Source organism: Sebastes umbrosus, chromosome 21 (genome assembly GCF_015220745.1).
Source record: "Sebastes umbrosus isolate fSebUmb1 chromosome 21, fSebUmb1.pri, whole genome shotgun sequence".
NCBI lineage: Eukaryota > Metazoa > Chordata > Actinopteri > Perciformes > Sebastidae > Sebastes > Sebastes umbrosus.
Genome location: NC_051289.1, coordinates 19,274,680 through 19,346,768, shown reverse-complemented (window position 1 = coordinate 19,346,768; position 72,089 = coordinate 19,274,680). Strand labels below are relative to the sequence as shown.

General features: G+C 40.0%; 1 protein-coding gene and 1 long non-coding RNA gene across 2 annotated transcripts; one reads left to right on the top strand and one right to left on the bottom strand.

Annotated features, from left to right (window-relative positions):
- Positions 1-10,193: 10,193 nt before the first annotated feature.
- On the bottom strand, positions 10,194-12,539 carry LOC119480540. The gene is made up of 2 exons (XM_037756912.1): positions 12,452-12,539; positions 10,194-12,306 (listed from the first exon to the last, which is right to left on the bottom strand). The coding sequence occupies exon 2, from the start codon at positions 12,226-12,228 to the stop codon at positions 10,486-10,488; it is 1,743 nt and encodes a 580-aa protein (XP_037612840.1). The 5' UTR covers positions 12,229-12,306; positions 12,452-12,539; the 3' UTR covers positions 10,194-10,485.
- A 13,817-nt stretch (positions 12,540-26,356) lies between these two features.
- On the top strand, positions 26,357-38,114 carry LOC119480545. The gene is made up of 3 exons (XR_005204948.1): positions 26,357-26,370; positions 26,648-26,652; positions 37,988-38,114. It is a non-coding gene; the product is annotated as an uncharacterized LOC119480545 (long non-coding RNA).
- The last annotated feature ends 33,975 nt before the right edge of the window (positions 38,115-72,089 follow it).

Genomic DNA, 72,089 nt, shown 5'->3' with positions numbered 1-72,089 from the left:
AATGCTCAAAGGAAGTGCGAGTGGAGTGCGGTGACGTAGTTAGCTGTTCGTTCAGGCCCCGTGTTCACAACGTTCAGTGTCACTGTACAAACGTAGTAGTTTTAAGCCAAACCATGTAGTTATTTCCTAAACCTAACTATAGTGGTTTTGATGCCGAAAATAAAGTGACGCCAAGGAAGGGGCGTGACGCCAAGGAAGGGGCGGTATGATGACTTTGGTTGAGAAGGTGTTGGAGCAACGGAATACATGGAATGGCAGTACGTAATTAGGATACAAAAATTCTGTTTCAGTTACAGAAAAAACGATGTGATCAGATTACAGATACATTTAGTAAAAATGGGGATCATCAGCACTGATGACTTTACTAATATATATTACCATTTGTCATCAGCTTACAGAAGATTTTTTTCCTCTGGACAATGTTAATGTGGCACAATCGGCCTATGCAGTAAAGATTTTAGTGGTAGTGAAGGAATGGCCAATGGATTAATATTCAGGCCAATTTTTATAGCATTTAGTTATCTTGTCTGCAGAGTGAATCATTTGTCGAAGTTCACAAGTACACAACAAAAATATTTAACTGGTGATACCATCCAACAAAAAGCAAAAACTTTTGCCCCAACACTTTTCAAAAGTTTTGTTTCTGTTACACAACTTCTTTTACTGAAATTTGTCCAATTTTAATCAACAATGAATAACTCCTAACCAATCCTGCTTTGTTTTGGGATATTTCTGTACTCTCTCCACCCTACTTGTCAGTCTAATTGTAGTACTTTAGGAATTCAGATCCTTACCTTCTTTCGTATTATCCCTCTGGTCTGAAAGGCCTATGAGCTACCAACAATGTTTGCCAAATAAGATGTTTCTGGATTCAGCTCACGGGAGGTTATTATGAAAATACATTGTGAAATATAATTTCTATCGAGCCAGGGGGTCCATTAATTTGAGCTTAAAAAGTGAATCCATTTGCAAAAGCCGCCACTACAGCTCTTCCCTGTTTCAATTCACTCGCAGCCATTTGTAATTGCTTTGTGCCGTGAGTGGAATGGACGCCTGCTTATGATTGAATGCACAGTCGGCATTGATGAGAGTGAGAGATATCTGGGGTTTTCGCTGTAGATATAATTCTTCAGTGATGCCAACTGGGATAATTCCCCAAACTAAATGGTCAACAGTTTAGATTACAGCTCTCAGCATTGACTTCCTGGTGTAAAACCGTCAAACAACGGGAGACAATGATCTGCTTGATTTTCCTGGAGGGGGGGAGATTCAGTGCAGTGCCAAATATTTGCTGTCTAACCTCTGTCTAAGCCAATTGATATTCTGTGTAGATATTTCTAGCACTTTCTCTGTGATCAAGTATGGTTCTTGGTTTTCAAAGGAACCGTGAAAACGTTGGCGCTAAATGAAACATACAAATGTGACTAGACGCTCCATCATCTAGGCTGTGTTGTGAACATAAAATAAGTTATGGATTACAGCTTTACATAAATCACAAGTCACTGTGACCATACCAAGGCTAAGGTTCCTTTGTTAAGAACCAAGGACGACTGAACTAATCTGCTGGCTGATTTATAGTTTGCAATCTTGAGCCACACAGTCAAACTGAACGCAGTTTATATTTCCACTCAGGATGGGGGCGACAGGCAGGGCCGGTTCTAGTCTGCTATGAGGGTGTGATGGTAGACATACAACAGGTGGGTGACTTGGGCGGTAGGTAGGTTAGAGAAGCGGACTAGTAGCCAAAAGGTTGCTGGTTCGAATCCCTGGTCAGATGGCACAAAAAATCTGTCAAAGTGAAAGCTGGCACCCAGAGTTGTCACAGTCGTGAATAGATGAAAGCTCCTGCCATTTTAGCCCTCAGTCGCTGTGGCTCAGAGGTAGAGCAGGTCGTCCACCAATCGGAAAGTTGGCGGTTCGATCCCCGGTTCCTCCGGCCACATGTCAGGTCAAGTGTCCTTGAACAAGACACTTAACCCAAAATTTCTCCCTGTCAATTAGTATTTAGATTCGATCTTGATGGGCAAATTGGCAGCCTTGCATGGCAGCCTCTGCCATCAGTGTATGAATCATGTAGTGTAAAGCGCTTTGAGTGGTTGGAAGACTAGAAAAGTGCTATATAAATGCAAGTCCATTTACCATTCACCTAAAGTTAACAATGACACCCAAATCTCACTGCTACAGTAATGTAAGGGGGACGTCCACAGTGTCTGGTTCACTGGAGACACTCACCTATTGCCATACTATACGACATATATATTTTGTTATATCTTACACTATCTTATACTAGGCCATATTTTAGGTTATATTGCTGTACTATACTATATATTATGTTATGTTATATCATACACTATGTTATACTATATACTAGCCTATTTTATAATGCTGTACTATACTAAATTGAATATTAACAATTTAATATAATGCAAAATACAGGTGAAAATTTTATTATAATCATATTGAGTTTTTTAATGACTTTGAGGCACTCTGCAGAGCTCTTTTGTAACTTCTTAATATTTGGGAACATACAGTTCGGAACACTGATTTAATCTAAAGAAAAAATTATAAATTTTATATTATTATTATTTTTAATATCATTATTATTATTATTATCATCATAATTATTATTATTAGTATAATTATATATAGATTTTGGGATTCAAAATGCAAAAATTCTGATAAATGATGTTGATATTACTCTAATATTTGAAAATCATGAATATCAGGTTTGGGTTTCTCAGTGTTCTTACTGTGGGATTGACATTTTGTTTCGGGAAAGAAATTATTTTCATTAGTGCAATTGTATTATTGTCATTGAAGAGTAAGACCCATGCAGCTCCATTACTCTGCACAGTTTAATATACCATTATTGATAAGATAGATCATTATTGATTCAATTGTTTCCCCTCCGACTCATTTGGTTGTAGGACATAAGCGATTAACACCATTAAAATGGATTAAAAGATATGCACTCATGCTTTATTTATCACTGCTTCCCCAAGTTTCCGTTATTATAAATGGTGCAATATTGTTGGAATTTTCATAACCAGTGGGATGGATTATATTGGCTTCATAGGACATCAATGATACATCATACAAATGTTTTCTTGCAGACTCATAAATAACACATTTCTTTTGCCCTTTTTTAAAAAATATGCACATACGGTTTGTCATATCATCTATGACACATTACTCCTCCATAAACATCAGGCTGTGTGACACGACAGCGTCCTTACCGTTGGATCTTAAAAAGATATAGGCCTGCCAAGTCAGCATCACAGATGTGGGGAAATGGCATCATCACATTTGGAGTTCTCAAATCCTGTATGAGTTGCACACATGAAAAGACGGTCAGGTGTTGGAGCTGGCAGGAATCCAGTATCATTATATTCCTCTTTATATTCAATGATATGCAGATGGCTGACAATACAGAAAATGTGTTGATGCATTCCTCCACATCTGTGATGTCTGTGATGTATACAACTGGCATTCTGTGGGATATGATGTACAACAGCAGCTGCTTCTGCTGCGCTCCTCTGTCAGTGACGCTGGTCCTGTTCCCAGAGCTGCTGTGCACTCACAAGTGTTTTGACTGAGCTCGCGGCCTTATACATAATTATGTACTTTTGGACATAAGTGGATCAAAAATAGATTTGAGTCCTTTGGGTCACAGTTGAACCCCCGTCTCCTAAAAGTATCTCTATATACTACATGGTTTTGCCTCATATGTTTTGGAGCAAATGTGCATGGATTATGTTCTCTGGCAACATTTCTTTCAGCCCAGAGTGCAACGTTCTTTTACCATGTGGACGTTATGGAGAGTTGGTTGAAATGGTCAAGGTGGTTTGTGGGTGTGCAAAATGTAGGGCTTTGACTCCAGAGACCATGGTCCAACAAACACAGGACTTTCAACCAGGAGACCGGTGTTCATTTCCTAAAGTGTTGCGTAATTTTGAAGTTACTTTAGTGAACATTGTGACGTATTTTCCGTATTTAGGTCACATAGTTATTTTAAGCCCAACCATGATGTTTTTCCTAAACCTAACTACGGCAGTCACCGTGGTTTTGTTGTATGGCGTACAGATGATGTGCAAAAAGCCTAAAATGCCTCGTGACAAGCAGAATGTCCTTTTGTCATGCTATTTATACCCCTTCCTGTGAGATCGGGTTGGATTTGACCATGCCCTGGAGGTGGGATGGGCCAGTGCAGGGTGCGGCACAGCAGGGTAGTGTGGGAGAACTTGGGTAACGTACACTAACTATATTCCTTCCACTAACTATGTTCCGTACAGATGACCTTTTTTTCTGTGATCGCTGAATAAATACTTCCAGGTCCTGCATAAAATGTATATGCAGGTCATCTTCAGTTCCCCCTATTTCATTTCGCGACCAAGCAAGAGACCTCCACTCCTTTTGTTCCTGTGAGATTTCACTAAGTTTTGCAAGGTGCGCCCACAGCGCCCGGAGGTGAAGCTCCAGTCTTGACTGCAGCTTGAGAGGGGAGATGACTAGAGCAGTGGAAATGTATATTTTGACTTAATTTATGCTTCTCAAAGTACTGTAGTCTGTATGAAATGATTATTATGATATCAGAAGTAGCTAAATATATTACCCTTTGTTGAATGAATGCTTTCAAAAGAGCATTTTAAACATCAATGGTGCCTACTGACTGCTTGACACTGCAACAGCAAGTCTGTCAACACAGACGCTGTTTGCACGTAATCCTTCACGTGATATTGATGTTACAGCAGTGTAATTTAATAAAAGGTCAATAAAGTTTGGGTTTACTACATCAATCAAATATTTTGACATTTTAAATTTTCATTAATCGCTGTTGAAATCATCTCATGCGCTGTGTACGGTATACCGTTCAGCTTAATGATCTTCCGTACGCAGGTGGAGGAGATATTTTTCCCCACTTTTCTCAAACACAATTGGTCCAAAAGACATCAATCAAAGTGTAGACTGTCTAATGGATATTCCCCCCGGAGAATGAGCACACAAACATGCTTGTCAGGCTCCTAACACAAGAGGAGTGCTCCCTGCCGTGGCGCTGAAGGGCAAAAAGTGTACGAGACACCGTTATTCTACGTTAGCTTAAAGACCAGGAGGGCTTCTGCATTCTGAATGAGCTGCAGAGGTCGGATGGTGTACCAGCCTGGAGGGAATTGCAGTAGTGGCTTTGAGATGACAAGAGCAATTCAATTGACAGTTGCCTGGAGACATATGCAAAGCCATCCGAACTTTACATGAAAAATGCATTTGCTGTTGCAAATTTGGAGCATACACACGTGATTTTTAGGAGATAAGGGTTGCACAGGTGCACAATTAAAATATGAGTGAAGCGCAATCTATTATACTGCTGTGAAGACAGCTGCATTGGTTAAAATAAAACCTCACAGGGATGACTAAAAATCCGGTGAACACAAAACATTATCGGGACAGTATCCTATATGGCTGTTTTTCACAGATACCCCTGTATCTTCACTGTGAATGTTGTAGATTACAACCAAAAACGTGTCCATCACTGTCAGTTTTGTCCATTGGGAATGTTTTCTGAATGCACAGATTTCAGTCTTTTCCAATATACTTCCATTTATAATGTACAGTATCTATAGTCTCCATTTACTTCCCGTCCCACAGCTTTTAATCATTTTAGTCACTGAGACCTCTACAAAAGCATAATCTCAGGGCATGATTGGAGAACTCTCAGCTGTAATTAAATGATAAGGTGTTTATGCAAATATATCAGATTTGTGTTGGCGGCAAGACGGCAGCTGTTAGAATGAGGAGTTTGAGATAGTAAAGATCATTGATTAAATAGAGAGTCTGTTAGTGTCATCCCTCTTGCTTTCTGTCTGTTCGACAGTCACTTCCTCACCTTATCAGTTTGGCAGATTAGCTGTGAAAGTAATACTGATGCTGTTGGATGCCATCAGACATATTTTAATGGAAACTGTGGCGGCTCAGAATTTACAGCCAACCTCTACCAATGCCCGCAAAATATCCACTGCTTTTTGAATAGCTCTCATCAGTTATCAAATTAGCTGCTCACTCCAGCAGCAGTAAAAAAACATGAATGTTTGTGCCATTAGGACAGCAGAGAGAACAGTGCCAGGAGATGAAATGGCTGAATGCTCATGTAATTATAAATGTAGGTCATCTGAATCACCACATGGTCTTCAGCAAATGCAATTTCTTCCAATTTTTTTTAGAGTTTAAGATAATTGCTTTACCATTCATAGTGTAAAGTGGCTGAAATAATGTCCCAGTGATCATGGTTGAAGCTTTTAATTGCTTCCACTAGAGCCAGGTGGTTTCCTCAGGGTTTCAAGAGGCTCATTGTGCGAGCATTCACAAGCTTGAAACCATATATGATGAGGGACAGGTACTGCTATAAGTTAGGTAAAGATGTCATTTCATCTATATCTGAGAAGCCGGTAGAAGTGTTGGTGGTGGTGAAAAACTTGTGATAGCGTTAGACAGAAAATGAAGAAGAGAAAACTCTATGACAGCTAGCTGGAGTAAACGGCAACCTTCGGCTTTGAAAAATGAAGCCAACGCAAAAGTGCCAAAAACTGCAATTCCTCGAATGGCCACTTAGGGCTGGCTCCAAAAGGGAAGGGAGTCAATCCTCATACACCCCCAAGTTGAAATCATGGATGTATAAAGAGAACTGGATACAGGGTTGTATGAGAGTTGCTCAGTGGCACATGAAGCCCAAATGGCTTGACTGCCGAGTGCTTAAGTACCCGGATCATCCGGCGAACTTCGGCATCTTTTGGGCCCATAGAGCAGGCGCAGCAGCGTTTCCTTTAACCCGGCTTTCCAGCTTTTGCTCCAGCCTCAGACTGGGTCTCATTCACATGAACGGAGGAAGGGAAATAACTCTGGATTTGGTTATTAGTGCATTTTACAACTTTTAGGACCTAATGATTTAAATAAGGGCTATTCAAGTGTTCATACTGGGAAGTTGATTTACCTAAAAAAAAATTATCTGCTGACTTACAGACATCTCTTTGTATTAATATGCTTACTTTATGCAAACACGTGTATGTGTTTATTATTGTAAATAACAATTAACAACACAAAACAATGACAAATATTGTCCAGAAACCATCACAGGTACCGTATTTAGCATAACAAAATATGCTCAAATCATAACACGGCAAACTGAAGCCCAACAGGGGAGATTTGTGGGTACCCACAGAACTAATTTTCATTCACATATCTTGAGGTCAGAGGTCAATGGACCCCTTTGAAAATGGCCATGCCAGTTTTTGGAGCGTTATTTTGCTTCCTTTGCAACAAGCTGGTTGGTACTAATGGATTCCTTAGGTTTCTGTAGTTGCATATGTTACCAGTATCTTCACTCTACACTTTAAAATTGTATTTAATGTGTTAAAGAAATTAGTGGCATTAAAACTAATTTGTGATAACCTGTTATTATCGTTATTGGAACTTTGACAGCCCTACTTTTTACATGTAGGCCCGCATTTTGATGATGCATTTGAAGGGTTTTTCAGATAGGTTACAGTACTTTCAGTACTTTCAGATCATCTTTCCCACTTCTACTTCTTCTGTAATGCAATGCAATTTAAAAAATAATCTATGGCAATTAAATGATGCAAGAAATTGCGTCATCTTTTGATTAAGTTTATTCAATGAAGGCATGTAGATAGCAGCTTCACAGTCAGGATATATCTTGATTTTTCATTTCTTGGTGTTTGATGCTCTTACTGGCAAGTGCCCAGCCTTGAACTATACTGCAGGTACACTGGCTCCAAAGCAAAGTCCAGCCGCTCAGTCAACGTAGGTACACTATCAAAGGTGAATTCACAATGAACCCATGCGTGCATTTCATCTCTGGGAACCTGGAGTTTCTTGTGGCTCAAGAAAGCAAACACCTGCTGTATTCAGCTCCAGATGACCTCGAGGTGTCCTAGGCAGACATAACTACAAAAATCACAAGAAAAGTGGAGGCTGCAGAGGCACTTAAAGAGGCAGAGAAAGCGAGGCTGGAGCAAAGGGAATGGCTGAGGGGAGGACCGGTCTGGGCAACATAACATCAGCTCTGTCTGGCTTGCCTGAGGGAAGAGGAAGAGGAAAGACAAAGAGAGTGGTGGTCAAAGAGGCAGAACGGTTCCAGGGCCTGAGCTATGCATCAACCTGTTTTTAGATTAAAAAAAAAATAAGTTTGGAAGGAGTTAGAGAATCACAGGGATGGTGGGGATACAATTGGGTTGAACACTGTGATTCCAGGTTTTATGTTGGAGTTGATTTTTTTAAGACTAACAATCAGGTTCATTCAAATGGCAGCACAAAGCGAGTTGTTGATATTTTGGTGGAAATTGGGTCTTGGACTCTGCGTTTAGACTAGACGTTCAGGATCATGTCTTTTTCTGGCGTCACTTCGCTGTGACTGATGCACATGTTGATGAATCACCAGACGAAAGGACTTAAAATGTTAAGAAAAAATTAAACACCCTCAGTCAGTAAATGTGTTTAAATTGGCGTCGTAAATATACGTTTCATGTGGTTAAAGCAGAAATGCCGGTAAATCGGTCAACATTCATGTATAAGTTAAAGTTATGGTCGCAAGTGTTCTTCAAAAACATTTGTTTTATATTTGCTGTAATTCTTAATATATCCCATTAGCAATCAATAAATCAAATGCACTGACAAAAAAGGAAAACAAAATCTGGTATCTGTGGTGGTTACACTTGCACTCCGGAGGGGGGAGTGGCTTTGGAGGGATGCCTGAAGGGGCGGACTGAATAATTGTCTTTGATACATGACCTTCAAGCTTTCAGAATTGTGTGCATGGTTCCATCTTTTTGTGTTTTCAATGCAGAAGAAATGTTATATATACAGTATATATAGGTGTTATAACAATGAGGTTAAAAAGCCATAACCTGCTGCTTCCTACCTCCACTCTCATCTGCTAGCAATCCTAATCCAGCTCTTCAGTGTTGTATTTCCCCCTTTCTCATCACCTCCCCCACCTCTATAAATGATGGTTGAAAATTGATTCCAAGACACAGCAACGTACGGTATGTATTACATATTACACCTTGAAGCTTGAATTTAACAGTTAAATAATAGAACCATTTCAAAATTCTATCAAAGACCAAGAAGGGAAGCAGTTTCTAATATGGCGACGTTTGAATTAAAATTTTAACAAAACGAGTGTAAAGGGGAGAAGTAGCAGAAGGACAGTGTACCACATATATAATCCCATGTATAAGATATCACACAAATGGCATTACATCAGACAAATAAGAAAGAAGAAGAAGAATAAGAGAAGAAAGGCACTTTCTTAATCCCCGAGGGGGAATTCAATTCAAAGGTGTATAGTAGGAGAGGTTTTGTACCTGAGGGGTCAGTGGGGTTTAAGAGGTAAAACATACAGTGAATGCTAATTGTGTGGAAACATTTTCCAATTAATGTTGATACACATTACATTTTGTTGTATGCTTTAAATGGTATATGGTTGAGAATTATTTGAATTACACTTCTTTGTATACAGTATATCTCAATGTATTCATACATAGTTTCCATATGAACTACGTTCTACTAAAGAAATGATGCCTTAGAAACCTTTTCACAGTGAGGTCTGTGGATGAATGTGCTTATTTTAAATAACTGACATTGATATTGGACTGGAAAAATTGGAAATAATCTTGGTTTTCCCACCTTAGTTAGTTAGTGATTAGTGTATTGCAGTTATTTATAAAAATCTGAACTGTTAGTCTCATTTAGATCGAGATCTCCTTTTCAAGACAGATTACAAAAACAGAGTACAGTATAAGCACACAAGCATACCTTACAGGGAGAGGTTAGGCTATTGTGGCTGATGGTGCTAAATCAAGCATCAGCATAGAGGAAGTAAGTATGCACCTCATATTGTTCAAATCTTTATTCATTTCTTGTCTCAAGAAGAGAACAATCTTATCCAACAGGTGTTACAGTCGATGCTGAACCATATATATGTATGTGTGTGTAGATATACAGACATACTTGAGAATTTGTCTAAAGATTATCAGTGTCACACCATTATAAAACTTAATTCTGCTTTCCCTCAAACACACAAACACACACACACACACACGTAAACACTACACACACGCACACAAACATGCACACACAAACGTGCACAAATGATGAGAGAAATGAGCAGAAATGAATTCATATTATTTATTTATATTATTATTTATTTTATTTAATTAGATGTTCATTATTATGCACTGATTGTGGGAGAACTGGATCACCCAGATCGAACCCGTGCGTTCCACAACAGTAGACAACACTGACTACTGAGGTGGCGCTGAGAGCTCAAGCCCTCGTATTCATTCAGAAGGAAAAAGTCATTTTTTCCTTCAAGATGAATGACACATTGAAGACGTTTTTTATCTATAGGATAAGTCCAATTATTCACTATATGTGGGATAAACCGGAGCTCCCGGAGAAAACCCATAAACCACTTTACCACCTCGTCATGGCGGCGAGCATAGAAGAGAAGCACCTGCACATGCAGGACCTCTGTCTCGGTGGTACCATCAGGTGACCTTTGACGGCGGAGGCTATACGCTCTCCAACTGCCGTTTGACCGCCTTTCAAGGACACCAGCACCCACGTCGCAGTGCCCCACGTCTTAATCAGGTCCCGGTAAATGGCCTTTTCGAGGTTTTCCAATGTTTCTGGGCTGGAATCGAAATCGAGACCCTCGACTTCGGCCCAGGTTTGATCAAAAAGGCGCTGGATGATGTCCTCGACGTTTGAAAGGGTCCAGGTCACTTTTGCCTTCTTGAAAATCCGCGTGACCAGCCTCTCCAAGATCAACTCAACGCAGTTTTTTTTTTGTTCGTTCCGCGCTCGCTGTGCAGAGTCATCACGACTCTTCGTCACGGATACCGGGGCAGGCGGTGCAGCGATTGCCAAAGGTTTCTTGGCCCTGGGCTTAGTCCCCAGTATGGCGTGTCTCATATTGTCGACGAGGTCGTCGGACTGAAAGATCTGCCACCATCTGGCCAGACACAGGAAACCGAGCACCTTCCGCTGCAAGTCGGCGCGCATGTTGGCACGTCTCACCGGCTCGGGGATGATCTCTGGCCCATGTGTGATATGTGTGTAGAGGAGATCACTTAACACCTTTGTGAACTCCAAGACTCGACCGGGGGCAATGTTTATGAGTGGAGCGCCGAGTCCCAGAAGATCGCGGTTTTCTGGTTGTTTCATCAGATCGTTAATCTTCTTTGTGAGAGACTTTGCCGACTCCCGGCTGTGAACTTTGGAGCCCCGCTGGAATCTTTTCCTCATCTGTGCCACGATGCGATGGATGCACGTTTTGGCAAAGCACTTTGCCAAAAGCTTCTTAATTTTGCTTCTGATGCTTTTCTTGGAGCGTTTGCTCTTCTGCGCCGACGGAATCGGTCTTACAGCATCTTCGGCGATACTCCGAGCGATTTCTTCCGCGACGTCTTCAATCTCCCGAGAGTTTTGAGACTGCAGCAGCGTGTACTCGGAGTCCGGCACGTCAACCAAGAGAGGTTCGGTGATGTCGTTCAACTGCTTCTTGATGATGATTGTGACATTCGTGATGTCTTTCATCTCAATCACGACGTCCGACGAAGGCGTCGCCGCATGGCGGTCTTTGGCGTCTGAGGGTTCCGGTTCCACATCTGATTCCTCGCAGATGGTCCTCTGCTTGCGCGGTCGGGGCGAGAACACTGACTTCATCTTGCCGATGAACGCCTGGCACATTTTGCAGGCGTGCAGAATCATGTTGTTGAGTCTGCTGGGAGGAGTGAGGCGCTGAACTATGCCCTCGGGGCTGGAGAGGGCACTTCGGACGCTCTCCGAAACCTCTTCAGAGATCAATGTCGTCAAGCTTTTGGAGCTCGGACACTGAACCGAGACGTCGACGCCCAGAGCTTCGGCAAAACCCTGAGAGATTGTGTCGCCGAAATTGATTTGGACGTCGTCCTCAGACGCCAGGGTCGTGCTCCCGAGAGATTTCAGGAAAGCTTTTGTCAAGGCCGCTGTCATGTCTAACAGCAACTCTCCCATCATGGTCATAGTGGCGTCGTCGGGGTTGCCGGATTTCAAAAATCCCCACTGATCCGCCGTCATCCCCTTAAAGAAGGAGTTGAGCAGCTTGGAAATAACGCGACGGACGTTGAACTCTGGCATGATGGCTTCTGGCTGGGAAGTTCTTGATGATACCATGATGCTGATTTACGGTCAATTCTTGTCGATGCTTCGTGGTTTTTGGAGAGAAATTCACTGCTTCTCTCAGTAGAAAGTCTGATGAGTGAAAATAATCGTTAGTTGCAGCCCTAATTATTATTAACTAACATGTAAGCTGCATTTAAATGTTGAGGCTAATTTTAACTGCTTCATATACTGTTGGGAGGTTTAATATAAAGCAATGCATTCATAAAATTCATACCTCTTCCTCTTGAGACAACTGCTTCTCTCAGTCGATGTGTTTCGTCTGATCGAGTCTTCAGATTCAACTATCGTTGTGTGATTCTGGGACTCTCTCCTGAATGTCACTCCTTTATGATGTCACTGCTCCTTTCTGATGTCACCACTCCTTTAATTCATCACAGTGTTCCATCTAGTGATGTCACGATGCAGTGATGATGTCACCACTGCTGTGATGTCACCCAAACACACAAACACACTCACACACACACACACACACGCACACGCACACGCACACGCACACACACACACACACACACACACACACACACACACACACACACACACACACACACATCCCTGTACTTCTATCTTTGTGAGGACCGTCATTGACATAATGCATTCCCTAGTCCCTTACCCAAACTTAACCATCACGACTAAACACCTTACCCCAACCCTTATCGTAACCTTAACCTAAACCTAATTCTAACCTAACCCTTAAAAACCAAGTCTGAACCCTCAAACAGGCCCTTAAAGAAGTGAGGACCGGTCAAAATGTCACTTTCCAAAAATGTCCTCACTCAGTTAGTTAAACACTTGTTTCGGTCCTCACTATTCAGCAAGTACAGGAACACACACACGCACACACACACACTATTTATTACACTATAAATAAAATCCCAATTTCATATGCTGTTGAGAGTTAATACCTGATCTCTTATCCCCAGCACATAGTGGGCCTTTTTCCAATATTTGTGAGGCCTGTAGAAATGTGATGCTAGAGGAGTACAATGGACAACACAAACACTCCTGGGCAGACCTGCAACTCAAGAGCAACTTGCATGAATATTCCAACAAGTCCGACATAAACCTCTGTGAGGGAGATAAAGAGAGGGGGGGAGAGGGAGATAGGGAAATTGGAAGCCATTCCTCATTCAGCATGCTGCGCAGCATGTTAAGTGATGAAGAGGTGGCGAGCCTGGTGCAAGTTACATCCTTCACTGCCCTTGGTCTCTTCAACCCTTTTCTTATTGATAATTTATACTAATAGCTGTAATTTAGGCAGATCTGCTTTAAACACTGTCAAGAGGGTATGTATTATGAATCGTCTGGCTCTCCAATGCCTCGTTACATAGCACTGATGTTTCAAAGTTTTCTCTGTTAACGGCAGGATAGAGCCAGTCAGCAAGTCCCAAAAATATCAATAAATGTTACTCTATATAGGTCATAGGGCAACTGTAAAGACTTGATCGTTGCATCACTTTAAATTTAGTTGCATTGTCTGCCACAGTGGCTTTTTATATTGCCTCTAGGGGGTGACAAAATTAGACATTTTCCAAATTCTGCACGTAGCTGATCTGGCTTTGATCTGCTTTGTTGCCGCATTACTATCTTGAGGCAGCAGGAAGCGATTGCGCCATTGACCAACAAAAACCTGGTCTTAAGTCGGCCGCAGTATTTTCCTGCTATTTAAAGGCTGCATTATTCAGGTTGTAAGATGTGTCTACACAGGCAAGTTCACGACACAACTCCCCCCTAAACGGTGGCGATTTTGAGGCAGTTGGAGAAAAGAACATCACATAAAATTTACTGTGTCATTCATACGCCATTAGGTGAGACTAGGCTGTAGGGGCTGAACCAAATGCTTCGAAGCTGCCAAGGCATTCGACCTCCAAATTACAATTCACCCGATGCAAAATATCTGTGTATCCCTCACACAAGATTATAGTCAAGTATATTGTAGTCTTGGCATGTATGGACTACAGAAGGCGAACGATGGACATTTGAACTGTAAAATCTAGATGTACAAAGTATCTAATAACACATAAAGAACCCAGCCAGCTGGAGTTCCATCCCAGAACCTCCTCGCTGTGAGGCCACAGAGCAAACCACTGAGCCACCCTCACAATACAGTCTATAGATTGAAAAAAAAACAAGTGCAAAACTCATTTGATCTGAGTGAATTACCTCTCCGTCAGTGCCTAATAATAACTGTAACCTCAGCCAAAGAGAATCTGGCTGTTCACTCTCATTTGCTCCCATTGTGCCGCCGAGCCAATGCCCGCCAGCTCCAATCCAATTAGCAACAGTAGCAACTCTCCCACACTTCAATTTAATATGCTTTCTCAACTTTTTGTGGGATTAGAGAGGGGGATAGACTGTGTAATGAGGGAGACCGAGCTCCGCGGTGCTTAAAGGAGTGACTGACAATAAGGCTGCAGGAGATCCAACACCTGTCCTGATGTGAACCGGAGGTACACAGCATTGACGCATGTCCAGCTGAGCATTAGACATGAGCAGTGCTCTCAAGGTGAAAGAAATTGTTCTGCATCAATGGAAAGTATATATACATACACTTATGTTCAAGTGCTTCCTTATTGTGTATGTTCATATACTGTATATATATAGCCACTGTGCAGCCTCAGATCTTCAAGCCAGAGTCTCCGAGTTGTTCCAACCACTAACTTTGTTACCCAAGGTGACCGTCCTTTCCAGGCCATGCCCCTCATCTTTGGAACTCCCTGCTTCTTAACCTAGCCCACTGTGTTGTGTCTGTTCAAGCTAGTATTCGTAATCTTGAGAAACTAGCAAGTGTGTGCAAGACTTTCAAAATGATCCGACTGAAAAACCCAGCCCAGTGTTGCCAACTCTTTTCCAATGAAAGTAGCTCAAAGTAGCACTAGCTCCAAAAGCCCCTAAATCTAGCGAGAAAGTTGCCAAGTCAGCAACACTGAGAGTCCGTAGCTTCAGGCTTCCCTCCAAAGCCACTCCCCCAAAAGCGAAAGTTTGGAGCCACGGTCCAAACTTGTGCTAAATTGTGGCGAGGAAAAACTGGCATGACCATTTTCAAAGGGGTGCTTTGACCTTTGACCTCAAGTTATGTGAATGAAAACGGGTTCTATGGGTACCCACGAGTCTCGCCTTTACAGACGTGCCCAGTTTATGATAATCACATGCAGTTTGGGGCAAGTCAAAGTCAAGTCAGCATACTGACACACTGACAGCTGTTGTTGCGTGTTGGGCTGCAGTTTGCCATATTATGATTTGAGCATATTATTTTATGCTAAATGCAGTACCTGTGAGGGTTTCTAGACAATATATGTCATCGTTTTGTGTTGTTAATTAATTTCCAATAATACATATATATATACGTTTGCAAAAAGGAAGCATATTTGCCCACTCTCATGTGGATAAGTGTATTACAAATATTTGACAAATCTCCCTTTAAAGTACATTGACAAACGAATAAAAAATGTGCCATTAATTTGCGGTGGGATATAATGAGAATTGAGGATTACCAACCCATAGCTTTAAATCACTTCTTAAAATGCACTTTTATCAGAAAGCTTTTTAAATCACAACTTTGTTTCTTTTTATACTGTTTTATTCTGTGTTATACTCTCCTGGTAAATTCCTCTTGTTTTACTGTTAAGCACTTTGTTTAGAAAAGTGCCGTACTCCTCTCATTTAGAATCACTTCATTTCACTTCCTGCCTATGTGTGTTTTCCCGCCAGTTTTGATTGTCTGCCCCGTCCTGATTAGTTTCACCTGTTCCTCGTTAGCCCTGCACTCAACTGACCTGCTCACCTGTTCACTCTTCCCTCATTAGTCAGTCACTACACATAAGAGTCCAGTTCCTCTGTTCTTGTTGGTTTGCCTTTGTGTGTGGTTGGAGTTCTGTTAACCTGTTTGTCTGGTGCTGTTTAGACTCCTGGGGTGCATCCCAACGCTCTTAAATTGCATCCAGGTTCCCCCTTAATTATGTCACCATGTGAGGAGAGAGGAAACAAAGAAATATGTTTCAGAGAAATGAGACATCCTTTCCCTCTGAAGTGTCACGTGAAGCCTTGTCCATTTCTAATGATGGTGGCACAGCTGGATCTGCTGGCACATGGGAGGTTTTTGCCGTCAGGGCTTTCTGACAGAAAGGGTTTATTTAATGCAAAACATGATTTTTTTTTTCCTAACTCTAATCAAGTTGGTTTGTTTCCTAAACCTGAGATTTCTGTCAGAAAGGAAGCTAATCTTCTCAGCTTCTCTTATTATTATGTCCAAACAATACCCCCCACCACCTACCAATTCTGTTTAGACGCATTTACATCATTTATTGCAGATTGAAATAAAGTCTATAAATGAAGAGTTCATTTGCAAAAACAGATAAGCCATTATTCACTTCCTAGGGCTCTGGCTCAGACTCCTGCTCGAAATGGACATGCCCAAAATGAACAGAGTATATGTCTTTTAATACAAGGTCTATTTGAATAATCTATGTATCATAATAAAGGTGAGAATTCTGCAGAGGTGTTAGCATCAGTATATTGCTACTGAGCTAGAGTAAATGAAGATGTAACACAGCATAAATTAAAGGTGCTAAACTCAATATTCAGAGTATTAATATAACCGCTAACAACTATTGTCTATGTAAAGACATAGAGGAGTAATGTCTACCTGAGCACAAAATGAAGTATGTCTCCCTCTGTGTGTGTTGTAATCATAGCTTCTCCGTACTTTGTTGACATAGCCGGGCCGGCCATGTGTGTCTTTTAGTGCATGTGAGCATACCCCACTGGCTAGCTCTCATATGGTGGTTACAGCTGATTACAACATCCCGACTGACAACTTCATCGCAGAAACTTAGCACTAGGGCTGTCCCAATATTACACATTATACATTTTTAGAGCTTTAAAGTTTCAGTGAGTACTTCCAAAGGTACCTTCTTCTCAAATGAACTTTGTGAGTTATAGCTGGTATATTGTCAGTACACTTATACCTAAATTCAGCTGCTGAACTGCTGAATGGCAGTGATTGAATAACCTGCTCCGGAGCAGGTTATGTTCCAGATAAGAGTTCAATTTGTATAATAGCACGGCCTACTGACCAATCAGAGCTGAGTGCGCGGATCGTGTGATACTATTACACAAATACAAAGAAGTTACAGTCATAATCCAGGCTAAAAACAACACAGTTTAAACTGATAAATGCAGGAAGGACAGCTGGATTTATGCTGTGTGTGTTTACCGCTTTGAGTTATGTTTTTATATTTATTTTTTTACTTCCTCTTGAGTCCGTTTCACACCGCCGGAGACGGGGACGCAGCTGAAAGAAGGTTGACATAGTGATACACGCCGTGTTCTTGTTAAAGGGCATAATGAAGTGTGATCCATCCATCCATTACATATCTAAAAGCTAAATATATCTAGACGACTATATCTGACTTTTGAGTATTCCATTAAATTAATAAGTATGTTAATTTACACATTCACACATCGGGAGTTTTTTTCTTTTGCCAGCTGTCCTTCCTGCATTTAGCAGCTTCAACTGTGTTACTTTTAGTCTGGATTAAGTGTTTAACTTCTTTGTATTTGTCTAATTTAGTTTGCTCTTGGTATGTAAAATATGCCACTCTGCCTGTCTGTCTGCAAGTCAGTAGACTTGTCCATGTTTGTGATTGGTCACATGCGTGCTCATAGCCAGATTGAGAAACCCTGGGTTGATTTACCGAGTTGATAACAACCGTCGTAGGACCACTTAACGGGATCTTGTTTGTTAGGGTTAGTTAAGCCAGATAACGAGAAGATACCCTGGGTATGTTGAACTTGCGTTGTAGTACCGAATTCTGATGTCGCTGGATAAGTTATGCTACTGTTTTGTGTTGACTGAACATTTTTGGATCCCTTTTGAAAGATCTGTGTGCAATGAGTGATATCCGCTACCGCTACGCAGAAGGAAGAAACTGACCACGTTCTTCAAGAGAGAACGACGACCCCCTTTTTCTTTCAACTAAGTCGATTCTGGCTGTTTTCCCTCCGCTAACAACCAAACCTGCTTCTACCAAATCCCTACATCTTTTCTGTGTGCAATCGAGGGATTGACCTCCGTGGAGTCACACTACTTTGTCACTAGGTCTTTGTCACTTGAACATTAAAATGTGTCATCATGGGGTGGAATTTGCTGAAAGGATTGATGCTGTTGTTTTTCTTTGGAAAGCTTTCATGACACACGTTGATGCAGATGACTGGCACTTTGAGAGAGAAAGTACATGTGAAAATAACCAAACCTGAACCCGACCCAGGCCTGCAGCTTTAGGCAACACAACTCCCCTAACCTGATTGTTTATTGGGGTCTGGTTGCATCATTCTAGCATGGGCTATTATCTCTGGCATTTGTAATTTCATCATTTTGGTGTAATCAAGGCCGGTGGTGAGGGTGTGTCCGTCGGGAAAAGTAGGTTCTGTTGTGTTTATTTATAGCCTCAGAGGCCTGGGCACCGATTGGTAGAGAGTACTTAAGGTGAAATACTCTCTGAGTTTTTGCCTTAAAAATTCAAACTTCCACCACTGATGTAGAAGAGAAAAGAGTAGAAGAGAATGTGGGCTTGTCGATGCTGCTGCAGTGTTTATTGATTTATGTGAATGCTGCAAATAAGGGCTGATGTTAATATTACTATTGTTCAGTTTATTTTCCCTCTTACGTTATGCATTCTATGTATTCTAATTCATCTCATTTTTATATTTTTTTCAATCTTATTTGTATGTTGTGTTTGGATTTTCCATTAATTGTGGCATTTTATCACTGTTTTTTATGTTCATTTGATATTCATTTTCCTTTATTGTAAAGCAATTTGTGCAGCATTTCTTGTATGAAAAGTGCCAAACAAATAAATGTTGTTGTTACTATTATTTATTTATTTTGTATTATTCTGTGGGTTTTATTATTATTATTATTCATTTTATGAATTCTATTTCATTTTTTAATCTTATTTCTATGTTGTGTTTTATTTTCCATATTATTTGTCTATAATTATGGCATTCTATTCTTATTTTTTATGTTCATTCTTTGTCTATTTTCCTTTATCGTAAATCAATTTGTGCTGGATTTATTGTATGAAAAGTGCTATACGAATCCATTTTGTTATTTTTAATATTATTCAGTGGGTTTTATTTTACATCTTATGTTGTGAATTTTGTGTTCTATTTCATCTTATTTTTTTATCTTTTTTAATCTTATTTTTATGTTGTGTGTTTTATTATTTTTCTATATTTATGGCATTCTATCGCTATCTACATTATGTTTATTTTCCTTTATTGTAAAGCAATTTGTGCTGCATTTCTTGTATGAAAGGTGCTATACAAATGATTATTATTAATACTATTATTATACCATGTGTTCAACTGTAATAAAGCAGAGCACAGGAAAAAGCATCAATCAGAAGCTGTTGTTTTCTCTTGTGAAAGGTGAGAAAGAGTTTTGTTGCAGTTTCTACTGTTTTTACTAAAACTTTGAGTAAGTGTGTACCATGTCCCAATACCAAACCCTCGGACTGTAGTGGCCATCATACTGTATGTTTAAGTACTTTCCTTTATTGAAGTCATAAATGGAGAGACAATGACTCTGAGCTATGACCAACATGAAACAAAGTTTCTTTTGTGTTTTTTTTTTTTTTCTTAAGTGCTCCATTTGAATGCATAATAATCCTGAAACCCGAGCAGAATCCACAGAGTGCAGCAAGTGCCCTCTCTTGTTCTCCTGTGCCTTGATGCTCGGTGTCTGTGGGAGTGAACCAGGCTCTCTCAGATCACTAAAGTCTCTATAACTTTGCCCTGACTGTGAACACAATCCTCCTGAGTGCAGCCTTGAAGAGGAAACACACAGCAGCCAGACTTTAGCTCCTATTTTTCAATACCACATCAAAGACAAAGCACTGGCCTTTCAAAGTGTTTAATTTCAAAAGTGAACGCTTTAGTGTATCTCCTAAATAATATTCAAATAGCTTTTAACGGGCATTGTCACAGTCTGTAAATAGAACAATAACTTGCTCGTTGGCAAAGAGTGCCACCTACATAAAACTTCAGCTGATGATTGAACATGCTGCTGTACTGGGCACACTACTCAAGTGAGGAGGGATACTTCCACCATCATTATGTCAAGAAAAGAAGTTAACATCACTGCAAAAATTTGACAGATAGGAGTGATTATCTTAATCATAATACATATGCTTGTGGCTTACCGTGATAAGTAAACACCGGATTCACATGGTGCCGTGTGTCGTGCCCTTAGATCCAAAATCTGTGTAGTAAGAAATTAGCTGGCTGGAAACAACTGCTATAAAATACTACCAACATATTTACACAGTTAGTATTCTGTATCATTCTATCTGTTGATGTGCTTGAATATTTCTGCATCCCTAAACAGTCTTCCAATTACATAAACTGAGTATCACTGTGAAGCCATTTCATTGTAGTGAGACCATTTTTTTGAAACTGTATAAAATTACCTGTGTTAACCTCTAGCATAATCAAAGCTTCATGAAACTTCACAACCACAAACTATCAACAAAGAACATTCAGAGGATGGATGGCTTTCATAGCTAGATTGACAATAAGGGGGTTTCTGAGCAATTTCCAGAACAGAAGTGCTCGCCATCCAATTGCTGAAAAATGCAATCTTGCCGAAATCTCCAAATGTCAAAGGTTTTTGATACCAAATCACAGCATGGCTTTTTCTATGGTGTTCCTCAGGGTCTTGGTGTCTTAATGTGGTATTTTGGAGGGATTATTGATAATTTTTTATCAATTCTCGATTGGTAAAAAAAAAGGTTAAATTTAACAAATGGTACAAATGGTATCAACCCAAATATGCCTGCAACAACTTATGAGACATAATAGAGCATGGGAATGGCAATCATACACTTAATATGTTATATCATAAGAATCACAATGTTATATGCTTGTATACACTTTCACAAGTTACTTTAATTAGTTAATTAATTAGTTTTTATTTCTGATTAATGACAAGAACAACTTGACACACAGTACTGAGCTGCATCTCAAATTACTCTTCAGGTTCTCAGCTTTCAGATGATGTACACCACTTCAATTTGACATCTACTGTTGACCTGCTATCTCCCTCTAAAACTTGCTGTACCCCCTAAAAAAGACAAAAACGGCTCCATTGTGGGTCTCAGAGGGTTGGCTGGTCTTTGATTGTACTTAATGTGTGTTTCATGTCCTGTCTGTCTTTCCCAATTATAACCTAACCTTTTATATCATGACTTTTAAAAAAAAGTGTGGCACTGGTTATTGCTACTTTTTCCTGTCATGAAACATAAGTTCTGTATAGAGATACAAGCGTGCTGGACTATAGACCATGTCATAGTTGTAAACATTCCAAATGGGTCCCAGTTCATCTCCTGTTACACCATACGTGAATGACATCAGTTGAAAGTTGAAGTTGGAAGTAAACACGGACCCAAGCTGTTGCCTAGCAATGCAACTCCATTGAACCGATCTATAGAGCATCTTGAAGTGGACTCCAAATGGCTTCAGGAAACTTTCAGAAACTAAATGTATTCAGGCTGTTGCTTCTCACTGTTGTATGTAACATTTTCTTGGCAAGTGTTCCTCCTCTGTGTTCGCATCCTCCACCACATTTTTAAACTGTCTATAAATCATTGGGTTAAAGACCAAATAAACAAACTCACAGTGAAGACAGAAAATCATTGTTGCAGTGCTCTCTGTGGGTTTACCGCAGCAGTAACATATCTGCTCTGACACACTGACCTATTCTGAAATCAAATGAGCTCTACCCATGGGTCCAGCTGTGGTACATCTGCTGTGTTGTCCCTAATGAAAGAAACACCTTGCAACAGGCCCTTGGTCTTCTGACAACAGCCCCCATTAGCACTCAAGCTAACAAGTGACACGTCAGTGATGGGAAACATTAAAATTTAGAATGGATTGTTCACGGCCCGGGACAGTGGGGCCCTGCAGCAGGTGACCGAAACCGCCTAGAACATCATTGGTACCCATCTACCAAGTATCAGTGATATCGGTGAGGTGAGGTGCCTGCACAGAGCCTAAAGGATATTAAAAGACAATATAACTTGCATTTTGTTGTGCAACCCCGTGTTGTAGAATGACAATAAATAAACCTTGAACATTCACATAGATTTGGATTTCACTCCCTGGATAGAACTGGCTATCGAGAACAGCTTTTATGAACTAGTTCCAAATATATGACGAATGGGAATTATTAAGTTCTTCATTGAGTTTAAGTTGACATAATACAAAAATTAAACTTAGCTATCATCATCCTTTACATTACTGTATGTACACATCAAGTGCAGTACATGGTTATGGTATGTTTTTCATTTCATTTCATAAATAAATACTATTTATAGAATAAACATTGTAGTTCTGTACTTTGAAAAACTCACATACTGGCATACATCTTTTACTTGCAGCATTTTCTGAGCTTCCCTTACTAGTGGACTATAAGGACCTTACTGTTACCTAACTGTGGTAAGTGTATTCTTGTTGTGTATCAAAAAGCAGGGGGAAGGGATATATAATGTCTAAACCCTCATATAAAAAAAATCCAAGGATTTTTTCAGTAAAGATCAGTCAATACGAGAAAAAAACACCGTATCCATGCTGCATATTGGTAATGTTAGTTGAGCCTACATTATTTTGTAAGTTTTAAATGCAGCGTTTTTTGTTACTTAAAATCAACATATTTCTCACAAAGAAAAGTTCATATATTGTACATACGTGCATATTTGTATAGCATCTTTCATTTTTCTATTCTATTCTACTTGTGCTTTTTACTGAAACAGCATTAAAGCAGTGATGGAGTATCCACTCCAGGCCGGATGGATGTGTTTATCTTAGGGGCTGTCAAAGTTAATGTGATAATAATATGTTAAAACTAATTTGTTTTAACGCCACTAATTTCTTTAACATGCCCACTTTATGACAATCACATGCAGTTTGGGGCAAGTCATAGTCAAGTCAGCACACTGACACACTGACAGCTGTTGTTGCCTGTTGGGCTGCAGTTTGCCATGTTATGATTTGAGCGTATTTGTTATTATAAATGCAGTACCTGTGAGGGTTTCTGGACAATATTTGTCAATATTTGTGTGTTCATTGATTTCCATTAATAAATGCAGTATTAAATACTTGAAAAATCTCCCTTTAAGGTATATTTTGAACAGATAAATAAATGTGTGATTCATTTACGATAAATCATGATTAACCATGGACAATCATACGATTAATAGTGATTAAATATTGTAATCAATTGACAGCCCTAGTTTATCTGTTATTAATTTTACAGTGAATAAAGGTTGATGCATGTGTCAAAATGTGTTTGAAGAACCAGCCATCCCTAATGCACATGTATGCTCAAAATAACACACTTGGCATGCAGCATTAAGTGACTGCTTCTGGTTGGAAAAAAAACAAATGTGTCTTTTATTGTGTTGTTTTATATTAAAGCTACTAGCCATCATGTTATTTTTACATTTGACATAACAATCATCGACAGCTCATGCACCCGCTTTGCCTTTAATCCTCATACCTCTGCGCATCCAGCTAAGCCTCTGGAGAATAACGGTGTAGTCTTTTGAGAGCGTTTATATCATTAAATATTGATAAAATAATAAAACCGTACCTCAGACGGGAAAAATGTGCATGACAGCACTTTAGTCTTGTGAGTCTGGCCAAGCTCTCTCACATGGGGATTGAGCTGAGTCAGGCTGCTCTCAGCCTCACGGTAATCCCTTCGGTATTGTTCAAATCAAGGCTGAACGTGGCGCTCATCCCCGAAGTGTGTGCGAGGTGGTCACAACATGACAAAGAGAGAGAGAAAAGACACCTACAGCGCATAACTCACTGCCTGGTTAGCTTAAAATTGTTTTCCTTGATGTGTATGGATTCAGGTACACAGAAAAAGGTGAGGCATTATATGATTCTGGTCAGATAGTTGCATGTCATCCCCCCTCTCGCTCTCATGTTTCCTGTTTGTATCTCTCAAAATGTAAAAAAAATAAATAAAAAAAGTGTGAACAAAGGAAAGTTATTGTGCAGTATTAAAATATTTTAATATAATAATAATATTTATCCGTAAAAAGTTTTGTTTTTTTTCAGAAACTCTTTCACAAATATTTCTGAAATGCCCTTTAGCCAAGTACTAATCTCCCAGATCCTCCAATGGAGGAGTACAATGTACAACAAGTTCAACTGTGTTTGGACCGGATTTGGGGCACTGACTACAAAGGCTCTGGTTTTTAGCCTGGAACTGCAAGAAGCAAGGCCACGGCGAGCCTTAAAAGTAATCAATAAGATCTTCAAATCAATTCCAAAACACACTGGGAGCCAGTGTAAGGAAGCTAAAACACTGTGGCCACCTGTCTTGATTCTGGTTACAAGCCTGGCAGCTGTACACTCTGGAGTCAATCAATACGTTTTTTTGTCATTAAGTTGTTGCTAAAGTGAGGAGACAAAGCATGTTTGTATCTGTCTTTAAAAGATAAAATAAACTTAATAATAAACATTATTGGATGTTTTGGATGATGTGGATGGGTGGGTCAAAAAACACAGGACTCTTTTTTTACTTAAGCTCAAAGAGCAATCTTTTCCTAAACCTAACTATGTAGTTTTGTTGCCTAAACCTAACCAAGTCCATCTTTTCCTAAGTCTAACTATATAGTTTTATTTTGAAAAAACTGTCAAATTCCTGAACAGTTACACAACTTCAGTCAAACTTTCTACCCTTATTTCACAAACTGCTGTGAGACTGTTGCAATTTTCAATCTTTACATGCATACACTGTCTTTTCAAAATAAAGTTCTGTGTTCACGGGAAAGAACTTGGTTAGGTTTAAGAAAAGATCATGGTTTGGGTTCAAATAAGTACGTTTGTTTTTAAGTAAGCTACGTTATGTACACGACATCAGTTAAGTTTGTTATGTAACGTAAGGTAACCAACGTAACCTACGTTATGTAACTTACCCAAAAGTTAATCAACACTGACTTTTGGTTTCACAAGGGACACAAATGCCGGTCTCCTGGGTAAAAATCCTGTATTTTTTGACCCATCCTGCAGACTTTATCGCTCTTTATACTACGTCACCTGACTTCCACTATTACTCCTGCCATAAATACGGCCACGTACAGCGTCATAGTTTAATGCGTAGGGCTACTTACCAAGCTGCTGTATTTGACCATTTGGGAGTGAGAATGGGCTGGTTTTAAAAGGGGATCATTAGATTCAGTATTCCCCAGTATTTGTCCAGTTGTACGCTGAGACACAATAACAAGGCTTTCTTCTCTTGAAGTACATCTTTAGACATCCAAATGTTGACATCACACAGACAATCTTTATTTTAGTGGGCTCAACATGTAGGTACAAGTGGGTGTCATCGGCGTAAAAGTAAAGTGTGAGAAAAAGAAAAGAAAAAAAAATGCTTCTCTTGGCTGATTCTGGCCGTCTCAAATTCAGTTGGTTACAATTCATTCCAGAGTATTCACTTCTCGAACCTCTCTGGCAGCATAATCCGTTTCTCCACTGCTCATCCAAACATTCAGTATGTCCCAAACACTCTCAGCTTTGCCATAATACAGCTAAATACACAATAAAGTATAATCCAGTCTTATTCATACAGGGATTAGGGGGAAATGTTGCTCGTTCACTGAAGCCTATTGGAACCACACTTGTATATTATTACTACCCACTCACTATTGTGGTTTATATGTTTAGTGGTCATTTAACAGCATGAATTCCATTACACTGCTTACTTATGAGACTCCCTTTACTCCACATCTGTACTTTCTGTTAAATCCAGTAATTAACTCTCATTTGCTAAATTTAAATGGATGGCCTGCAAAACAGTCACCATATTAAATCATATTAATGATTATTCTTAATGCGTATGACTCTACAATGAAATTTCTTCCCCTACTGCTCATCTCTAAAAAACAACTCCTAATAATTGCCTAACGGCAGTGAAAGAAGACGGGCCTTCATTTGAATTTTCATTTGCAGATTTGCGATACATTTGGATGGAAAACTAGCTTGTAATTACTATGAAAATGAAATCACTTCCTCCTATTTTTTTTCATCTTAACCCCTCACAAATCCTTTCTCTTTTTTTGAGGGGTAGGGGTGAGGATAAGGGATGTTCAGGGTTATATAAATAGTCAACAGTAGATGTCACATAAGTGGTGCACTTCATCTGAAAGCTGGGAACCTGAAGAATTTGAAAGCAGCTCAACACTGTGTGTCAAGTTCTTCTAGTCATTAATAACAAATAAAAAGCAATTAATAAATGAATTAATCAATTAAAATGAATTGTGAAAGTGTATAAGAATGTTAGAACATTTTTCCCATGCTCTATAGTGTCTCATAAGTTGTTGCCGCAATTTTGGGATGATAGCATTTGTTACACAGATTTAGTGCTAAATTTCGCCATTTTTTACCACTCGAGAATTGATAAATTTGATCAATAATCCCTCCAAAATACCACATTAAGACACCAAGACCTTGAGGAACACCATAGATGTGATTTGGTTTCAACAACTTTGACATTTGGAGATTTCTGCAAGAATTACATTTCTTGGCGATTGGATGGCGAGCACTTCTGTTGTGGAAACTGCTCAGAAACCCCCTTATTGTCAGTCTATCTAGAAAAGCCGTCCATTGTGGCGTTATTTAGCATCCAACCTCTGAAAGACAAAATAGCGTCGGAGTGATACGATTTTTTAAGAACTTCCAGCCACTCACCGCCCTCACTTGTTAGGCTGTAGCTGTGACACTTCTACGGGAAGTGTTTACTTTAATTGACATTAGCTTTATGCCACATGACAGAACAGCAAATGTAAGTCATTCTAATTCAGGTCATTTGTCCGTCCTCCAAATGACTGTGATTATTTGTTCGTGCCAGCTGCCAACTACGAAACCTACTCATAATGTGAATACAAAATTTGACTGAAATATAGAATATTTCTTCAAATCCCCCACTCCTCCCCTACTGTGCGATATAATGAACATTGCAGCCTTTAGGGGAAAGTAGGGCTTTAGACTTTAGAGGCTTATTATGCATTTTCTTTGTCATTATGATACATTTTTTTGGGGTCAGGCCTTATGAAAAATACATTTTGATCTTTGTGAGGCCATGATTAAATATGGGATAGAAGAGAGGAAAAGAATGAGGTCTCAGAGGACAGGTTTTAAGTTCATCTGCCTGTAGAAGAAAGCCCTGTCCGCTATGTCTGTCAAGGTGAAGTGTACCATATTGTCAGGTGGGTGAGCTGAGGACACGCAGCAGGCTTTAACTCATTTAGAGCCTTTTCTACTAGTGCCTGTCAGGAGAGAGCGTGTGGTTATTTTAATGGAATACACGCAGACAAAAGACAATTCTTGGAAGTATGCGTATAGTGGTTTTATATAGAACCATAATGGCCCACTTCCACTAAAATCTAAGAGAACACAGTCTTGCTTGTTAAAGCCATTTCCAGCCTGCATGGAGTCTTTGCTCACCACTTGTGTTCCTCTCACACTGTTTCACATCACTCTGCCTAGCTGCTCTTTCAAAGTAAAGACATAAGCCCCTTATATACTATACATGTGTCTCTTTACAGGGATGTGATATCAATTACACATGTCTGTCTCATGTCTGAATATTACTAGGTCGGACCATGTGACATTAACATTTCACTTCCAACCCAGCACAAGTGTGAACTGAATGCTGTCAGATTAACACACAGCAGCAGCAGCACAAGGTTAAATATACAGAGAGGGAGATTAAATAATGTATCTCTACTCAGAGCACTGTAATAAATGCATCTTCATTTCTTAGGGCGTTAAGAAAATGAAATCATTTTAATAATACATTAAAAATTGTCAATGAACCAAATTTAAATCGCCAAGTAGATTACTCTCAGTTTAGATCATTCTATCAAAGGAAACTAACAAAAAACAAAACACCAAAAAATTCACTTCAAATGACCACAATGACTATCAAGACCAGAATTAGCATGTACTGTACTCATGGATGTATCATAAACCCTGGATACGGCTCCACCGCTCAGCCTTTCTTCCAATTTTCCCAGTGGCCAGTCGCGGTATTTTAGCAAAAAATCCCCCTGCGGCCCAAAAATAATTTGCCCCATAGACCACCATTGTAAAAGAGACGTCTGTAAAACCGTTGACAGGACTCTTCAAACTGCAAACAAGGTTGATTATGACTCTTTATATTATAATTGTTTGATCAATGGAAGTTTTATATTTCCAAACCTTTTTCCGGTCGCGAAAAATGATTTAAAAATCGACACCATTTCACAGATAAAAAAGTTACTATTATCCTGCCAAAACCTTTTATTTCATATGGCAGAAACTTATGAAATTAACAGATTTATACTGCATTCAAAAAACAGCATGTGATTATCATAAAGTGGGCATGTCTGTAAATGGGAGACTCGTGGGTACCCATAGAACCCATTTTCTTTCACATATCTTGAGGTCAGAGGTCAAGGAACCCCTTTTGAAAAAGGCCATGACAGTTTTTCCTCGCCAAAATTTAGTGTAAGTTTGGAGCATTATTTAACCTCCTTCACGACAAGTTAGTATGACATGGATGGTACCAATGATTCCTTAGGTTTTTTTGTAGTTTCATATGATGGCAGTATCTTCACTCTAGCTTTAAAACTGAGCCTGCTACAACTGAAAAATCGCGTTAATGCGTTAAAGAATTTAGTTTATTTGCGTTAACTTTGACATCCCTAATAGTTAGACAAAAAGTGTGATTATTCTCGCTTTCTTTTCTGATATTTTACACATATGATATGATGAATACTGTGGGCCTACATACATTAGTGTGATTAAGTGCATGCGAGTGAATATTGGCGTCCAAAAAAAGTCCCATTCATTGTCTCAGTGCACTTATACGGCCATTATGTAAATGCATCAATTTGGCTGCCAGAGGAGAGAACCAACTTTAATTGGCGCTACTTCTGGTGACTAAAGGGGACTTTTGTCATGAAAAAAAACAAAACATTTATTTGGTTTTCTAAATGTTATAGTTTCATTATGACAATACAAGCATGTGCAAAAGAGATATTTAGGAAAAGTCGGGACAGGAGGCGAACATACACGATGATGCAATCATTAAAATTTTGGAACCACAACGTTAAATGGCGTTGACTATTGTGGTCCGAGTGTTAAATGTTTTGCAACAGCAGTAATTACCTACCATTGTGTGCTATATGAGAGTGAAATCGTACTTATTGGACAGGTTTGCGTCTCGCATAACTGCTGTAAAATTGATCTAACAATGTCCGTTTTGTCTTGGAGTCCATGTAGGAAAAGTGGACACAGGCAATTGCCCAATGATTGCATTTGACTTACATAATTGCACAACAAGAAGAGTGTGTACCGTGCCGTACTATGTTTGAAGAATATTGATTTTGCGTTATATGTGCTGAGCACAAACAAAATAAATTGGTTTGCATGATTGTCTGCTCCCTTGTTTCATAATAAAGGCCATTCAGTGTTTTCATTAAGTTGTCTTTTTTTTTCCTTCCATGCACCAATGTGAGCTGAGCGGCAGCGTGCTGAACATTCAGCCACCGCAGCAGCAGGAATCCGTGTTGGGAGAGTTTTCAAGTTTTTCTAAAGAAAAGCAATTTGTTAGAAATAAATCTGCTACAATATGCAGTGCAAGATTGGCACTCACAAGAGCTTCAATAAATACAAGTCAATATGAACTATATTAATCATCTTCATTTAATAAGTGATATATCAATACATACGTACATATTAGGGGTGGGGAAAAAAATCAATTCACCTACTTTTTTTTTACAATTTTGAAGTATATTTTTAATACAAGAATTTATATATTTGCTTCATTTGAGTCTATGCGGAGGTAAAAGGAAGTTACCGCTTTTATTGTTGTAGTTGTTGTAGTCAGAGTAACGTAACCCATTGTTACCTCCTTCAAAGCCTTGAAGGTTATGTTTTCACCGGTGTTGGTTTGTTGGTTTGTTTGTCTGTTAGCAGGATTACTCAAAGTTTGTAACGGATTTGAATAGATTTTTTTGAAGGGGTGGGGTGTGGCACAATAAACAATCCATTAGTTTTTGGTGGCGATCCGGATCATTATCCATATTCAGGAATTTTTTTAAGGATTCCGATCAGCCACAACATTAAGACCACAGGGTATAACACCGAATCCAAATTTCGCCAAGGGCACCAAAAGAGCAAGAGCCTGCCCTGGTCAGAACAATCAAATAATGCATGTTAAATACAATGGATTATGATATTTTACAGTTAAAAAACGTATGGTGTGAAGTTATGATACCGTGAACTGCATTCCACAAACTAAAAAACTGAGAAAGTTAAAAAAATGTCTCTGTATAAACTCTGTATTGTCTCACTGCTAAAGAAGTTCCCATAGGACTCATTCACTTCTGTTGAAGCAAGATAATAGCTTGGTTTGTTGTTTTTCTTTAAATGCTGATAAAGGTATTTCCAAGTTGTAGAAACTTAAATAAATTGCCATTTTATAGCATCCACCTAGTGAGTCCTGTGAAAACTTGAGAATGGAGCTGTGTGATCCGTTTCATCAGCGCTTCTCCACAAAGCCACCATCCGCGTTCCCACAGTCCTAATGATGGAGGTTGTGTGTGGGCCACTGAAGCACAAGACAGTTCTGGATTCTGCTTTCAATAGTGCATATACTGTATATATATATATTTTTTTTTTAAATGCACCCTACGATAACAGAAAATGACTCCATCTGTGGGTGTTAATCAATAGCGCTGACATTCTTCTGTCACCAGCTGCTAAAGTTCCTGGCTTTCTAAACTGAACTCTGAGCCCTTCTGTATTAGAACACCCACTGCACCTACCCCCACAACGACACACCGCACAATGTGTGCAATGAAAGCATAACCTTCCTTCTTTGACACATTCCAAACCTGTGATGACTTAAACCGCTGCAACCTCACTATGACAGCAGATATCGGCGCGTGGAATGCTTTAATGGAGACTTTTACTATTCTGTTACTACACGACAATGGTTGGCACCTGACCCCAAAGCTGATGTCCCAAGACAGGGAATGTTGTGACATGTTAATAGTCACTTTTAGCGCCACATGCCAGGTTCCCATTGTCATGGATTTCTCTCAAGAAAAGTCACATTTTTCAGTGTTATCTGACATTTGTAGAAAGTTTCAGGAGCTAAAAAGAGGAGAAATGTGGTGTTTTTTTGGAGGTGAACTTGAGGTGCTTAAAAGTTCAGGATTCAATACTCTTTATCCTGACTAAGGGCTGGCTGACAGCAACTGAACTATTAATAGTGCATATTTTAAATAGCTGCTGCTGCAAGAAAGACAGGACAGATAAATACAAGTTCCCTAAATGCAATGAGTGTGTGTTAGTCCAGTTCTATGAGGACCTGCATAGCCATCTAACACACTTTGATATTTATGGTCATGAATCAGCTGGCGCCATGTCTTCTCATCTACCGTTGAACTGAGTGAACCGAGAACAAGGAACAAAGTGGGTATAGAGGTAGACACATCCTCTTGTAGAACTGAAGTTACTACATCCAAGTAGCAATGTCTTTTTTTCGTATACACACCTCCCTCTCATGAAGCTCATTGGTTAAAACTAAATGCAAGGCCAGTAGCAATATGAAGCACTCTCAGATGGGATCGAACACATTACTACGTTTTCAATCAACATGTCAACATGAAAAGCGAAACCACCCACACGGAGCCCCTGGTGATCCTTGTAGCCGAGAGCCACACTGAAGCTGCAACAAGCCCCAAATAAGCCTGAGACGTGACTGCACAAAATGTGGAAGTGATATGATGACCACGATGGGTAGATCCAACCCGTCCTTACTCCCAACTCGTCAAATACCGCCATTTGGTCAGCGCCCCTCGGCATTGGAAACCGACGCACGGAGGCACCCTTTAGCAACAGTATGTGACAATCCGGGTTTTCAACTAACTCCAATGTAAACCCAACTGTGGCGTTACCTGACGGTCGGAGCAAGTGACGTAGTATCAATAGCGTGAGAGTCCGCTCAGGGCAGGTGGGCAGGAGGGGTGATGGAAAGGTCAAACAAACACAATACTTTCAACCAGGAGACCAGCGTTCGTGTCACCAAAAGTAACGTTGACTTATTTTGACACGTCAGTCTCTAGTCACGTGAAGTTAACGTCAACCACGACCATTTCGGGGCGCTGCGGTAGCTTACCTGGTAGAGTGGGCGCCCCGTGTATCAAGGCTGAAACCTTGCCGCAGTGGCCCTATGTTGCACGTCATCCCTTCTCTCTCTCTCTCCCTCTTTCATAACTATCACTGTCCCTATCATCAAAAAAAACACGACCATTTCCTAAGCCTAACTAACGCAAGAGGGGTACCCCGTGCATCAGTCTCCGATGCCGAGGGGATCTGACCAAGCGGCGGTATTTGACGAGCTGGGAGTGAGAATCTTTTGCTGTAGTCTGGACCAAGATGGCAAACTTTATAACTCCCTTCAACCTTAAACAAAAGCAGCGCACACCAGATCCACTCTTTCCATTCTTACATTTCACAATAAAAGCTCTAGACATACACACTGTGTAACTGTTTACCAGATGCAAAATAACACAGAACATTTTGCTAAAAGGAAAAAAAAATAGCTTACAGTAATTTAAGCAATTTAGGCAACAATTTACCTCAGACAGACTGCCAGGCGCTACTCTGAGTCAATAGGATCCCGGTTGTGGCCTTGAACCTTTTATTGACCAACTGTTGCAAATTTGCAATGCTGCCAGTATGAATAATTTTGATGTGAAATATTCGCAGGCAAGTATTTTGCATTTTAATATAATTTATTCGGGGCTGCATGGTGGTGCAGTGGGTAGCACTGTCGCCTCACAGCAAGGGGGTTGCAGGTTCAAACCCGGCTTGGGGCCCTATGTGTGGAGTTTGCATGTCATCTCCATGTTTTCCGGGGACCTCCCACAGTCCAATGACATGCAGGTTAATTGTTGACTCTAAATTGCCTGTAGGTGTGAATGTCTGTTTCTATGTGTCAGCCCTGTGATAGACTGGCGACCTGTCCAGGGTGTACCCCGCCTTCGCCCAATGTCAGCTGGTTACGGATATTGGATGGATATGATTTATTCATCACACCCCCGGTGTGTACAGGCCTTAAGATGAACAGTAACCAATGGAAGGGAATGGTCCTTAACTTGATTGACTGGTATGGGACTGGAGAAGAATATGTCTCAACTTGTTGTGTTTGTAGTTCATCTTGGAGTTCTCTGTAGCGTAAACCTGTGATTCCTGCAATCATTTATCTTTCCATTGTCTTGTATAGTGGTAATGTTTTCAGTTGCATGCAGTGCCACTGGAGGGAGGATTCGGGTTCTGAATTAAGATCCTAATGGCTATGTTTGTGTAATTAGGGATCAGCATTTGTGAGTGCAGCAGCTGAAGCAAATGCTTACTGTTGGAATATGTAATTCCAGACCATACACCCTTAACAATATACAGCAACGTACTGATACACAGGGGGGGAAGGTGCTCTTATTCGGCTGACTTCAGCAGTTAGAATCATTATTTTGCCCAGCCCAAACTAAACCTCAGAGTCATTAAGTACTACTTCTGTTTCACTCTTGGTCCCTAAATGCCTGAACAGAACATCAAATTTTCAAAATGGTTAATGGAATTTGGAGTGAAAAGGAAAAGGAGGGGGGAAAGAGAAGGACTGAGAGGAAAAATAGAGCTTAAAACACATGAGGCACCCCCCTGAGGGTTCCTCTGGTTTTCTCTCATTGGTATTGACAAAGCCCTATTTTAGTGAGCGGGGGGGCAGCATTAGAGTGAGAGGATTGTTGAGATTGATGTCTTGTCTCACTGAGTTAGTCACAGATGTATGAAGAGTGGACCAGGCAGAGAAAATAGCCCCTTGGATGCCACCACCATATATTTGAACTGAACTCTTGTAATGATGCATTTCCCTTCTCTGGTAGGCAATTCATTTCAGGTCAGAGAGAGGCGGGCAGAAGGGAGACTCACCGGTGAAAATGTCATTTCAGATTCTCTCCTGCCTCTTCTTAAAGTGTGGACTGTCTGTTAAGATATTCCAGTTTGTACTTTATTTAATTAGTCTGTCACAGACAGAAACACACACTGACAGAAAACACCTAACGGGCCGTCAGCGCATTCCAAACCAATACTTCAAACGCATTAACTAAACGGCCACAGTCCTCTAATTCGGAGACGTGCACCTAATCTTATACATGTATAAACTTGACCTGCATCAAATGCATCCCCTTAAATCAAACAAGATTCTTTGAAACACAGTCAGACTCAGCAGAATCCACACGGTTAACCCCTTACCATCCTGACGTATTATTTAGAGGCGTAGGGTAGGGGTCAGGAGATGTTCAGAGGTAGATAAAAAGTCAACAGTAGATGTCGCATAGAAGTGGTGTACATCATCTGAAAGCTGGGAACCTGAAGATTAATTTGAGATGCAGCTCAGCACTGTGTGTCAAGTTGTTCCAGTCATTAATAAGAAATAAAAACATAATAATCAATTAAAATAACTTGTGAAAGTGTATAAGAGTGTAGAACATGACAATATAAGTGTTCGATGGTCATTCCCATGCTCTATTTTGACTCATAAATTGTTGAAGCAATTTTTGGATTGATTCGTTACACAGATTTACTGCAAAATGTAACTTTTTTTACCACTAGAGAATTGATAAAAATGATCAATAATCCCTCAAAAATACCACATTAAGACACCGAGACCTTGAGAAACACCAAAGAAAAAGCCATGCTGTGATTTGGTATCAAAAACGTTTCACGTTTTGGAGATTTCTGCAAGAATTGCATTCTTCAACGATTGGATGGCGAGTGCTTCTGTTCTGGAAACTGCTCAAAAGCCCCCTTATTGTCAATATACATCTGAAAACCATCCATCACCATCCTCTGGATGCCCTATGACTGTAGTTTGTGGTTGAAAGTTTCATGAGGCTGTGATTATCCTAGAGGTCACAACAGGTCATTTTACACACTGAGCTCAAGGTTCAAAAAGTGGTCTCACTACAATGAAATGGCTACTATGGGGACTAAAATCATCACACATGAATATAATTGGGCTCACTGGATCCTCAAGAGTCTTTACAGTGATACCCAATTTATGTAATTCAAGACTGTTAAGGGACCCCAGGATGCAGAAATATTCAGATACAACATTTAGAATAGACGAAAATAACACAGTTATACCGCATTTAAAAAACTGCATGTTTTTTTGCCACGACTTCCCATGTTGTAAACACGAGCTCACGAGTTTCATTTGAAGGCACCAATAGTGTCGATCCATCTAGATGTTAAGATATATCACTGGATAAGTGAAAACCTTGACCTGCTGGTGGCACTGCATTAATAGTAAGGGGATCACTAAAGACATCACGATAGATCTTTTTAAGGACCATGGATATCTGAACCAAACATTATAGCAATCCATCTTCTGGCTGTCGAGACGCTTCACTAAAAAGAAACAGTGTCAAACTTATGGTGGCACTAGAGGAAACGTCAGGTCATCAATAAAAGTCATCAGGATTCAACCCCCAAGAGACCATGATTATCTGGACAAAATGTAGTAGTGGTGTAAGTGCATGTCAGAAGAATGAATAACTTTTTGCTGACCCCATCATATGGCCCTGAGTGGCTTTACAGTATAAATAAATTGATTGGTCACCTAGATGGATGTGCTATAGCAGGTTTCTGCGGTCCGTGGGTGTGATTCTTCCCACTTTGTGATGGATGCCATCCACACAATGTATTGACTTAGAACTCTATGTGAAGTCCCACTCACGTCTGCACTATTGAGTTTCTAGAAAGTGTTATATTGCTCACTCGGCTGTGGGCTTCATCATCATCATCCAGCGACTGTCCGGGGAGCATGAATCTAAGCCGTCCTCTAAAATTGATCTGTTTGTTAGATAATGTGAAAAGTTTATCCTAAAAAACATACAGCTTTGCTTGAGGTTGAGGTGATGAACTCAAGATAATGTAACATGGAAGTTCACAGAAGGACATCAAGGAAATTGGTTTGTTGCAGTATTGAACGCAATGGAGTAAACAAGGTAGTACTATTAGCACTCCTTAGTACTACTCACACTAGGTCAATCGACTGGTCAATCGTTTGTTTGTACACCCTCTGGCGTTTTGGAGAATACTGCAACGAACAACACGTTTTTTCGCCCTTGTGGTGAAATTTGCAACCATGATGAAATATGAGTTTGTAAGAATGTGAATGAGTAACAAAGCAGTACTTTCCTAAAGAATATTTTAGTCTTCACTTTGAACCTTTCAGTAGAGACTGCAGATTGGGATCAGCAGTTCCAGCAATGTCATTACCAAACAAATTACTTTGTGGAATACCGCAAATCTATGATGACAATAACAACGCACATCATATCTGTGGCTCCAGCCTGGCTGGTGATGGGAGCGTGTCAATGTGAATTGATGACGGAGAGAAGTGCATCCCAATTTTTATCCTCTCTCACCTCGGATCCCTCACCTGTGAATGGCCCTTTCCAATACATTACTGACACTTCAAATTGAGTGTCACTCAAAACAGAAGTGGAGTGATAAGGGCCATAAGAGGATGGGGGAGGGAGCGGTGCACACACCTCAGCAATTTCCCACGTGCAGTCCTGGAATCTGCAGAGTGCTACGGTATCATCAGGTACAACAGCATTGCAAGAATGTTGAATACATCGAGATAAATGTTAGAGTAAATGCAGCTATATTTTGCAACCACAATTGTGTTGATGATTTGGTCACATATAAGTGTGTGTACTTTCTATTTCAGTATACTGTGCCCATGTGCTGATGGGGTTATAACCTGAAAATGAGTGCAGTAAATTGCACCCAGCACATTTGGAAAATTGGCTCTATAAAATCGCTGCTAGGCTTTCAGTAGGGCAAGTGGATCCGTCGGGAATGTAACATGTATGAACTCTTCATGCAGCTGACTTTTGGAAGCAGAGCGAAAAAAGATTAAATGAGCACAGGAACAAGATGGATATATGCCGAGTGTGGAAAGAAGCTTTGTTACCGCACGTATGTGTGGCTTTGTTTTGGCTCCAGATCGTCTTCCATCTCATCCGGTAACTTCAGTATGGTGTGATTTCAAAAAGAAATTTCTTACATTCTCCTCTGGTATGCCAAAAGGGGATACATGACTTTGAAACACCCTTTTCTTTCTCAAATGTGCTCTACTACACTTGCAGTATGCCATGTGGATGACAAAAGTAGCCATGATGACTTCTGTGGCACAAATATTACACCATATAGTTTCAGATTTGATTAACATATATACATTTGTATTCCCTCTATGTTTCTCTACATATGAACGCCCTTGTGTATGTTACTCATTTGCCTTTTTTTCAGTCTTCAGGGCCAAGTCTCAACTGCTGCAGTGATTTAAAGAGGACCTATTATGCACATTTCCAAGCTCATATTTCTACTAGAACATGTTTACATGCTTTAATGTTCAAAAATCACTTTATTTTTCTCGTATTGGCTGTTCTGCAGACCTTCTTTTCACCTTCTGTTTGAAATCCTGCACCACCCCATCCCAAAAAGCCCAGTCTGCTCTGATTGGTCAGCTGGCCCTCGGTTATGATTGGTCCATCGAACTCTGCTCCAGCTCTGCTCTAGCTAGCTTTGTCTGAGGGCGTGCCAAACTAGCTGTCAGGCAGGTATTATGCAAATGTGTTACTTGGTGACATCACCACTTTATGTAAGAAAAGGCGGGACATCAAGCAAAGCATTTCAGGCAGTTCAGGAGAAGTGTTTCTGTGGGGGAGAGTAACTCCCTTTGGACTTTGGGCTTTGTAACTTTGCAGATCTTTTACATGCACAAAAATTATATAACACACACTAAAGGAAAGGGAAAAAGCACAAAAACATAATAGGTCCTCTTTAAAAGGGTAACTAAACAGTAGTGTAAAATGTTAGCCACAGCGCCATGGCTCCAGGGATGGCAATGTCGGTCGGTCGGTTGGCCGGCAAGTCCATTAACCTCATCTGCACTTTCTGTTTATTGCTAATACCAAATGTTAGCATACTAACATGCTTAACTACATGAACATGGTAAACATCATACTTGCTTAACGTCAGCATGTTAGCATTGTCATTGGGGGCATGTTAGCATGTTAGCTGACATTAGCATTAAAGGTATAATATGTAACTGTTGTCGGTTGCTGGTTGTAAACACACCGCATTCAAAGTTGGCCACACCTCCGCAGCTCAACGAGCCGAGAGGGAGAGAGACAGCAGCGATGGTGGAGCGAGCTATAGAGTGAATGAAGAGAGGGAGCGGCGTAAGTGAGAACAAAGCAGCAAATCTGAGAAATTAAACGTTATTTTCTGATTGTTTCCCGGCGGTTACGTTCTTAAACACACAACTAACTCTGCAGGAAGGAGCCGAGTTGCCGGATTTTGAATGAATGCATGCTTTATGTCAGCTGGCTGTGGCTCAGCGCTGCTCTCGACAAACTACAGACACACCAATCATAGCTGCATTGACAGCACAGAGAGGAGCAGTGGATCACTGGAGCACATGCATATAGAACAACCCGTTCTCATCCGTGAAATATGGCTGCTTTGTATCTAACAGAGTAGAGGGGGGCTCGTGCCTCAGTATCAGAAGCCGAGGGGCGTGACAAAGCGGCAGTATTTAACCACCTGAATGGGCTGTACACCCTGTGCGCTGTTACTGGCTGGGGCTTACACCCCCACGTGGGGCCCAAAGGCTGTTTGCAGACGGCCAGTAGCATCCCGAGTACAGCAAAAGAAGAACGAAAGAGAAACTACAGGCAGAGGGCTGCAGGGTCTCTGCAGACACAGACACCACCACACACTTCTACGTAGTGGGTCATATGTGAAGATTGAGAGGGATTTCTTTTCAGTCTATACATTGTGTTTTAGTTAATTCTTGCATAGTATACCTTTAAGCATTACATTTTTTTTCCCCCCTGTTAATATAAAGTAGTTTCATCAAGTGAAGGTCTGCTTGCATTGAAAAATTCAAATAACATCAATTTTATGATTTAACTTCATTTGAGTTTTTGTGTAAAATGTAGCATCAGTTGATTTCCATACCATGTTTTTTTATTTTATTTCAGTTGTAATGTACGTTTTCACCAGCAGTTTTCATTTTGAATTGTGGTCCTCTCCTTCCCTGTACAATTCAGTCTCCTCGACTCTGTCTTGATGTGTGTTCGGTCTCCCCTGCCTGTTTTGTTGGCCACTGCTGCCTAATTGTAAACTGCTGAATTGCACAAGTTATTCTACCGTTTTTTGGGCCGTTAAATAAATCACCCCACCAAAGGAAATCCATTCCCAGTCTAATGCTGTAAAATAAGTGTCAAAATAAAAGACTTCTAAGCCCCACCTGGCTGAATTACAGTACATCATGATTTATTCAGACCAGCCGAGGGCTAGCACGGACAAGCTGGATAATGATCCAATCATGCAGTCACCGTATGTTTTCTGATAGGCCGGCTCCAATTCCATTTTATGCCGTCACATTCTCGCATCAAAATTTAGAGTTTACTGAGCATTTCCAAGTAGAGACGGGAGTTCCTCTATATGATGAAAGTCTATCAGTCATTTTCATAGAGCCCCCAGCCTCAGTGACAGCACTTCGTTTCCCGGTTTTATCTTGCATTTAATATCTTTCCAGCATCAGCATGTGGTGTTGGGCAGACCCATGGAGAGAGTGAGAGACTCTAGGATGCTTAGCGGCTCCATTCTCCCCTGTGGTAGAGGTCAGGAGGGAAGGACTCAACTTCTTTTTTCCTTTTGAAAAAATTCTAATTATATATATAAAAATAAGACCAATTGATCTTCACTGCTAGGGTTAGAGGGAACCAAAAGAGAGCTGTGAAACTTCAGAGAATAATTGTCCTCCTGCCACTGAGACTGTGGAAGCCTTTGTCTGCTCTGACCATGTGACTGAAGTTTGATCCACTGGAGGCTATTACTAACAATGAACTTTTTACCAAGTTCCACTGTTTGTTTGCAGCTCAGATTGGTGACTACGCCTTTAAACTAAAGACGGAGATATGTGTAGTAGCTTCATAATCAGATGAATGGGACACAGTGGAGTTTATTGTTGGCAAAGCTATATGTCATACTACAGTCCATAAGACCATGTATATTAACACTGCCTGTATTACAAATAGATATAAATGCTTTTGTATGTTATGAATAGTTAAAATGGGTTCCATGTTTCCTTATAATTCTTGCCCTTCAACAAAGTTACTACATCATTCTGTTCTCTGTTGAGCAGATGTTGAGTGGGGGATTTATTTATATGAGAATGAAGAATGCACCATCACATTCTGCGGAGTGGACCTCTGGGCAGGATTAGAGGGTTACTGTCAAAAGCATGTGGCGGTACTTGTACACCAGAGATGTCTGGAAATTAATGACTCATCAGCTGAATCCCATGGCGAGGATGCTTTTTATGGAAGTGAGCACGAAGGTGAGGGTATGTGTATGTGTGTTTGGCTCAAGCGTGCTGAAAAATGAAGCCGACGTGGAAGTGCCAAAAACTGCAGTTCCTCAAATGGTCACTTAAGGCTGGCTCCTAAAGGATGTCAACCCCCATAGACCACCATAATAAAATGCCCAACTTGACAGCAGAAATTAACATATTTGCAGCCTAGTACAAAAAAACAGTTTTGGTCTCTATAGCTAATTTCCCTGTTCATTTCAACTGTACAGGGGGTTATTTTTCTTACCAGGTCGCTAGCTGCTGCTGCTGCTGTGAGCAACCTCTTTGCACATTTTTGGATTAGCCGGGTAGTGACGACACTGCCAAGACGGCGATGGCCAAAACCACCCACTTTGAGCTTCACAACAGGTCTTCAGAAACCTTTGGATGACGTCACGGAGCCTACGTCCATATTTTATACAGTTTGTGGTTTGTCTCTGTGCATGCTTTCTTTCACCCAAAGAGAACTTCATCCATCTCCATCATATTGCGCCCTCAAGCAACCTATGCTGCCTGACCTGACCAATCCGGTTTTACACCCAACTCGTCAAATACCGCCGATTTGGCAATGCTCCTCGGCATCGAAAACCGACGCACAGAGGCACCCTTTAGCGACAGTATGTGACAAACCGGGCTTCCAGCTAACTCCAATGCAACCCCTCCCCGTGGCGTTATTTGACGGTCGGAGCAAGTGACTTTGTATTAATAGCATGAGAGTTCATTCAGGGCGGGCGGGTCAAAACAACTTTCACCAAGGAGACCGGTGTTTGTGTCGCGTGTAAAACAAAAAATAACGTTGACTTATTTCTCACGTCAGTCGATATTCTTGTGACTCGCCTTTGTCGTCAGTCCCATGAGTCGCTAGTCAGTGAAGATAACGTCAACCTCGACCATTTCCTAACCCTAGCTAAGTTGTTGTGTTGCCTAAACCTTTATTTTGAAAGGAAATTATTATTTTGAAAGCATATAACGAGCGTATATTGACATGCTGTTACTAGTCCGTCCAAAAGTAACGTACGTTGGTCTCCGATGCACAGGGTATCTGACCAAGGGAGTGGGAGTGAGAATGTGTTGGACCTTCTCCTGCCGTTGTGAATACACCAGAGTTGCCCAATGGAGACCGGATTAAAATGACATTAATGAGATGAAACATCAGGTCCAGTGAGAACTGGACTACTAAATAATGTATTTGTATGCAAAAATAGATGCAAGCTCAGGCCATGTGCCCATATTTTCACCTGGACAGTCACTAGTCCTTGGTTTTAATTTGTGTTTGATAAATGAATGACTGTATTTATTTATCTTCTGACAGTAATTCCCTGTATCACAGAATCCCATTGCATTGAGCCCTGCCAATGAAAGCCAGTGACATTTGAAAGTGCTGGAAGTTTAATAAAACATCTCTTTTGAAAATATTTATTGATGGATGGCTGGTGTCAGGTGTGGAAATGATGTGTACACTTAAAAACTGAATAATAGTTTGACTGATCTTTAAATGCAGGTTAGGTGCATTTCCACATCTATGGGAGTTCAATTTAATGGACAATATTGATATCATAGAATTTTGTGTATCTGTCACAACTTCAGTCAGCTCCTATAATTCATTCTGTCCTGGAGTAACCCCTTTCCTACCATTCCCATCACCTGACCATCTCCACCCACTTACTCACCTTACTCACTCCCAACTCCTTCCATGGAAGATGCTGTAATGGCTCAGAAAAACAACACATTCTCACTCCTAACTCATCAAATGCCGCCAATTGGGCAGCACCCCTCGGCAATGGAAACCAAAGCACGGAGGTGCCATTTAGCAACAGTATGTGATGAACCGGGCTTTCATCTAACTCTAATGTAAACCCATGTGAAACACATGAGAGAAAACACACAAAACTAAATTGGTAAAAAACATAAATGTATTTTAATATTTGTAATTTATATTCACAAAAACAAAAGCATAAGGTACAGTGGGGTCACATTTTCTGATGACAGACGTCAGAAATGGTGACTTCATGTGTAGCCGGCTGTGTGCGATCACACATTCTCATGGTCACATATTCTTTTTTTTGTGATCAATTTTTTATTGGTATTTAAGCAAAATGATATAGGGTGGGGTTACAAATTGATAGGTCAACAATAGAGTAAAAAAAGAAGATATATATATAATCACAAATGTCCATGTACTAATCAATACAGAATTGGCAAGTAGCTACAGAAAAAAGAAAAGAAAAGAAAATGAAAAAAAAAACAAAAACAAACAAACAAACAAACAAACAGGAAGAAGGAAAATAACAACAAACAACAACAAAAAGTCATTAAAATAAAAACTTCTGCGCCCCCCTTCCCCCACCCCCAAATCCCTCCCTTTTGATTCCCTCCCATCCCACCCACCCTAGACCTTTGGGACACGGTGAACAATTATATGAAGGATTTAATTGTAGTGATTGCTTGTTTCCAATGTGATATATTTTCTCTTTTTGCCAAATGCATGTTTGCAGCCAAGTGTTCCATACCTGCTATATCTAAGAAGTCAAGAAGCCATCTTTGTATATTGACAGAATGTGGAGCTTTCCATCTGCAAGCTATTAGTCGTTTTGCAGCTGTAAGGCCAGCTAACCAGAGACGTCTCTGCTTAACACAGAGTTCCAGGTTGGAGCTGTCATTAAGTAACAGGACTTCAGGTGAATAAGGAATTGTATTTGACAATATGTTTGATAGCATCTCTGCAACCTTTTTCCAGAACTCTGCAACCCTTGGACACCCCCAAACCATATGGAAAAAAGTACCTAATGCATTTTGATTGCATAAGGTGCAGTTTGGTGATGGTAAAGCTTTAAATTTATGCAATATGTGGGGGGTGAAATATGTTCTGTGTATGAAATTGAAATGTATAACTTGATGGTTGGGGTTCCTGGAAGATAGTTGGATATTCTGCCAGATTAGTTTCCAATTTAGGTTGGAGTTATTTGGAGAGAGGTCCGTCTTCCACAGTCTGTCAATAGTTAGTGGCTTACAGGAGGCCTTATGTAAGATAGAGTATATTTTCGAGACCAGTCCACTAGGGCTGGTAAGAGCTGTGTGAAATGCATGTATGGGAAGAGATATGTTCCAAGGCACACCATAAGTGCGCATCGCTGTGCGGAGTTGTAGATAGAAAAAGAATGATGAGCCAGGTAAATTAAAATGTTTCTGGATGTCTTGGAATGCTTATAGGCCCTGAGGACCATAGATGTCACCAAGAGTGTGCACCCATTTACTGCTCCATTGAGAAAACGAAATTGGTTGGCTACCCAAACGGAGGTCAGCATTATTAAAAATGGGAGAGTGAAGATACCAGTTAGACAAAATTTTACAGTGCTTTTCGGCAAGACGCCAGGTAGAGATTACTTCGGTTATAATTGAGCCAAATTTCTCTTTTGATTGTTTGAGTGGAATGTTGGAGTATATCAGGTCTTGTAACCTGTGAGGGTGCACCATGTTCTCTTCCATTGGCCTCCAAGACACCTGACAAGCAGGATTTAACCATTTGGAAACAGGATGCAGTACAAACGACCAATGATACCACTGGAAGTTAGGTACACCGAGGCCCCCTTCATCTTTTAGCCTTTGGAGAGTTAATAGTTTCAGTCTTGACTTTTTATTCCCCCATATAAACCTCAACATTAAAGAATTAATTTTTTCCCAGTGGTCTTTAGGTGGTTGTAAAGGTACCATTGAGCTGAGAAAGTTGATTCTTGGGAGGACATTCATTTTAATAGTGGAGATGCGAGAATGGAATGATAATGGGAGGGTTTTCCATCTTTGTAAATCTGCTTCAATCTCTGTCACAAGTACATTGTAGTTGTTTTTTATAATGTTTGCAATTGAAGGGAAGATTGACACTCCTAAGTATTTGATGTTCTGAACCACCGGAATATTGGATATGGAGGTCAACTGTCTTGCTGAAGCATTGAGTGGGAGTAAAGCAGATTTAGCCCAGTTAACTTTATATCCCGAGATCTGGCTAAAACTATTGAATATATTTAGCAGATGGGTAAGAGACCGAGAGATATCCTGAATAAATAGTAATATATCATCGGCATATAGGGAAATAAAGTGCTTGGTTTTATGCATATTGATAGGTTCATGGCTAACTGATTGTCGGACAGCCTGGGCCACAGGTTCCAGAGAGAGGGCAAATAACAAAGGAGAAAGAGGGCAGCCCTGGCGGGAGCTACGAGATACAAGGAATTGTTTAGAAAAGACGTTCCCCGTCAATACCATAGCAGTGGGATTTGAGTAAAGAACTTGAATCATAGTAATAAAATGATTACCAAAGCCCATGCGGCGTAGTACTGACCATAGAAAATGCCACTCAAGGCGATCAAAAGCCTTCTTCGCATCGAGAGAAAGGATAGCTGTTGAAGAGTCAGTGTTATTAGAAAACTCAATGATATGAAGAAGACGGCGTAGATTGTCTGAGGCAAGGCGGTTTTTGATAAAGCCTGTCTGATCCTCATGAATGAGATAATTCATATGCGGTTCCAATCGAGAGGCTAGTGCTTTGGCATATAGCTTGATATCAGTATTCAGTAGTGATAGTGGTCAATAATTTGAGCAATCCTGTGGATCCTTGCCTTTTTTTAAAAGTAAAGAGATAATGGCTATGTTATTATTTTTGCAAAATGAACCCTTAGAAATTGCAGAAAGAATGGTCACATATTCTTGTGTAACACCAGATCTATGCACAGGTATTCTAGGCACATGCCTAGGGCTTCCTTGCCACTACGGCGCCCAGACAGACAGAGGGGCCCTAAGAAGAAAGGTCAACACTTACTACGTAATCACTTATCATTCTGGGATTGTCAGCATTTATATTCTACCACAGGCGAAACAACCAATTAGAAAAAAATATATATATTATTTTTCTTATTCCATTTTTACAAACTAATTCAAGAGAAGAAATTAACCTGAATGTCTTGCTGCAGTGTCCTCAAACTGTTGGACTCTGCATGTGAAACAGGGCTACCAGACACACTGTTAACATATCATGGATGTGAATTCCCTCAAGTACCCTTAAAGCTGAAAAGTAGCACTTCAACCTCATATTCACTGTTTCATTTCAAATCCAATGTACTGGATTGCAGAGCCATACTAATGAAAACACATCCCTGTCCTCAGACACACTTGAAGCCAAGGAGCTGTTGGTGTGCTCAGTCTGTCTTTGCTTATCTGGAAATAAGTCTGCAGCCTCACTTTCCCCATCTGAGCTGCTACAAGTGTATGTGGGCGCCAGAAGACTAATGTCTTTTGTCACTTCAAGTTTGTTTATGCTATGAAATAATATGAAATGAACAAACAGTGCTGCAGGTGGCTCTTGAGGGATCAGAAGTAGCTTGTATATAAGGTTGAAGTGTAATCTCAATCATAATTGTCACATAGATGCTCCAGGGCTCTGATTACCAACTAGTCCTTCTGATGGAGCCGAGTGTGTCTTCAGGCTGATTGCATCTCACAGGAGATTACCGTGTCCTGGGAGATCATGTGACTGCCACTGACAATGCTTTGAAGGCGCTTTGTTGAAAACATCAAGGGAATGATGTAAGATCAAAAATGATTTTCATGGTTTAAAATAGTTTAAATCCTGTCTGAGATTAAAGTCATGCAAGTTTGAGCAATGATAAAATCATGTTTTCATTACAAAGCAATACTCAAGTACCAACCCATCTATAAACCATCTCAAAAACAATTTGATATGAATTTACAGCGTGTGATTATATCACGTCGCCAACATAAAGGGTTTTTCCATTGACAATTTTGGCCGCGCTGTGTCAAACCATGCCACGCTAATTTGTGTTTCCATTACCAGTTTTAGCAAGCCACTACCAAGATGGACCATCTCCGGAATCGGGCCAAAGTGCGCCTGACCCATACATATATATACATAGATGCCGCATTGTCCTTTGGATCGTACGTCAACGTCACCGCCATATTGGGGAGGTCAGGACTGACCTGTAAACACATATAAGTGAACGGGGGTGCTGCTATTTTTCTGAATAACATTTACATTTCTCAACTGATTTCAATGAGTCGTTTTTATATTAAAGCTTTTATAATCTACGTGGAGTACTGTAAGTTAGATTCCCCCTCAAAAAACGGTTCAATAATGTTATGTTACTGCTTTCTGTTCATAGATCACCGTCCGGTCTGTCTGTTCATACGGTATTAAAAAGTTGTGCTCTCATGTCTGTTCATACGGTATTAAAAAGTTGTGCTCTCATAACACATTTTCCTTAAAGAATATTTCACTTCATCAACATTACAGTTCAAGTTACATCTTTACAAAACATTTGCTTCTGTAGGTCATCAGATAATAGCTAGCTAGTGTTTGTTATTGTTAGTTAATCCTCAACAAATGCTAATGTTAGCTTATAGATCTTAATGTCTAACATAATGTGTTTAAAACTTGAAATTTCCGATATGTGTTTAATATCGCAAACAATAATGCTGATGTCATCTTGGCTTTTGGAACAGTAACGTTAACTCTCAGCAAAATTAACTATTTTCCACCACGTAAGTAATTCAGTTCATGTAACGTCAATCTTAGCCAACGCTGATAAACACTTTTTTGAGCGCCTAGCAGTGATTATAGCCTAGTATCAAGATTTTAGGTAACTGGAGACAAAACTGTCTTTTTCTACTCCTGGTAGATCATAAAGGCTTGAATATAAAAATGACTCATTAAAATTGGTTGATGAAATGTAAACGATATAGTACTTTTTATCCAGAAAAACGGCAGCTCCCCCGTTCACTTGTATGTGTTTACAGGCCAGCCCTGCCCTCCCCAATATGGCGGCAACGCTGACCATCTGCTTTATTTTTACTGTTTCGCCTTCAGCTGTAAGCTATAAGAGTTGTGTAAAGTTGCTGCTGATGAAAACCCAACATTTCCTGATTTTGCTGCTTCATAATAATGCTATTTTGAATAACAAAATAATGACTGACTTTTAAGTGAAGAATTTATAGGAAATTAAATGATGATGTTTATCACCAAATTAGCGGAGCTTTAACAGGGGCTATTTTTGCAACAAATACAAGTCGACTAATACTGCAGAGAGGAAACTGGGGACTTTTATTGTGTAGAATATAAGAAATGTAATGTGTTGATACACCGTTTTACAGCCACTCCTTTGACCACTAGTCACAGCCACGGTTATACACACCTTCAAGCGGGTAGTCCTGTTGTAATGGAGATGACAATGCCAGCCGTGCAGTCAAACCGAGTCAAGTCAAGCCAGCACATACAGTATTTATGGAAAAGGGGGCTATAATGTCTTCATCTTGATTCAACTTTGGATCTTCCAATTTATCCACCCATCAAACGCTGTGAGTGTCATGTGGATGTAAAAATTACTCAGTGAAAAACCTCTCTAAAATGTGAAACATATCCGTCCAAATAGCTGTCAAATCTGATGAGCCAGGTTGTCACTGCATTGCTTTCATTTCCACTGAGTACTTGTTTGAACCACAGCTGCTTTTGCTGCGCTGACACTCTCAGTGAGGAGTCACAACTGCTAGAAAAACCCTATCTCATCAAACTTGACAAGTGCGTTGATTTTTGAAAAATAAAAGTGCAAACATAATCAGATGTGTGTAGCTGTCTGACATATTTGCACCTCACCTCTGATTGCAGATCTGATGCTGTCAAACATTAAACCACATGTAATGTGTCAGTAATCATATTGTTCTGCCAGGTGGCCAACCGAGGACAAAAGAGATATTGTGGATTTTTTTTGTGTGAAAATATTGGTTATTTTTAAGCAGTGGGAGTGATGAATTGTTGCCTTATACTGAAAGGTTGGTAATACTTTATAATAGCCATCACACATAACATTTGATATACTATATATTTGTTAATGATTACGATATTATTTGTAAACCTTAAAGACATTGTTTGTAAACCCTCTATAAACATTACATAGATAGATATTTGTAACACTTTGTTAATGGTTAATAATTGGTTTGTAAACCTTCTATTAACAATATTTGGATGGCTATTATAAAGTTGCAACTTATGATTATAATACATTGTGAAATGGTTAATAATTACTTTGTAAAGAATCTATAAACATTATTTAGATAGATAGTTAATACTTTGTCAATGGTTAATAATTGGTTTCTGGTCCATCTATCTATGTAATGTTTACAGATGTTTTACAAACAATTTCTTAAAGGTTTACAAATCCTTTCATGATCATTAACAAATCGTAATATATCAAATGTTATAATGTGTACATTGTTAATAAATAGTTTATAATAACCATCATTTATAAATGGTATATTGATAGTTAATTAAACTGATTCTGATTACATTAGTAAAGTGTTACCACAAGGATAAATAATCAATCATTATAGTATATACTGTATATTATACTATACATACTATATGTTCATAAAATAAACTACATAAGAATTAGAAATAAAAACAAATTAAATTGGAACAGGAGTCACTGCTTTAAGGTCAACTTGCATGTGATTTGGGCATGCAATACATTGGTGCACTATAGTCTAAGCGCCATAGCTCTCAAATGTTTTGTTCAGGAGTTTTCTATTGAATCTAAGTTGTAAATTCTAGTTGTAAAAATGCTTCCATTTCTGTCAAAGTATAATAAAGAATATAACATCAATCAATCAGTCAAGATTCATTTTTTATAGTGCTATTTCCAAAATTGCATTGTCACAGAACACTTCATAGATTACAAAGACACCCACATTTCGCCCCACCACCATCCCCACCCTTCTTTCACAAATAGTTCTAATAATAAATTGTAATAAATAATATTTAAAAATGAAGTAATCAAATAATAGTTCCAGTAACTACACCGCTAAACATACCACTATGGTCTATTCTCTCTGATTCTGTGTTTAATATTTCTTTGCTTAGTTGTTATATGGTTAAGCTTTGTTATTTTCAGTTTGGTACATTTGATGTTCAATTCATGTGGGCCGCTCTGTGCTCTGACTTCATCATCTGCGTGTTAATGCATATGACATAACTGTTCGCGATATGGCACAAGATGTGTTTTTTTGTAATATGGCAGTAGGCTAAAATTAGATGGATTGCGATGTTAGATGGATTGTTGTGGTGGATTAGGGCCACTGTAGTCTACAAGGTTATATATGGCAGTGCACTCCTCTCCTTGTGCGTAAAGGAGATAAATCTGTCATCTATCTGTATATGTTTATGAGTATCCACTGGCTTGCAAATCCCCCTCCCAATCAGATACCCCCCTACGGTGTAATTAGAACCCTGCAAGCAATGTAGCATCAGTATTGTTGCCATGGTTACCCGTTGTTTAATGTAGCTTGAGGACTGATTTAGAACAGTGGTTAGTAGTATAGAACAAGCATTTACTGATTGTGAAAACAAATGATGGAGACAGATCTCTGTGGCCTTAGTGAAAAATGAAATAGCAAGTTGTCTATTTCAGCATTAAGGATAATGGATGTATCAATACAAGACAGGCCTGGAACTGTAGCTCAGTATGTGAGCGTGATTTCATTTTGATGACTGTACCACAGAGTCCATCCAATTTACAAATTGAAGATGAAGCTGTACAAAGTCTAAAATGGAGAAAAGAAAATAATGGGATGGTTTCTTTAACCTTTTATCACAAGTTTCTTTTTGTTAGGGTTCTCACTTCTTCAGGCAGACTGCATACATTATAACTGAGTCTTACATCTCTCTTAAATGATTTAGATTTAATCCATAACTATTCCAGTTTTATTGATTGTTCATTGCTAAACATGTACATAGACTCTCATGTGGACATAATGAACATCATGTAACCAGTGCATTGGTTACATTGCTGTCTTTAAAGCCACCAGACTACATTCACAAAAACAGTATTTTTAACCTCTAGTTTTACCAGAACATGGGAGTTGTTGGTCTACCCCAGCATTGATCGGTTAGTGTGTTTGTGGTATTGTGTGACTTTCAGATCCGAACTAACGTGGCGTCCAGAGCACTACATTGCTTAGCTTCCTGCCGGTACTCCTGTCTGCTTCTCCAAACTGGGAGTATACCGACCGCCATCTAAGTTACTGTATGTAACGTTAATACACTGACTATAAGGATGTATATACTGTGTATGTAGCAGGGTCATCATGCAGAAACCTATGTCAAGTCATGTGTGGAAAGGTTTATAGAAGGGCTTGGGAAAATACCATTTTTGATGCCAAAGCATACGTACATTAATCAAAAATTTTAATATTCAGATTCAAATGCATAAGGAACACCACTAGGAAGCTACAGAATGATATAAAATCACAAAATAATGAACCCGCCCTTTAAGTTGGCAAACTGCTACTCGTATACGGAATTAATATATATATGAATATACGTATTATACTGTATATTTACGTATATGAATTCCTAAATGGGTACAATCAGGTTTTCCAGCTGCTAAGACAAAGGGCAGTATGTTCGGCTGTGGCTAGCCCAACGAGGTGCTAAGACACAACAATAAAAGTGTTTTCTACAACACAATTTAACATTCTTAAAAAAAAAGATTTACTTTATTGTTTCATGATATGACTTGTGTGATAAGCAACTAACCTCTGTTAAGAGTTTGTATGATATATTCTATTTTTCTATTTGTGTGGCACCAGCTAGCCCAGCTGACACACTAATTCGTATTGAGGGCGTCTATGGAATGAGCATAAATGTGTTCAGCAAATGAGTCACGGTAATCTGCAACTTTAATTAAGAGACATTTTGTGTAAAGTTGGCATTTTGGCCTTAGTGCGGTGCTAGAGGAATATGTAAACTGGACAGCTGTAATGTGTGAGCCTTACTTAGTGTGACTGGTTTAAATTCCCTTAAAGAAATGTTTCCCCCTTTCTTTCTTTATTCAATTCAGTTTTTTGAGAAATGCTCTGAAACAACAGCTTTCTTGGTTCAGGCTAAATAGCAAATTCTACAATTGAGAGTTGATTGGGCGGCAGTGGAGGTCTCACAGGTGTCAAAGCAAGCTGCAGATTACACATTTGGCAGGAGAAAATCAGCAGCACAGAAGCACTGTGTGTGTGTGTGTGTGCGTGTGCGTGCGTGCGTGCGTGTGTGTTCATGTGCAGCACACCTTATTTAGAATTTGAGCAAAATGTGATAATAACCCAGAGGTATTTGGTACAGTGAGTAGAAGTGCACCGTTGCTGAGTTCTTGCATTTGCAGTTATCAGCTTCTAGCAAATGTCTGTTGGGTATTACTCAGCATATACAGCAAGAATACGTTTTCTTTTTTTTTTAATAATCACAGATAAATCCATGCAGTAATTGTTTAGAGACACACTCATTGCAGTCACAATGTTATTTAATACACAGAAGCTCTTTCGAAAGGGCGCAGAAATTCAGTTTCTCTGTCTGTGTGACTCAGAGGAAATCTCATGATAACAAAACACTGTTTAGGTAATTAAAAAAAATAGCAAAGAGAAGTGTTGCAATTAAAATACGTATTATGATTTCAGAAATTGCATTGTAAAATAAAAAATTAGTGTCAAAATTGTGAATCATTTCTTTTCAGAATAGTTAACAGGATTGCAGTGACACATAAATGATATGGAAAAATTAAATGCAAAGTAGATTCACTGAAGACAATTTCTCTGGTTTTGTTGTTTAAACTGGGTGGAAACAATTATAGAGTTTGCTCTGCTAACATGCTAACAGACACGTACAGATGGTTCACTCACTGTTGCTGCAGTTAAAAAAATAACAAGGCAGAAGTGAGCATGGCTCACATACCCCCGCTCACTGCTTGACCCCTACTAAAGTAGGGCTAAAGGTTTTGCCCTTTTGGAACTAATGGAAATAGACCACACTGTCAACCATCTTACCAAATGTGAAGTTCCGAAGTTAAACAGTTTCCGAATTGTTCTCCGGAAACAAAATTGTAGTCGAAAAACTCTCTCCGGCTCTCTCTCCCAAAGCCGCATTCTAGATGACGTTGACCAATAACAGCGCATTATCCCAGCCCGTTCGCACGAAAAGGCATAAATGACACGATAATGAGTGAGGCGTTTAACAAACACTGGACTTTTAACCAGGAGACCGGTGTTCAAGATCGTTGTTGACCGGTAATTTGTTTTGTTTTGCGGTTAGTGACGGTTCTCACATTTTTTTCATTGACGTTTGTGACGTGTTTGACTTAGTATACATACTTATTTTAAGCCCAACCTTGACGTTTTCTTGCCTAAACCTAAAGCGAAAACACTGAAATGCGTACTCATGACATGTGGAATGTCCATGTAATGTTGTGCGATTTATACGTCTTCCCGTGAGACGAGGTTGCCCCAAATGGCACCGCCGTACGTCCCCACGCATGCAAATAAATGATTGTAATCGGCCTGTCTGAATCCAGGACATGTAATGGGTACAGGTTTGTTAGCGCCCGTTCACACCGCCGTTCTAGCAACAACTTTGCATTTAGAAATCTCTAGACATTCGGTTGGTGGAGATCGCAAAACTAAATACAATGCAACTTGAGAAAGCACATGCAAATGGACAAAACACGAGCAAAAGAAGAAGACATGTTCACTATTTGACAACATATACATTAAGATACTGTATAATTGTATATGTAATTAAGAAACACATTCACCAATTTGCTTGCTTTTTGAGGCCATCATAGTTTGTAAATGTCAGAAATGGGACAGATGAGTACAGTAAATGGTGCAGCATGTAGTAAATACGGAGTGATTTTGGACACCAATGGGCCTTTTGCTCAACAAACATTTTGACTTGGAGCAGTAAAAGCTCTATTCCATATAACTGTAGCACACAAGCCAGCTTGGGCCCTAGCTAAATGGTTTGAAAGCCTTAATTAATATTAATCACACCTGCTATGACATGCCAAAATGTCTACCCACACAGGTGATTTCACTGAAGTTGCTTGAATAGAGTTCTTCTCAGGACTGTGGTGACTGGGTGTGTACACACTGTGTTTGACTGACATCTTCCTCACTCTCCTGTTGGCTTTGTAGCACCTACAAAACAAAACCTTTTTTTAATTTGTATTGGTACATGGGGCTTAGTTCGACCTGATTTTAATCAGCCAGGAAAACTGAAAACACCTGTGTGGGTATGCAGGTACTTTTGCAACACATTCTCACTCCCAACTCGTCAAATACCGCCGCTTGGTCAGTGCCGTAAAGTCTTATGTTTGTTTGAACACACATTCACACACAAACGCACACACATCAACAACACATTCTACCTGCCCTAGGTATGAAAGTGTACTTATAGCAATTTAGTGTCACATTGAGGAGCCCTGAGTTCTTCTAGCAGATGGTAAAGGCAGTTTGGGAGTATAAGGAGGGGTCAGACACTATTTTCTGAGTCTGTCTGATATAGCAGACTGCTCATAAAGTGACTGGAGATGTGAATATTCTTGAACTCGTAGAGATTTCATAGCAGTTTGCACCATACGAGCGACTTGAGATTCTACTTAGACGGATTACCTCACCGTGATATCATAACATTCTAGTATACTCTCAAGAGCAGCAACATAATGTTGTAACATAAACCTCAGTTTGACACCAAAAAAGCCCAAAGTGTTTGTAAAAAGTGCACCTGCTCATACAGTCTGAAATATGATCTCCAAATATGTGTTCTACTGAAGGGTCACCTTCTCTTCAGAGAGCTCATTCTAACCATGATAATATGTTTTAATAGCATGGTGAGCTAATCTGTCTAAGTACAATCTCAAGTTGCTCGTATCGGGCAAATTGCTATGAAATTTAGAGAAGTTAAAGATACCTGAATAAATGCCGAATAAAAGCTTTTCCTGGAAAAAATTATGACTTTGAATTAATCATTTAAAAAAAAATTTGGCAGGTCAAAAAAAAAGGTCCACATTTTGTTTAGGTGGAAGATATCAGACGTCCGGTTCCAAATTCTAACAAGGCTTGTGAGCCAATAGTAAAACAACGTTGGTATCACATGGTAAAAACGGATAAATGGCTGAGATTGACAGTAAGTGCCCGGCAACGACTTCTTGTGAAGTGAAAGCAACGAACGAGGGAGGGAAAAGGCGACATCTAGTGGTTGAATGTTATCAATTACACCTTTGAAGAGTATTCATCTCTCCAGTACTTTTATGAGCAATCTGTTATCGGACCGACTCGGAAAATAGTGTCCGACCCTCCTCGTGGCCTCTGCTCCCATTCCTCTTGAAAACAGCTGGTTAAAATCCCCACAGAGCGACACCACTGGAACCAGACTTGGTTGTTGAGTTGCTAACAAATGGCCCTTGTGTGCAATCAGTTGGTACACAGCTGTTCACTTCTCTTGTGTGTTTAAGAGTGCTCTGTAGGGGAGATTAGAGGGCTGTGTGGATCCAACATTCTCGCAATGAATCCTGAACCTTGTTCCTTCTTTTCTACGTGTTAACCAAGTTGAGAGAGTGTTAGAACAGAGTTTAATTAAGCAGAATGATCAACCATCCAACAGACCGGAGCCCTCAAAGGCAAACACCTAAAGACACAAAACTCCAAAATAAATCTAACAATATGGCTTTCTGATGCTAATAAACAAGGCTATCCACAATCTCAATACTTCTGGTCCACAATAAACACATTGCAAATGAGGGGATTTATGTTTCACCTTCACAAATGTTTTTTATGAAGAGTACTATACTGTACAAATAACAGGTGACATTCCTTATGTGTCACTCTGCGTTCTGTTGTTTTCCTTGTGTGTGTCTGTTCTATGTCTTTGTGTTCCAGGTGCAGCTGCAACTGTCTGCTGATTGAGGACACCTGTGTGAAGCTGTGGGCTGGGCCTATATAGGTGGCTCGTTGTGGCCCTCTTTATGTTGCAGCCTTTTGAGCCAGTCGTAACAACAGCACTTGAGTAAATGTACCAGTACTTTGTATGCTTTAGTCTCATGCTTGTGTGAATCTTTAAAAAAGAGGTACAATTGAGGAGGAGTCTGTGTATGGTCCTGAAATGGGCGTTGTAAAGTATACCTCTAGTTGCCAGCGGTTTTATTGTTCCCCCAATGTCATTACATGGTCCTTTGGTGTGGAAGCAGAGTGGAACTTCCTTGCAGCTGCTCATAGCAAAGTCTTCCAAGTGGAGGCAGAAGTACTGGAAGGCTTTGTTGTTTTTTTTGCCCTGCGCTGCACAACCATCACCTCCCTGGGAGTTTTCCTAGTTTTCTTTCAAGGAACCGTCCAACATGCCTTTGACAGAGATGGACTGCAGTGGTCAGACAAAAGGATGAATGGAGGCTTGTGACTTGTGTGCCCAAACCTTTTTTTTTTCCATTTGTTTACTCAGATGGAAAAAACAGCAACTTTTCTGCCAAAACCTATTTTTTTCACCTGGCAAAACTTTTTTTTCCCACCTGTTTCAAAGATGGAAAAACAACAAACCCAAACCACAATCTTTTCCTAAAGCTAACTCAGTTGTTTGTTGCCTAAGCCTAACCAAGTCGATCTTTTCTTAAACCTAAGTCATTTTATTTTGAAAAGACTGGAGCCGAAAATTGACACTTGTCACTTGCTGGACATTCGTAGGAAAACGCACATAAAAAATGTTTTGTTGATAATCGTGCTGAGCGTCACGAAAAAATAAGGGAAATTTGTGTCTATGTAAACAAATCAAATAGATTACATTTCGTGACTATTTCACAAACTGCCGTGAGACTGTGTTGGGTCCTGAGCCATATAACTTAATTAAATGAAATTAAACTAAATCAGGTCATTAATACTCAAGCTAACTTTATCTTTTTTACTCCGGCTCTTATCTAACCTTGTATTTTATTTTGCTGCGAAAAAAAAGTCACAATACTTTTCAAAGACTGAGATGAATTATGTAAACAATAAACACTTTTACAGGTAATATGAACATTGAAATTATAATTTCATTTGAAACACTTTTTTCTTATAGTGACATAATGATACCAACCACAGAAATAGATTAAGAAAACAGTATCAATGTAACTAAGACACGCTTAAACCCAGTTTTTAATTTTGAAATGATGACAAGAAAAAAAGATGACAAAAAAAAACGTTTCCAGTTAAAGCAGAAACGTATGAACTTGCGTCTTTTTTAAATAGTTTTAAACACCATATAATACATTAAATTGACAGCCTAATTTGAAACTGATACTTTCTTTTGGCAGAGGGATTAGTATCCAGCTGAGATATGATTATGGTGCCTCAGTATTATTGTTTTATTCTTTGTGGATAGCCTTGTAATGAGAAAGAGAGAGAGGGAGTTGGGTGGATGTGTGCGTGTGTTTGCAGATATACTATGCAGTAGAGTCCTATTAATCACAGCGGATTATATGAAAATGAGTTATACTGTGTTGTCTCCCTTCTTGGCAGCAATCAAAGCCCTCCAGTTTCCTTGCCACCTGCAATACTACAGTTGAATGGCAGGCCCACTGCCACCATCAATAACACAATAGTTTAGCCTCAGATAAAAATGATGAATGCACTGGGGCTCCTTCAGACCCTGATTCAGCCGACCATTTATTTTAATATTTCAGCAACTACAAGGCGCTATCGTTAATCACTGTTAGACTGCAGATAGGCAGGGAGGAATCACAGGGAGCGGGAGAGAGCGGAGGAGCTGAGACGGGGTGACGGACGAGGGAGGTGGAGGGAGGAGGATGGAGGAGGAGGACGGAGGAGGACGGAGGAGGAGGAATGGGTTTGGGGAATGCCACTTCTCATTGGGGAAGCTGTTGCTCATCTGTCGTGGGCTCGTTGGGGCATGGCTAAAGGCTCCCGTTCAGTCAAACTCCTCTCCTGTACGCATGACATTTCAATTACACAGCGAGCTCTCATAGCTCTCTCTGCAGCCAGATAAGCCAAGACGCCAAATGCCACACACAGCATGGACACACACACACACACACCCACACACACACAGAAGCGCATGCCCCACAGGGTTTGTTTGAATGGATGTCATTCCGGCTTGTGACAGGTGAGTGCACTGTATGGAAATGTATTACCGGAAAACCTGACTAAAATAGATACTTGAATGGCGATTCAATATATTTGAATCGCTTCTTATAGTGCAATATATACTGTATAATGTAAGATGATAGGACAGTGTAACTAATAATAGGTATGACAAATGAGATGTCTGAGGAAAGAGGATGGATTTCAACGTAATGAGACGGTGTAAAAGACGGCACAGGACAGATGATATTGGTTGGTTGAAGTTTCAGAAACTATAAGAGTTGAGAACAGTGGGAGATCCAATTAAATAGGTTTTCATAATGAACTCTATCATCTGTTACACAAGCAATAATGTATGATGAGATGTACAGATATATAGGAAAATAATGGACATGGGGAAGAGGAGGTGAAAAAATGCCACAACGTGGAGCTAACCAGCTCTGTGAGGACATCCTGGACAGCAGGTGGTAGGCGTAGTGAAGCCAGATAACCTCACTGACTTACAGCCACTGGCCTCATTATGGTCATTGTTTTCAAGGCCTGAATGTTTGGAGCATGTTTTTTTATAGTGTATATGTGGGCTAGCGGCTGTCCGTGATGGCTTCATGTAACAGATTGTGTGTCATAGGCAACTGTGAGCAAGCTTTTCATTGGTCAGCATCAGTTCCGCATCAGTCAGTCAAGCTTTAAACTGGGCACTCAAGTCCATGAGAATCACAGACGTGCGTCAACCATACAACGGCATTTTCAATGGAAGTTGGCAAAAGACAAGTTAATTTAGATACAATTGGAAATATTCCATTTTCCCAAAGTTAACGCGATAATAACGCATTATGCAAATTTGTTTTAACGCCACTAACTTCTTTAACGGATTAACGCAACATTTGATTGTTAGGTTGTAACAGGCTCAGAGAGATGATAGATGGTGTCATATGAAACTATAAAAAACCTAAGGAATCCATTGGTACCAACCATGTCATACCAGCTTGTCGCGAAAGAGGCTAAATAACGCTCCAAACTTGCGCTAAATTTTGGCGAGGAAAAACTGGCATGGCCATTTTCAAAGGAGTCCCTTGACCTCTGACCTCAAGATATGTGAATGAAAATGGGTTCTATGGGTACCCACGAGTCTCCCCTTTACAGACATGCCAACTTTATGATAATCACATGCAGTTTGGGGCAAGTCATAGTCAAGTCAGCACACTGACACACTGACAGCTGTTGTTGCCTGTTGGGCTGCAGTTTGCCATGTTATGATTTGAGCATATTTTTTATGCTAAATGCAGTACCTGTGAGGGTTTCTGGACAATATTTGTCATTGTTTTGTGTTGGTAAATGATTTCCAATAATAAATATATACATACATTTGCATAAAGCAAGCATATGTGCACACTCCCATGTTGATAAGTGTATTAAATGCTTGACAAATCTCTCTTTAAGGTACATTTTGAACAAATAAAAAATGTGCATTAATTAACTATAGACAATCATGTCATTAATCGCAATTAAATATTTTAATCAATTGACAGCCCTAGTCACTTTTCACTGGTGTTTAAAATATAAGATGGCAAAAAACAAGTTACTCTAAAGCAAATTTAGATGCAATTGGAAATATTATATTTTGTCAAACATATTTTTCACAATCTTTCAACCTGCGACTGTCATCTGGGAGAAAATATGTTTCCTTAATGGTATGGGAACATAATTTGTAGAAGACAGGGTTAAATAATGATACTTGTGTTAGTAGATTGTGTGTGTGTGCGTGCTAACTGTCAACCTGTCTCAAATACTGGCCTGCATGCACCTGTAGATCACATTAAAAGCCTTCCAGCAACTTAATGGCTATCGTTGTTGTTAGGGTTTTATTGTGACACATCTGCAGGAAGTGCTCAGTTATATTGGTACTTTAACAGCAATAAAAAAAAAGAAGATATGGCAAAGTAAAAGCAACTGGAAATAATAAGTGATCAGTCTTTGTTTTATGCTGTTTACAACTATTAAACTTTATTTCATTTATTTGATTTGTATGCCATTTGGACTATTCTCTAGAAACATTTCAACTGTCTCATTTACAATATTTGATTTCAGAAATTTAAAATTCAGAAATAAAAAAGTTGTCTTTCTTTTTTACCAATAAAATGTGTTTATGATAATACAAAAAGGTGTGGGATGTATTGTATTTGTGTAGCTGACAGGAGATGTGTTCTATTATACAGCAGGACTGCGTAAGAAATTTCCATTATCTGGATAGCATCCAAGCAGGATGCAAAGTAAAGATGTTTTGTACACCATCAAGGCTCCTCTTGATGAAAAGCTTTAATAGTGTGGTGCCGGTTCTGTCTGTGTTAGAGGCAAACATTAAGGCTGATGATGCTTTGAAAAGAATCTAAAACATTTCAGGGAAACATTTTGTCCCGGAGCACTAAGATCCCTTAGTTTATCTTCATAAGCCATGTGTAGTATTTTTGTCTCTTAATCTAGCCTATAACATTCCTATAATAGTCCAAGTATATCTCTATAGCAACTCAAGATATTGCTCTCACTCCATTGTGTATTAGTAACTTGAGATAATTAAATCTCTCTTTCTAAAATTGAAACATCGTACATAGCAACATATGGTGTCTTATTGTCTCTGAGAGGAGTTTCATGTAACTGGAAGTTGAAAAGTTTGCTGCGAGACTTGAAGGCAAAACTGTTGAGCAGACTTGACATAAATATTGAAAAAATGCAATATTTTGAGTATTTTATTTTCTGTCAAACAGTCATGATTAATTAATATCATAACCAGGATATGTGCACCGTCTCCATAACCTATTACACACTTTAAGTTGCAGCTGCTGGCACCATGAAATGGAGAAATCTCTAATATTAGATGGGAGAAATTAGCCCTTCATTATAAAATTAATGAGGCTGTCCATGATTAGTTTCCCATCCAGCATATCACCTGTTTTCCTCCCTGTGAAAATGATTCTGACGCACAAATCATTTGCATGCTAGTTCCTGCTTTACGTAATAAAATACCCTTCCCTCTGTTTTATACCACCTGCCCTTTTTCAAACAACACCTGACTGTCACCTGTGCTCAGCGGTTCATACGTCTTGTAAACACAGCCCGTGATTTATGACTAGAAGAATTTGACACAGTGCTGAGCTGCATCTCAAATTAATCTTCAGGTTCCCAGCTTTCAGATGATGTACAACACTTCTGTGTGACATCTACTGTTGACCTGCTATCTCCCCTTAAAGACCGCCTGTACCCCCCTAAAAAATACAAAAACAGGTCTATGTGGGTCTCAGAGGGTTAAAGGCCACCTCAAACACTTAGTTTGCCTCTGCTGTTTGTCTGCTTTTTAGTTTTCTTCTAAAAATACTATCATTGTTGCAGTAGCGGTCCTCAGCAGTTTTTCTTTTTTTTGAGAGCTTCTCCAATATAAAGAGGAAGACTGGGACAGCTGGCTGTCCCAGGTGGTACTACCTTAGTTAGTCAGATGGTCAATAATTAGTCAAATTTGAACTCTGAATATTTATAACATACTTTACATCAGAAACTCCACATCCAACCATCTAGTAACAAACATATGGCACTACCTGAAGCCTCTATATGTTAGACACTAGTCACTGCTGATCTAGTGGACGCCACTGTCATTCTGATCACAGTGTGGGATCATGTTATAACCCTGTTTTTTTACAGCTGGATAAGAACCATGTAGTGCTGCAACATGTCTCCCTCTTAGCATTCAGCTGTATATCAAGAGGGATTTCCTCATCATCGTGATCAGTACTTTATTCAACCTTGTCCTCCGAAAAGTCCTCTTTCATGGCATTGATGTTTTCACAGATTGGGTCAAGAGCCTCAAAGGCTCTGAACCTTTTTGTCAACAGACTGAAATGTGAACAGAGAATTGGGGTTAGTGCCTTGTGTGCCGTGGAGACACTCTGGGGACGGATTGGTTTTTCAGGGTCACGTGATTGATGAAACTAGACAAAGGCATCCGAATCCCTCGGGATTGTTAACGTGACAAGAAAGCAATTAAAACAAAAGCAAAGTCGTTAGAAAGCAAGCACAATCAGTAGAGAAGTAGACAAAACCTTTAACATTGAGTTTTTTTGTGGTTTTAAAACCCACTAAGATTGTGGCCACGTCACTGTAGTTACTTAGCTATACTCAACTATAGCCAGACGTTAACTATAGGAGGATTCCTCCACCTTGCTTATGCAAATTTCAATTTGTACATAAAAAACCTGAGTGGAATTTAAAATGTATAAAAGACTATGAAAGTTTTTGGGGAAGGTAACAGATATATTTTTTCTTGGGCTGTCAATCCATTAAAATATTTAATAGCAAATTAATTGCACATTTTTTATGTGTTCAAAACGTTCCTTAAAGAGATATTTGTATATTTAATACTCTTATCAACATGGGAGTGGGAAAATATGCTTGCTCTATGCAAATGTATGTATATATTTATTATTGGAAATTAATTAATAACACAAAGCAATGACAGATATTGTCCAGAAACCCTCACAGGTACTGCATTTAGCATACAAAATATACTCAAATCATAACATGGCAAACTGCAGCCCAACAGGCAACAACAGCTGTCAGTGTGTCAGTGTGCTGACTTGACTATGACTTGCCCCAAACCGCATGTGATTATCATAAAGTGGGCATGTATGTAAAGGGGAGACTCATGGGTACCCATAGAACCCATTTTCATTCACATATCTTGAGGTCAGATGTCAGGGGACCATGGCCATGACAGTTTTTCCTAAGTGTAAAGTTTGGAGCTTTATTTAATTTAACGACATGGTACCAATGGATTCATTAGGTTTTCTAGTTTGATATGATATCAGTATCTTCACTCTAGCTTTAAAACTGAGCCTGCTACAACCTCCGGAAAATCGATTGCATTACTGCGTTACAGAAATTAGTTGCGTTAAAATGAATTAGCATTAACGCGTTATTATCGCGTTAACTTTGACAACCCTAATTTTTTCAACTACATTTCTCAATACCTGCTTCCACAAATTCTGCCATTTTGCCATTTTAGGTGGAAAGCAGCCCTAACACATGATATATCAGAGTTACTAGTGCTTGTCATTTTGTGACACCCTCTTGAATTGATTTACATGAAGGTAATGTAAACATGCACTGATCCCTGTAAGTGAAGATAATTTCAAATAGATATCCATTGGTTTAATGGCACACCAAATATGGTAGGAAGTGTAATTCTGGGAGGCTGTGGCTCAGCAGGAAGAACAGGTTGTCCCATTATAATCACAGGGTTGGCCTGTCCCTCCTGTCCACATGTCAAAGTGACCTTGAGCATGACACGGAACCCCCCAAGTTGCTCCCAAGGCCAGCACTTTGCATGGTAACTCCCTGCCATCGATGTGAATATGTCAATGGATGAACGAGAGGCAAATTTGTAAAGCACTTTGAATAAAAGCACAACATCAATGCGCTCCATTTACCAATTGTAATTAATTAATTTACCTAGTAGCTCACATTATAATGCTAATGTTAGTACATAAACCATTGGTAATAATAAACTACACTGCATGATAACAAAACTGTCAGCAAATGATTGCCATACATACAATGGCATATTACACGTCCATAACAAAATCACTTAAAGAAACCTCAGCAGTTTTAACAAATCAAAATACTCATCGATATGTATCAGTCCAGTTGCCCCTAGTTTCCGTCACGGCTTTAAAACACATTTATTTGCAGCTACAAGATATACAGTGTATATGTTTAAATTAGCTTGTGTTACTTGCCAGGAGGTAAGTGGGTACCACAGTGCTGATGGGGGTCAGTGTTGGGGCATAAATTACACATGGACTATTTGGATTTGGCTGTAAACCTTCAGCATCCAGCCTCCAGGGGGGAGCAGTCCAGGCATAAAACTAATTGTACTATATGCTCCTTCCTGTCAGCCGATGAATTAAATTCTACCTGCCTATGCCCAGTTGCTGCTGCTAAACACGTCAGTAGCTCATTATGTTGCCGCATGTATCGCCCTGGGGACAGAATCATTTTGCTTCCTGTCAAAATAAAGAACACGGGTCGAATAAAAGCAGCTACGGCTGATAATAAAGGACGCGGCAGAAGATGTGCAGGTACTAAACATGTCTTTACAAGGAATAAAAACGTAATGCCAAATGAAGTGCTGCATGTATTAATGAATGGAAAGACTGAAGGACCACCCACATCACCAATATACCATTACCAATGCAAGCCAGCAGGCAAATAAACTAGAAAATAGACCAGGGTACTCACACTGCAAACTGAGAACAGAAAGCCTTCATTACAAACTAGGAGTGTAGAGTTTGAAAGATAAGAGCATTTATAAGGCAGAGAGAGTCCAACAAAATATCCTATTGGTTAGCCTGATAATACCACTGAAATGCCATTTAATTTTCTCTTCATTACTAAGTCAAACACTGTGTTCAAGTTAGTCAATTTCTGTTTGGGAAAATAGGTATTTTGCTCTGCCAAATAAGTAGTGACTGATGCATCTGCCCCATTGGTGCCTGAAGCTGTGGTAGTGGATACTAGTCAACAGAAGAAATATATGTGAGATAAGTTGGACATTTTAGGAAATACACCAATTTGTTTTCTTGCCGAGAATTAGATGGGAAGATTTGCCCTTCAGCTCAGCTTAGCATAAATAGTAGGACAGGGAGGAAACAGTCCAAACAAGTACAAAGGTAAGACTCCAGGAAGTCACTACGTCTCGCCAAGAAGTAGTCCAGCACATAACCTCTCGTAAAACCACAACTTGGTATTTTACCCTTCAGTTTTTGTGAGATAAGATAAGATAAGATATACTTTATTGTCCCCAAGGGAAATTTTTTCTAGGGCAATAGTGCTACACACAGCTGTAATCACCATGCCAAAGACACAGTAATAAATTACATACAAAACAGAGAAGACAATACATTGATAGAATCCATTCCTTCGATGCTCCTGAACACATCATCAGTGATATAACCTGCGGTCACGGGTGTTTCGGGTCTTTCGACATCAGACATCCTCACCCAGGCAACCCAGCTACGGTTGATTAGACCACGATTTCTGTTCGCTCCTCCCCATGGACCTTCTCTCCTTATCCAGAGCCATCCCGAGGCTTTCTCTGCTGCCTTTGTGATGTTGGAGAGCGATTGCCCCACAAAACCTCTGAAGCCAACCTTAACGGGCATGCATTTTGCTTTCCAGACTTACTTGCGCCAGTCAATGACCAGGCCATTGTACTTTATCGTTTTGCCTTTCGTGGGCCTCCTCCACATGGTCCTCCTATGGCACAGTCAGCTCCAACATGACAATGTTTTTCTTCGCCTCTGAGACACAGAGGATGTCTGGCCTCAGGGTGGTCGTAGCGATGTGAAGAGGGAACTTCAGCTGATGCCCAGGTCCACCGAAAGCTGCTAGTCCTGCGTAGTAGACACCAGCTGGAGCTTGGAGTTATACCCGTAAGGGACGATGCTGCTAAGGCTCCAAGGCAATCCCAGCCTCCTCCTGAGGAAGCTGCTGACTTTCCTCTCAAAGCTCTCCAACGATAAAGATGGAGAGTTCGTAGACAAGCAACGGCCAGAGTATCCTTGGCAGGATACCATGCTGGTAGATCCAAGCATTGAACATGCCGGGAAGCCCTGACCGGTCCACCGCTCTCAACCAGCTCTCCAGCCCCTGACAGGTTGCCTGGACTGATCCTTTAGGCTGCTATTGAACTTGTCCATTACCTTGTCCTTCCTCTTTTCCTGGCTTTAACCTAGTCCTTGCCCATCTAATCAGTTCATCAAGCCCCTTGCAAGATCCACGCTCTTCCTGGCACTGACTCGTGCTGACAGTCAGGTCATGCATGAAGGCCCTGATTGGTGGTTGGCGCACCACTGACTTAGTTCATGGGCCCCGGCACTCTGGTTCATCAAACTTCAGGATCACATGCATCACCAAGGCGAAAAGGATCACAGAGATAGTAAAGCCTGTGATGATCCCAACCTCCAGTCTGTGCCACTCCGATGTTAACTGACCCTACTGAGACTACTGAACTGGTTGTAGTAGTCCAGGATGAGATCTGCCACCTGGAACGGCACATAATGCTTGGCCATGACTGTCTGGATCAGCCAGCAGAGTGATGGACACAAAGGCATCGATTCTCTTGGAATCTTCTTCCTTTAGCGAAATCGCCACTGCTGCGCCACTGCTGCGCCACTGCTGCGCCACTGCTGTGCCACTTTCCCTCTCCTCCAGATGAGTTTCAGGATCTTCCACAGCCATTTACAAAAAATCCAAATAAAGTTAAATAAAAAGTAGAAATACAAAGGCATTATAAAAATTAGGAAAGATATTGTAAAACCATAAAACATAATGCTTAAAACTAAATGCAACAGTGTCTCAACCTGTTTTCTTGTTGAGCAGTGTTGTAAGGATTACAGTAAACAAGGAAGTTATGACTTTTTACTGAGCTTTAGAGGTCATCAGTGTGCACAACACCGGACCTATTTGAATTTCCACAGCTGTGATTCAGAGGCCTAAAACCAGGCTAGCTATTGGTCGCATTATGAAAAATGTAGCATTTTTGGAGCTCTACCCACTCGAGGGATGAAAAGTCAGCGTAGCCTATCTCAGCCCCAACTGCATTGATTTTGACCATTTGGTTTCTCTCTCTTGTTATTCCCCCAAATTTATAGAATTACTCTTTTAATAAGATACAGCTTGTACATAACCTTGTTACAAAAACATGAACTCACAGAGAGATGACATTTAAGGCCAATATAGAGAGGTATGTTAAAAGCTTTCTTCCTGTGGAGCGGACATACATGATGTGTCATTGTTACTTCAAGGCTGATCCAATGACGGCAGCTCAGCCACAAAACCACAACCGTGACTTTAATGAAATGAGTATCTCCCTCCTCTTGAAATCAGTGTGCATTTGCTGCCGAGCATCTCTCTGTGCTCTCTCTCTGCGTCTGACTACCCTCCTATGAAGCCCACAGCTACCACTTAGCCTGTCCAGAGGAGTAGAATATCTATCAGTATTATGAAACCAAACCTTTGATCAAAGGATTTGGGATTATCAAGAACTTGCAATTTAGAGTTAAAAAGAGGCAGCTGATAGGTTGAACTGCTAAAACCGTTTCAGCTGACAAAGTAGATAAGGCTCAAGTGGAGTGCTGGGAAGAAATACACAATACCGATTCCATAGAATTAGTGTGTGTGTGTGTGCGTGCTTGTGTGCGCGTGAGTGAGAACGCCTTGAGCCATTTCTGCAATAAGGCAGACTGCCTCTGCTTTTTTCCCCATTTAACATCCCAATGTCTCCCAGCAAACAGGCAAAATGAGTAATTTCCATGAAGATTTACTCTAACTGTAATTGGTAGAAACCTTATTAAGATCCAGATGATGTGTCTTTCTCTTCAGCTATCGCCCAAACACAACCTCTCGCTGATCTTATAAATATCCACATAGATCAAAGAAGCTGTTAAAAGAGCTGAGAGACATCCGGAGCAAAGCTCACTTTTTCGAAATGCCACATTTTAAGGCATAGTAATAGAGAAGATCTCGACACCTGTCGCCATCGGGGGGACGGAAGCATGAAAGAGCAGTACTCTTATTTATTGATTGCCTCAAACTAGAAGCACTATGATGTAGTCAATTAGGGCTGTTAAGGCTCTGCTGGTTGGCAGGCTGATGGTCCATCACAGCAAACCATGTTGAGGATTTATACCGAGGGAGAAAAGCTGGAAGGGAGGGGGATATAAGAGAGCTTTTTCGCGTGTCATTTGTACGCAACGCAAACATCCACAGTTAGGTTTAGGCAAGAAAACCATTAACTTAGGTTTATGGAAGAAAACCACTTAGTTAGTGTAAAGGAAAATGCCATGGTTGGGCCTAGAGTAAGTAAAACTTATACGGAAACAAAGACGAAAATCAAGTCACAAATGTCAAGAAAAAACACGTGACAATCGTCACTAACGCTTTTTATACTATGTCACTTACTCTTACTGTAGCATTTATATGGGGATTTACATTGCAGTCAGTACAGGATACATGGAGTACAAAAGACATTCTGAAATCAAGAAAGGCATACTTTTTGCACGCCTTGCGCATTATCGTGGCATTAACACGCCTTTTCGTGCGAATGGGCTAGAAGAAGACAAAAGGCTCCGAGAATGAAGACAAACCAATGTGCTTGGCAAGCATATGTGAAGCTTACGATAGAGCAAACAAATGCATTGCAGTGTCTTATGCTTTTGCTCTTGTGTTTTTGGTTTTGGCTAAAAGAAAAAAAAAAAAAAGGCCCTTGGTATACAACAGCCCCATGCAGTTCCGTCGAAGCTTGACAGGCCTGCAGTTCTTGCTAAGCTATGATTGGACTTATGGTCTCATCACCATAGCAATGTGACAACATCCCACACTTTATTTGGCTCCCCAGCTGGGCATGGTAATGAAAAATATAATGCAGATGCTTAAAATAAATGGACAGATGAACCTGGAAGAAAATGGACCTGCCTCCTGCTGGGATCTTTTTTGCAAAATGTGTTAAGGTGATGATGCACCATGATAAACATTTTTTCTTCAAAACAGGCTTTGTTTGGATGTGTATGGGATGACGCCTGGTGCAAGGAATGCCTGGTGTCTTTTAGCCAGACTGCTGCTGATATGGATTAGCTGTCTATCTCTCTCTATCTTCCCTTCTTTTTCGCTCACACACACACCCACACCTCTGTTTTCTGCCTGCTTCTCTTCCCATCCCTTCGCTTGTGGCCCTCTGGCTCGGCTCGCCAGCGTGGATTATAGCTCTCTCACGGCTATCATGATCTTACACAAACAACATTTGTCAGCTCATTTATCACTGTTCCCCCCCGGTTGTCCACTCTCGTCTATTCATCTACGCTCTATTTCTGCATCCCTGCCTCCAGGGTGAAAATGCACGTTACCTCCACAACTGAAAATAACCCCCAAAAGTCCCCTTTGATATTTGCGCAAATCTGCAAATGTCAATGGCGATAATTGATGCTTGACTTTCTCGGTAATTAGACGGGACGAGAGCACCTTGTAGAAAAGACGTGATGTGTTTTCATCATATACCAATTGCAGTGTCACTTCTGCAGATGGTTATCCACCTGTGATAAGAAATACTCAGGCTCACTGGGTCAACAAGGTGCACGTGAGACATAAACAGAGAATGAAAAAGGTGCTTGTACTAAGCCGGCGAATCCAGCTGTATGTGCAGCTTTAGGTAAGGGTTGTATGGTTGTTTTCGTTAGATCTACTAAGATGAATGACCCAATACTCCTTGAACTAGTACAAGATGTTGCATTTGTTGATTGGCTAATGCTCTGTTTTGATTCTCATTTTGGTTAAGCATAAAGATATGAAGTTTAGAAATTATATCAGCGTTCAAAGTCCCATAACTCAAAAGGAAAAAAAACAACATTGCGCACTTTGTGTATAATACATCTCATTCAGTTTGGCTTAAACTATTTCAGTTTGGAGAGAATAACAATATATAAGTAGACCCATGTTGTTCAAGTTCCCCATCAGGAGGAAATCGACTGAAAAAGTCACTGCAGAGAGTGTTTTTGGATTCATTATTTGGGCACTCGGGGTCTGGCTTGAGTGAAGATTTCTCATTGTCCTGCTTTTTGTGATATTACAGTGAGATTTGTTTTGCTGTTGCGAGCTCCTTTTTGAACGTGTGGCAACAGGTCCTCCTATTGGCTACATTGTTGCACTTCATTATTATTCATTAAGGCGTATAAATGCCTTGATAGTTCGCAAGGCGTTTAGAGTGCAATAAGTACGCCATGTATCCTGTACTGACTGCAATGCAAACGCATCTGTGTATAAATGTTACAGTAAGAGTTGAGTGACGTAGTATAAAAAGTGAGAAAGACCACTTACAGCGGGCGACTGGGGAGGTGTATGGGCCCAACAAACACTGGACTTTTAGGAGGCAGGAGACCGTTGTTCGAGACCGTTGTTGTCCGGAGTTTTGTTTTGTAAGTTATGTTAGTGATGTTTGTCAAGTGTCTTTTAGTGATTTGACGTGTTTTCTATAGTTCTGTTTTCCACTGTTTCGGCACTTATTGCATTTCAGCAAACACTGTACAAGTTCAATTGTTTTGCCGGCCACTTAGTTAGAGTTAGGAAACGGTCATGGTTGACGTTGACTAGCGACTCACATGCCTGACGATACTGACAACTCACCTAACTAAAGACTGACGTGAAAAAATAAGCCACCGTTACTTTTAGTTTCAAACGGGACACGGACAGCGGTCTCCTGGTGGAAAGTCTTGTGTTTGTTTGACCCATCCACCCCTCCCTCCCTGATCGGACTCTCACGCTATTAATACTACGTCACTTGCTCCAACCGACGAATAACGCCGTGGGCGGGTTTACATTGGAGTTAGTTGAAAGCCAGGTTCGTCACGGCGAGTTGGGAGTTAAAAGGAGGTTGGTTTTCGTTACCTTAGAATGAGCCATTTATACCTACATAAGGAATGGGTCCTCTTCACGGAGTACGCCACGTTGCACCACCATGTCTCTACAGTAGCCCTGAATGGACAAACCAAACTCTGGCTCTAGAGAGAGCCTTTCTGTCTGACTTCCTGTTTCCGCCCCTCGCAGATGAACTTTAATCATATGTTTCTTCTAGACTTTCCAAATGTTATTGGATCAAATGGATCAAATTCTAATAATAAAGAATAATTTCAGGGGGTATGCAATGCTCAAAAAACTCATTCACCAGTTTACAGCAGCAATTTACAACATGCCAAGCATGTGTCTAGAAGTAGTCAGACACATATCTGTGACAAGACAAGATGAGAGAGGAGCAGCACATTTATGCCTCCTCTTTTGGCTTGTTTGGCCAGGAAATGGAACAAGCTGAGTCCAATATGAAAAATGATACATGGTGTGCACATTCAGTGATAGGTTAGTGACAGTACACTGTTAGATGATTGGAAAGATGAGTAAAAATCTGAAGTATAGAGTTCTGTACTGGTGAGTATGAGCCTTGTGTAAGCACTGACGTATTGTGCATCGTGCCCACAGTGAAAAACTGCCTTAATGAAAGCAAGTGAAGAGGATACTAATTTATAGAGACTGCTGAACTAATCTCCTGAAAGGGGGGAATAATAGATCTTTCACATATCATCTTGATGGAATAGTGTGCAGACAGAGGCGCATCCCATTTGTCCTTCCCACCTGCAGCGATCGAACAGATATTACAGTTCCCTTTTGAGAACTGGTGTCCGTCGCTGATGAGACAGCCACTAAGATGACTGAAACCTCTTGATACCTCGATAAGAGAGATGAAACTTTATTGATCCCTGTGGGGAAATTGGATCATTGCAGCAGCAAAACAGGGATAAGGTGCGTCATGGGAATAAGATAAGTGGACTATAAGCACACAAAGAGAATAGAGAATTAGTAGAGCACACAGTAGAGCTTATGCAAACAAACATATATTTCAGGTAATTTAAGTGGACTGTATCGATTGGAAATATGGATTGACAAGTATGCTTCAAGACTTTTAGATTAAAACTTTATGGGGCGATGGGATTGCATTGGATTGTACAGTCTATCTATAGAATGTAATGTAATTCAACAGCCCTTCAACCATCCCTACCTTTGTGAAGCTTATAATGGTCTGTTTTCAGGATTTGTTTATTCAAATCAAGTAAAACAATTTGGTATGTTTGTTACTATGGTGTGTTATTAGATTGTACTATATTGTAAGTACCTCATATTTAGGCATACAAAAGAAATATATCATATCCAAAGGGCTTTATAATATGTATATCATATTACTCCCTCTAATCTAAGAATATTGATTAAGATAAGATAACAGCACCACCTATTGGTCAAATGGCACCAAATTTGCCATGGTCACTCAAACATCATATCTACATAGTTCAACAAATGTGGTCGCAATAGCACACAGTGTTCCGGAGATATGACATTTTTTGTATTATAAGCCCTAACTTTGAGGTTAGCTATTACAAAATGGTATGGAACATCAACACTCCAAAAAAAAGCTATTTTCTGCTTGTTCCAGGGACGTTCTGTACCAAATTTGGTGACGATTGCAAAATTTGTAGGAATAGCAGCGACAAATCTGATTTGGACAAAATTCAAAATGGCAGAAGCTCATTCAGGGTGCAAATAGGAATGGCTTATATAAATAGATTTATCTGGAACCTCAAAATCAGAGAAGTTTGATTCTGAGACTTATGGTTCAAAAATGTTGAGTGAGTATTCCAAATTCAGAGCGTATCTATGATTGAGGGATATCCTCCACATGGCTCTCAACACGGCGACAGCTGAGCCG

What these genes read in the sequence shown, in the direction of transcription:
- LOC119480540 (XM_037756912.1), bottom strand. Translation starts at nt 12,228, where the DNA reads ATGGTATCATCAAGAACTTCCCAGCCAGAAGCCATCATGCCAGAGTTC.